The 72,089-nt window shown below is 45.7% G+C and overlaps 1 protein-coding gene across 1 annotated transcript; it reads left to right on the top strand.

Annotated features, from left to right (window-relative positions):
* Positions 1-11,738: 11,738 nt before the first annotated feature.
* On the top strand, positions 11,739-22,630 carry ndufa12 (NADH:ubiquinone oxidoreductase subunit A12). Its single transcript, XM_060843040.1, has 4 exons — positions 11,739-11,867; positions 17,754-17,836; positions 18,266-18,353; positions 22,358-22,630. Exons 1-4 carry the CDS (start codon positions 11,779-11,781, stop codon positions 22,536-22,538), a joined length of 441 nt encoding a protein of 146 aa, XP_060699023.1. The 5' UTR covers positions 11,739-11,778; the 3' UTR covers positions 22,539-22,630.
* The last annotated feature ends 49,459 nt before the right edge of the window (positions 22,631-72,089 follow it).

The raw sequence follows: 72,089 nt of genomic DNA, 5'->3' as shown, positions 1-72,089 counted from the left end.
AGGAGTATAACAGGTAAGGCAGATGAGTTCAGAGTCTAGACGGTCCACAGTGTTGTCACCATTTCAGAAATATGATTGAGAGAAGGGCAGGACTGGCAGCTCTACTTGCCCAGATTTAGATATTTCACACGTGATAGAAAGGGATTTAAAGAGAGTGGGGGGACTTGCACTGAGAGGACACCTTGGAGGGTTCATCCAGCAAGACCATGTGTGTAAACCCAGGAAAAAGAAAAGAGTATTTGCTATAATGGGGTTATACTATAGACCTTCCATTAGTCGGGGAGAGATAGAGGGACAGATGTGAAAGCAGATTGTGAAAAGATGTAAAAACAACACGCTTTTGTGTACTGGGTGATTTTAATTTCTCCAATATTGACAGGGACTTCGTTAGTGCCAGGTTAGATGGGGCAGAATTTAGTTCATCTGGAGGTTTTCTTGAAATAATATGGAGAAAGGCCAACTAGGGAAGAGGCCATACTAGACCTACTGGGGAATGAGTCTGACCAGGTGATCAAAGGTTCGATGGGGGCATTTTGAGAACCGTGATCGTAGTGCAGTAAGATTCAAGATAGTTAGTCCTTGGGTGAAAATGCGAAATTGGGGGAAGGCTAATTACAAGAGCATTAGGCATGAGTTGGAGAAATTCAATTGAGGGCAGCTCTTTGAGGGTAAATCTACATCTAGAACCTAGAACATAGAACATAGAAGGATACAGCGCAGTACAGGCCCTTCGGCCCTCGATGTTGCGCCGACCGAATCCTACCTAACCTATACTAGCCCAATAACTTCCAAATGCCTATCCAATGCCCTGATGTGGGAATCCAATCTGATGTGGGAATCTTTTAAAGACCAGTTGATCGGAGTTCAGGACCAGCATGGGCCTGAGAGGATGAAAGAGGAGAATGGCAAGATTCTGAAACCTTGACGAGATGTTAAAGTTTAGTCAACAAGATAAAGGAAACATATGGGAGGTTTATGAAACTGAAATGTGGCAAGGTTCTTGCAGAATATAAAGGAAGCAGGGCAGAACTTAAAGCAAGGAATTAGGAGGACTAAAAGAGGCCATGAAATTTTCTTGGCAGGTAGGATTGAGGAGAATCCCAAGGCATTTTATACCTATATTAGGAGTAAGAGGGTGTCTAGGGAAAGGATATATCCACTCAAAGGCAAAGGAGGGCACTTACCCGTGGAGCCAGAGGAATTGGGTGAGTACTTAATGAGTATTTTACATTAGTATTTGCTACAGAAAAGGAAATGGATGATGGTAAGATTTGGAAGCGTTGTGCTGATATTCGAAGGCATGTCAATGTTAAGTGTTGGGTGTTTTTTAAAAAATTCAGATGGCTTCCCCGGGGCTGATGGAATCTATCCAAGGATACTGAGGGAAGTGTTGGAGAAGATTGTTGGGGCCTTGATAGAGATCTTTGAATCCTCATTAGCCAGAGGTGAGGTCCCAGACATTGGAGAATAGTTAATGTTTTTTCCTTTGTTTAAGAAGTGCAACAGGGATAATACAGGAAATATAGGCTGGTGAGCCTTACCTCACTGAAAGGGAAATTACTGGAGGAGATTCCTGGGGACAGGATTTATTCATATATGGAAAAGAATAGATTTATTAGGGATGGTCATCATGGTTTTGTGCATCTTGTCACAAATTTGATTGAATGTTTTGAAGAAATGATGAAGGTGATTGAGGATAGGGCAATGGATGTTGTCTGCATGGACTTTACCAAAGCATTTGACACAGTCCCTTTTGGTAGGCTGATCCGGATGATTAAGTCACATGGGATCTATGGTGAGTTGGTAAATTAGATATAAAATTGGTTTGGTCATAGAAGACAGAGGGTAATTGTGGCGGGATGTTTTACTGATTGGAGGTCGGTGACCAGTGGTGTACCATAGGATCGGTGCTGGAACCTCTGTTTTTCATTCAAGTCATTTAAATATATTACAGTGTAGGTGGTCTGATTAGTAAGTTTGCAGATGACATGAAAATTGTGGATTTGTGGATAGTGAGGAAGAGTGTGAAAGGATACAGCAGGTTATCGATATTAAATATATATACAATGATGAGGCATGGATCGTGTGGATAGTTGGAGTCTCTTCCCAGGGTGGAAATGTCAAATACTAGGGGCATAGGTGAGAGGGGACAGTTTAAAGGAGATGTGTAACTCAGGTTTATTAGAGAGCGGTAGGTGCCTGGAACATGCTGCCAGAGGAAGTGGTTGAAGCAGATACAATAGCAATGTTTAAGAGGCATTTGGACAGACACCTGAACAGGCAGAGGATAGAGGGATACTACATGTGCAGGCAGATGAGATTAGTTTAGACCTGATGGGCCGAGGGTCCTGTGCTGTACTGTTCTGTATTCATATTATTTTGGATCTGGAGTTGCATGGAGGAAACCCCATATAACAATGGCAGATTGCATTACCTAATGCATGTTTGACATGCTTGACACCCAGCAATGGTTTCTGGACTATCAGATTTCATGAATTGAACTTAAATTCTACCAGCTGCCGTGGTGACATCTGAACCTGTTTCCCCGACAATGCCTTCATCTTCCCCATTGGCTATGTCCAGTTTGTATATCTTGTAAATCTGTGTAGCATTGGTTGTGGTAAGCTGAAGGTTGTGTTATGCTATATTTGAGTTGTTCAGGTCTATTCATAATTTTTCCAAAAAAACTGGGCATTCGTGAATCCAGTAAGCCCTAGACTGTAGATAGGCCTGGGACATTAACATTTGCACCATTTTTAACATATTTGAGTAAAAAGTGAGGTCTGCAGATGCTGGAGATCAGAGCTGAAAATGTGTTGCTGGTTAAAGCGCAGCAGGTCAGGCAGCATCCAAGGAACAACTTTACCAACATCTTCCACCCCGACCTCAAATTCACCTGGACCGTCTCAGACTCCTCCTGGAATCATATCCTGGAATGGAGATGGGTAAATCTAAGATGACCTAGCATAACCTTATTTGGCACTTGTGACCCCATTGGCTGAAGTCCGAGAACATTCCAGAAGGTCTCAGAAAGGGGGGAAATAAGGGAAAGCTGATGGCTGTTCCCACAGTGAAGACTCAGCTGGCAAAGACCTTGAATCCCTTTGAAGAGTTCAGTTATTTTGATCCAGCAGCCTAATCACATTCACTTGAGCAGGTAGTACATGCGTTTTTTAGGTAGTCAGCCTAGTTTGGAAAATGTTCACTTAATTTGTTAAGAGTTGTTTTCTTTAACTTGAGTGTTTCAATAAAACTAAGTTTGAATCATGGCACTTTGTTTATCTCATACAGCAAGAGCGCCTGGGTAAACATGTTTTATGAGTAGTAAACTGCTAAAAGTGTCTGTATAGAATATCTAACATGCAACATTACAAATGGTTTTTGGCTACATAAAACAGGGTGCTGTGTGTTAATGTATGCAGCTTCTAGCACATCTAAACCATCAGACCTAACTGATAACATGCAATTGGTTTCCATTGTAATTCTTGGCAAAGTCTAGATTATGTAGTAAATGCCCAATGGGGAATCGTGTATAATTTTGAACATTCTGTTCTGAGACTTGCAAGCATGGCTGGTTCAACATAATTGGCGATGTGGAAGGTGGCATTACCAGAACAGATATGGAGGAACTGATAGAATGAGATGAAGTCCTTACGGGAAGTCATGTTCGAGGGTGTGTGTTGAGGTAACTGTGGGAATCAGTGGGTTTGTAGTAGATATCGGTGTCCAGATTATCCGTAGAAATGTAGGGAGGCTCAGTGGTTAGCACTGCTGCCTCACAGTGCCAGGGAGCTGGGTTCGATTGCACTGTCTGTTTGGAGTCTGCACATGCTCCCCATATCTGCGCAGGTTTCTTCCAGGTGCTGCAGTTTCCTCCCACAGTCCAAAGATGTGCAGTTTAGGTGGGTTAGCCATGAAAAATGCAGGGTTACAGGGATAGGGTAAGACGGTGGGTTTAGGTAGGATGCTCTGTAGAGGGTAGGTGTAGACTTGATGGGCTCATTGGCCTGCTTCTACATTGGCATTCTATGATTGATTCTAGATCCAACAATGGCTCAGCGGTTAGTACTGCTGCCTCACGGCACCAGGGACCTAGGTTCAATTCCCACCTCTGGCAACTGTCTGTGTAGAGTTTGCACATTCTCCCTGTGTCTGTGTGAGTTTGCTTCAGTTTCCTCCCATAACCCAAAGATGTGCAGGTTAGGTGAATTGGCCTTGCTAAATTGCCCATAGTCTTAGGTACATTAGTCAGGGGTAAATGTAGGGGACAGGTCTGGTTGGGTTGCTCTTCAGAGGGTCGGTATGGACTTGTTGGGCCGAAGGGCCTGTTTCCATACTGCAAGTAATCTAATCTAATCTAATCATCCCAATGAGATGGGCCAGTTGAAGCTGACAGGAGGGTGGAAATTGGAAGGCAAATTGATAAATTCAGTCCTGAAGAAGGGTCACTTGATCTGAAATGTTAACTCTGATTTCTTTCCACAGAAGCTTTTCCAGCAATTTCTGTGTTTGTTTCTGGTACATTCTTATAAGTTGCATCTTACAGCCTTCAGGACTCAACATATTGAGTTTAACAATTTTAGAATATGACCACCCTCCTCCATGTTGCTTAGTCATTCCTGCCTTATATGGGTTACTTCCTGCACAACCAACCCATTTTCAAATATTCACACTTCTCATAAGCACCCTATTTATCTTGTTATCATTTTATTTGCCTATTGCCTTTTCTCTCTCTCTGGGATTGGTTTCCATGGACTGCATTCACTCTTCCTACACCCCATCATCATCAAATATCACCATTTCCAGGCTGTCACTGCTCCGAAAGCATTGGCTCGCTTGCTCTCCACAGATGCTACTGAGTTTCTCCAGCACCTGGTTTCATTTCAGGGAATAAGCTTATTTGTTTCTCTGTTTTGGGGATGGTTGGGTAGAGCCAGGAATGTATTGCTAAACCAGCAGCAGAGCCTGGACTGTGATGTGTGTAATTTCTTTGGATCTCGGTCACTAACTCAAATATCAGTCCTTCCCAAGCTTTCTCCCAATTCAAGGGTGACCCCATTTCAAGGCTTTAGTCAGTAAGAACTTAGAGAGAGGAGTGTTCGAGCTGGAATTCAATTGTTGTTTTCTTCCATTGGTAACCAGTATCGGGACTCCAGCATTTTAGATTACTTACAGTGTGGAAACAGGCCCTTTAGCCCAACAAGTCCACACCGACCCGCCGAAGCACAACCCACCCATACCCCTACATTTACCCCTTACCTAACACTGTGGGCAGTTTAGCTTGGCCAATTCACCTGACCCGCACATCTTTGGACTGTGGGAGGAAACCGGAGCACCCGGAGGAAACCCACATGGACACAGGGAGAATGTGCAAACTCCACACACTCAGTCGCCTGAGGTGGGAATTGAACCCAGGTCTCTGACGCTGTGGGACAGTAGTGCTAACCACTGTGCCACCCACCATCCCAGATGGAATCCCTCCCATCTTTTGGAAGCCCTGTCCTATACATGCATAAGAGTTTACAAAATCTAAACAGTACGCTAATGCTCCTAGAACGTAAGGCTTACTCAATGCATACTGAAATTAAAACCAGGAAGCCATCTGGTGGGAATCACAAACATGGCTAAGATCAAGTGTCTGTTCTTATCAGGACAGGTGTCGAGTTGCGAGTCATCAGAGCTAGTGGAGAGACCATCGCTGGATCGTGATTGGATGTTGGAGGATTGTTTGGTTGTGCTGACCTGCTATTGGTGGATCTTCATGCTGGCTTCGGCCTAACGCCAATTCAGGGACCAGCCAATCTCGGAGCCATGGCCTCAGCAGCCGTTCGCAGCCCTGGCCAGGGCATTCGCAACACAGTCAGGGTGACTGTGAAGAAGGTGGAGGAGCACACACTGGTCGATCGGACAGTGTTTGTGAAGAAAGTGTTGTTGGAGTGCTGTGGCTTTGCAGCAGCACAATATATGAGTGAGAAATGCACTGATCTGTATGTAATAATGATAATTCGGAGCTGTGTATGTAAATGTGGAAATATGAATGGCATTACCTAATGTACAGTGTATCAAATTATTCTATGCATATTTTATGAATAAAGTATATTTTTGAAATTAAAAAAAAGCGGATGTGTACTGCCTGCAGGATTTCCCTGGGGCAGGGTATTTCGACGTGACCTTCAGGAGTGTGAAGCATTGCGAGCAGCTCCTGAACGTCTTCAAGGAGAAGGAAGGGGAGCCTCTGTTCTCCATCTTGTCGGCGGTCCCGTTGTGTGTGCTTCCTGCGCAGAGAAGTCGGGTTGTTACAATCCAAATGTACAACCCCTACGTCCCAGCGGCAGATGTTCTCACCTTCTTGAAGAGGTATGTCCAGGTTGAAGGAGAAAGCAACGATGTCGTTGATCCTTTCGGGATCTGGACAAGTAAAAGGCAGGTCAAGGTAACCCTGAGGGTCGATGGCAGCGGGAACATCCACCCACCCTCCAGCTTCGCCATCGGAGGAAGCAGAGGCTACCTGACGTACGCAGGGCAGCCGAAGGTGTGCCGAACCTGCGGGAGGTCAGGCCACATGGCGGCCGACTGCAAGGTGACCGCATGCCGAAATTGCAAGCAGGAAGGCCACCTGACCAAGGATTGTAAGGAGGCCAAGCACTGTAACCCATGCGGAGAGGCGGGCCACATGTACAAGGCCTGCCCAAGACGAGGAGCCGCTACCTACGCACAGATGGCCGGAGGTAGCAACACGAATACGAGCCGCGGACCAACAAAGACGAGGAAGGCAAATGAAAATAGTGTGGAAACGGTGCCTGGAGGCACCCAGAAGGAAGAGCAGGCAGTAGCGGAGCAGACGGCAGACAGCGGGGAGGTGCAGCAGCCGATCCAAGCTCCGTCAAGGCAGTCGGAGGAAATGGAAGGGGAGGAATCAAAGGATGCAGAGGACTGGATCACAGTAAAAAACAGGAAGAGGAAACCTCTCGGGGGCCCCAAAGCCACCCAGCGAAGGGGAAAGCGACACCTACAAGCCGAAGACGCATGCAGCTCTTCCGATGGTGAGGATGGGCGCAAGAAGGGTCGGCATCAGAGGAAGAGACAGAGCGCCGTGGGGAGAAAGGAGGGCAGCACCGCCCAGGAAGGAAAGGACGATCCCTCTGAGGGGACAGGTAAAGGCCTCCCCCTACCCGGTGAGAACCAGGAGGTACTCACCGGCCCACAGCTCCAGGTATCTGGGAGCAGCGGTCCTATGACAGCCCTGCTGTCAGACGGAGAACTGGCCAGTGCGGACCACGGGCCCGACATGAAGACAACAGAGTGGGGTAATGGCCCCAGCCCTGCGAAGGTCCAACAGTTTGCCGCCACCACAGGGATGCACGCAGCTACCCCAGAAGGGCAAGACCAGCAGCAAATGGACGCCAGTAAACCTGTAAACTGTTAAAATGGGGTTGAAAATTGCTAGCATCAAATCGGCTACGCGATGCGTTTCAACGCTGGCCTTCCTGGCCAGCATTAAAGCCAACGTCCTGTTTCTGCAGGAGTGTGGGATACCCCACCTCAGCAGTTACAGGAGGTGGTCGAGCTTGTGGGCCCATGGGCCGTCAGTGTGGTCGGGGGGCAACGATAACCACTCCTCAGGCCTAGGGATCCTTTTGCGGGGAGGCAACTTCACCATCTCCGAGGTTAAGGAGGTGGTGGGCGGGCGCCTCCTCGTCGCGGATGTTAAATACAGAAACGCTCCCGTAAGACTAATCAACGTGTACGCCCCAGCGGATAAGAGTGAACGGTTGGCCGTCCTGCAACAGCTTCCACTGTTGCTGGCTACGTCCAGGCCGGTCATTCTGGCCGGAGACTTCAACTGCATCATTGATGCAGATGGACGATCCGGCGGGGGGGACAGTAAACTGGACGCTACGTCCAGAGCCCTGATGGACATGGTAAAAGATGCCAAGCTGCACGATGTCTTCAGCACCCCTGCAGATGGAGCGCAGCGTAGATACACATGGTCACGGGCAGACGGGTCTATCCGCTCAAGGATAGATTACCTGTTTGTGTCCCGAACGTTCTCGGTCAGAACCACCGACGTCAAGCCGGTGTTCTTCTCTGACCACTGCCTCCTACTGGCCGACTGTCACCTACAGGACGAGCAGCGGACGGGCAAGGGAACGTGGAAACTGAACACTAAGCTGTTGACCCCGGGAAACATCGAGGAGCTCAAGAGGGATTACGCAGGTTGGAGAACCGCGAAGTGTCTCTTTGAGTCTCCAGCAGACTGGTGGGAAACAGTTAAAGGGAACATCAAGAGATTCTTCATCCTCAAAGGTGTTCAGGAGGTGAGAGAGAGGCGGGGAAAACTGTCCCAGTTCCAGGAAAGTATGCAGAACCTGCTCCTGCTGCAGACGTTGGGGGTCGATGTCACGGAGGACCTCAAGGAGGTGAAGGGCCAGCAAGCCTCGCTCTTTGCCTCGGAGGCCTCCAAGATAATCTTCCGGTCCAGGGTCCGCTCGGTGGAGCAGGACGAGACGTGCTCACGTTTCTTCTTCCAGAAGGTGCACAAAGACAGCTCTGTGCTCAGCAGCCTGAAGGAAGAGGATGGCTCGGTAACGTCATCTCAGGCTGACATCATGAGGATCAATAAATCCTTCTATGCCAGCCTGTATGACACGAAGCCAACCGACAGCACGGCCTCACAGTCATTCCTGTCCTCTATCACGGAGGTCCTAGAGGACAGAACGCGAGAGAGGCTGGACCAGCCGCTATCTCTGGATGAGCTGACCAGGGCCCTCGAGTCCTTCGAAAAGAATAAAACTCCCGGAAGCGACGGCTTACCGGTCGAGATCTATTCTGCTCTGTGGGACTTGATTGGCCGGGACCTTCGGGCAGGTACCATGAGTGAATCCATGAATCCATGAGGAAAGGCATCATCACCCTCATCTACAAGCAGAAGGGGGAGAGGGACGAAATTAGAAATTGGAGACCGATCTCACTGTTAAACACAGACTACAAAATCTTGTCAAAGGTCATCGCTAACCGGGTCAGGTCTGCTCTGGGAGCGGTGATCCACCCCGACCAAACCTGTGCTGTACCGGGCAGGAAGATCTCTGAGAGTCTCGCACTCCTCAGGGATACGATCGCCTACATGCAGGACAGGGGGGTGGACACCTGCCTCATCAGCCTGGACCAGGAGAAAGCCTTTGACAGGATATCGCATACATATATGAGGGATGTCCTCTCCAAAATGGGCTTTGGGGAGGGAATCTGCAATTGGATCAGACTGCTCTACACCAACATTGTCAGTGCAGTCTCAATCAATGGGTGGGAATCAGATAGCTTCCCTGTAAGATCTGGAGTCAGGCAGGGCTGCCCACTCTCTCCTGCCTTGTTTGTATGTTGCATAGAGCCATTTGCCGAGTCCATCAGGAAGGATGCGAGCCTGAGAGGGGTGACTATTCCTGGCAGCGGGGGCCTACAGGTTAAGGCCTCCCTGTACATGGATGACGTCGCCGTTTTCTGCTCGGATCCGCTGTCCGTGCACAGACTCCTGTGCATCTGCAACCAGTTCGAACGGGCCTCGGGGGCCAAGGTAAACCGAGGGAAGAGCGAGGCCATGCTCTTCGGGAACTGGACCGACCAATCCTATATCCCCTTCACCGTGAGGACTGACCACCTGAAGGTGCTGGGTATTTGGTTCGGGGGTGCTGGGGCGTGCGCCAAGACCTGGGAGGAGCGGATCAGGAAGATGAGACAGAAACTAGGCAGATGGGAGCAACGGTCGCTCTCCATCGCGGGGAAAAACCTGGTCATCAGGTGCAAGGTACTCTCAGTATTGTTGTATGTGGCACAGGTCTGGCCTATCCCCAGAACCTGTGCTGCCGCAGTCACCCGGGCCATCTTCCACTTCATGTGGAGATCAAAGATGGACCGGATCCGAAGAGACACCATGTACAAAGACCGGTGCAATGGGGAAAAAAACACTCCCAATGCCACCCTCGCCCTGATGGCCACCTTTGTGTGTGGCTGCATCAAACTGTGCGTGGATCCCCGGTACGCAAACACCAAGTGTCACTACGTACTGAGGTTCTACCTGTCCCCGGTGTTGCGAAGGATGGGCCTGGCCTCGCTGCCGCGGAACGCTCCAAGTAGTTGGACCGTTCTGTACCACCTGTCCTTCGTGGAGAAATTTCTGAAGAAAAACACCTTTGACCACAAGTCCATCAGGAAGTGGTCAGCACGTAGTGTCCTTGAGACCCTTCGGGAAAAGGAGAGGGCGGATCCTGTTGAGTGGTTCCCTGAGCAGGCTGTCAAAGCCATTTGGCAGAATGCCTCATCGCCAGAACTTTCTAACAAGCACCAAGACATGGCTTGGCTGGTGGTGAGAAGGGCTCTACCTGTGAGATCCTTTATGCACGCCCGGACTCTCAGCCGCACCGCACGCTGCCCTCGAAGCGGCTGCGGGGGGGACGAGACTGTCACACACCTCCTTCTGGAATGTGCCTATGCAGAGGAAGTCTGGAGAGGAATGCAGTGATGTTTGTCGAGGTTCGTCCCGAGCAGCGCCGTGACGCGGGACTCCGTGCTCTACGGCCTGTTCCCCAGGACGCACACCGAGACGAATATCAACTGTGCCTGGAGGATCATCAACTTGGTGAAGGATGCTCTCTGGGAGGTCTGAAACCTGTTGATCTTCCAGCTGAAGGAGTTGACCCTGACTGAGTGTTGCAGACTGGCACATTCCAAGGTCCAGGACTACGTGTTGAGGGACGCGCTGAAGCTTGGGGCAGCTGCCGCCAAGGCGCGGTGGGGAAAGACCACCGTGTAACATCTGCCTGCCTAGAGAAGAACAGGGGGCCCACTCAGTCATTTGGGCTCTGCTGACACCTGAGCTAAATATATGGGCATAGGAGCGAGAAATGCACAGACCTGCATGTAAGAAGGAAAATTCTAAACTGTGTATGTTAATGTAAACATATGTATGGCAATACCCAATGTACAGTGTATCAAATTATTTTATGAATATTTACGAATAAAGTATATTTTTTGAAATAAAAAAAACACTTCAGGATGACAGTAAATTTTATACATTCACATGATACATTACACCAGTCCGCGGGCGGCGCTGTCGGTCAGGGTCTGGGTTGTGGTGTCAGCTGACCGCAGGCGGCGCTGTCGGTCAGGGTCTGGGCTGTGGTGTCAGCTGACCGCGGGCGGCGCTGTCGGTCAGGGTCTGGGCTGTGGTGTCAGCTGACCGCGGGCGGCGCTGTCGGTCAGGGTCTGGGTTGTGGTGTCAGCTGACCGCGGGCGGCGCTGTCGGTCAGGGTCTGGGCTGTGGTGTCAGCTGACCGCGGGTGGCGCTGTGGGTCAGGGTCTGGGCTGTGGTGTCAGCTGGCCGCGGGCGGCGCTGTCGATCAGGGTCTGGGTTGTGGTGTCAGCTGACCGCGGGCGGCGCTGTCGGTCAGGGTCTGGGCTGTGGTGTCAGCTGGCCGCGGGCGGCGCTGTCGGTCAGGGTCTGGGCTGTGGTGTCAGCTGACCGCGGGCGGCGCTGTCGGTCAGGGTCTGGGCTGTGGTGTCAGCTGGCCGCGGGCGGCGCTGTCGGTCAGGGTCTGGGCGGTAGTGTCAGCTGGCCGCGGGTGGCGCTGTGGGTCAGGGTCTGGGCGGTGGTGTTAGCTGGCCGCGGGCGGCGCTGTCGGTCAGGGTCTGGGCGGTGGTGTCAGCTGGCCGCGGGCGGCGCTGTCGGTCAGGGTCTGGGCGGTGGTGTCAGCTGGCCGCGGGTGGCGCTGTCGGTGCCGGTGAGAAATGGCGGACGTTGTTGCTGTGTTCAAACGGGGTTGGAGTCAGTTTTGGAGCCATGGTGGGCTGTTTGGAGCATTTTGGAAGCTTTTGAGGTAAGAAACGACGAAACGGGAGTGAGTTGGAAGAGGCTGTGTTGACATTTGGAGTAGCGTAAGGGGAGAGGAGACGGGGTCACCCTGAGGGACTGGGGGGGGGGTCAGGGGGTGACAGGGTCACCCTGAGGGAATGGGGGGTGGGGGGGGGGGTGACAGGGTCACCCTGAGAGACTGGGGGTGGGGGGGGTGACAGGGTCACCCTGAGAGACTGGGGGTGGTGGGAGGTGACAGGGTCACCCTGAGAGACTGGGGGGTGGTGGGAGGTGACAGGGTCACCCTGAGAGACTGGGGGGTGGTGGGAGGTGACAGGGTCACCCTGAGGGACTGTGGGTGGGGGGGTGTAGGTGACAGGGTCACCCTGAGGGAATGGGGGGGGGGGGTCAGGGGGTGACAGGGTCACCCTGAGGGAATGGGGGGTGGGGGGGGGTGACAGGGTCACCCTGAGAGACTGGGGGTGGGGGGGGTGACAGGGTCACCCTGAGAGACTGGGGGTGGTGGGAGGTGACAGGGTCACCCTGAGAGACTGGGGGTGGTGGGAGGTGACAGGGTCACCCTGAGAGACTGGGGGTGGTGGGAGGTGACAGGGTCACCCTGAGGGACTGTGGGTGGGGGGGTGTAGGTGACAGGGTCACCCTGAGGGAATGGGGGGGGGGTGACAGGGTCACCCTGAGAGACTGTGGGTGGTGGGGGGTGACAGGGTGTGGGTGACAGGGTACCCTGAGGGACTGGGGGGTGGTGGGAGGTGACAGGGTCACCCTGAGAGACTGTGGGTGGGGGGGTGTAGGTGACAGGGTCACCCTGAGAGACTGTGGGTGGTGGGGGGTGACAGGGTCACCCTGAGAGACTGTGGGTGGGGGGGTGTAGGTGACAGGGTCACCCTGAGAGACTGTGGGTGGGGGGGTGTAGGTGACAGGGTCATCCTGAGGGACTGGGGGGTGGGGAGGGGTGTAGGTGACAGGGTCATCCTGAGGGACTGGGGGGTGGTGGGAGGTGACAGGGTCACCCTGAGGGACTGGGATGGGGGTGCAGAGTTACTCTGAGACAGAGGAGGTGATGGAGAGAAAGCTCAGGAACAGGAGGTGAGAGATGGAGGATAGAAAGGCAGAGAGACACTGAGCTAATGGGTTTGGACGGAATGGACAGGAATAATACTGACAGCAAAGGTAAAACATCTGAAAGTGATTTAGATTGCTTACAGTGTGGTGCTGAAACAAATTAATCAGAATCACAAATAGTGTGTGTAAAATGTGTCAAAAATGAAACTGGACTGAAATGTTTTTTATTTCAAAATTAGAGAGTAAACAGGTAACATTATTTTAATTTTAACTATTTGCATGCTTCAAAATTCTATCTAGACTAAAACCTGGAACTCCCTAAATGTTAAGCACCTTACCACAAGCCTGCAGAAGTTCAAGAGAGACAGCTTATCACCATCTCCTCAAGGGCAATTAGGGATGGATAACAAATAGAACATAGAACAGTAAAACACTGTACACGCCCTTCAATCCTTGATGTTGTGCTGACCTTTTATCCTACTCTTAAGATCAAACTAACCTACATGTCTTTCATTGTACTATCATCCATGTGCCTATCCAAGATGCACATAAATGGCCCTAATGTATCTGACTCTACTACTACCTCTGGCAGTGCATTCCATGCACCCACCACACTCTGTGCAAAGAACCTAGTGCTGATATCTCCCTGAAATTTTCCTCCAGTCACCTTAAAATTATGATCCCTCATGATAGACATTTCCACCCTGGGAAAGATTATCTGGCTATCCACTCCATCTGTGACTCTCATCTTGTACATCTCTCAAGGCTCCTTTTATTCTTTTTCACTTCAATGAGAAAAGCCCTATCTTTCTTCATAAGACGTGCCCTCCAGACCAGGTTGCATCTTGATGAATCTCCTCTGCATCTTCTCTAAAGCTCCACATCCTTCCTATCATGAACACAATATTCCAAGTGTGTTCTAACCAAAGTTTTATAGAGCTGCAGCATAACCTTGCAGCTCCTAAATTCAACCCAGCCCCCCGCTAATGAACATCAACACACCATATGCCTTCTTAACAACACTATCAAATTGGATGGTAACTTTCAGGGATATATGGACTTGAACTCCAAGATCCCTCTGTTCTTCCACACTGCCAAGAATCCTGCCTTTAATCCCGTATTCTGCATTCAAATTTGACCTTACAAACTGAACCATTACACACTTTTCCAGGTTGAACGCCATCTACCACTTCTCAGCCCAGTTCTGCATCCTGTCAATATCCCATTGCAACCTACAACAGCCCTCCACACTATCCACAGCTCCACCAACCTTTGTGTCATCGGCAAACTTACTAATTCACAAAGAGCAGAGACCCCAGAACAGACCCCTGCAGAACACCACTGGTCACCGAGCTCCAGGCCGAATACTTTCCACTACTACATCCTCTGTCTTCTATGGACCAGCCAATTCTGTATCCAGACAGACAGGTTTCCCTGTATCCTATGCCTCCTTACTTTCTGAATGAGCCACACAAGGGGAGCCTTGCTAAAATTCATTTACACCACATCCACTGTTCTATGTGTTTTGTCACATCCTCAATAAAGTTTGTGAGGCATGACCTGCCCCTCACAAATCTATGCTCTAATTGAACTATGCTTTTCCAAATAATTATAAATTCTGTCTCTCAGAATCCTTCCAATAACTTGCCCACCACAGAAGTAAGACTTGTGGTTTGTAATTCCCATGGTTATCCCTATTCCCTTTCTTGAACAAGGGAATAACATTTGCCACCCATCAATCATCTGGTACTACTCCAGTGGACAGTGAGAACATAGAGATCGTCGCTAAAGGTGCAGCAGTCTCTTCCCCCGCCTCCCATAGTAACCGTGGGTATATCCTGCCTGGCCCAGGGGACTTAATTATCCTCATGTAATTCAAAATTTCCAGCACATGCTCCTTCTTAACGTCAACCTGTTTGAGCATATCAGCCGATTTCATGCTGTCCTCATAAATGACAACATCACTCTCACTAGTGAATGTTGAAGCAAAGTATTCATTAAAGCCGTCCCTCATCTCTTCCGACCCTAGGTACAAGTTCCCTCCACTATCCCTGATCGGCCCTACCCTCACTCTGGTCATCTTGTTGTACCTCACATAAGTGTAGAACACCTTGGGGTTTTCAAATCCTATCCACCAAGGCTTTTTCGTGCCGCCTTCCAGTTCCTTCCTGGCTACCTTGTAACCCTCTAGAGCCCTGTCTGATCCTTGCCTCCTCCACCTTAACTAAGCTCCCTTCTCCTTGACTAGATGTTCCACATCTCTTGTCATCCAAGGTTTCTTCACCCTTCCATCTTTCCTCGGTGGGACAAACATATCTAGTACTCGCAGCAAGTGCTCCTGAACAACCTCCCCATTTCTATTGTTCATTTCTTTGAGAATATCTCTTGCCAATTTATGTTTCACAGTTCCTACCTAATAGCATTGTAATTCCCCTCCCCCAGTTAAATACATTTCCAGAGTGTTTGCTCCTATCTCTCTCCATGAGTATAGTACAGGTCAGGGAGTTGTGATTACTCTCACTGAAATGCTCTCCCACCGAGTGATCTGACACCTGGCCTGGTTCGTTGCCAAGCACCAAACCCAATATGGCTCCCGGTAGTTGGCCTATCTACATATTGAGTCAGGAATCATTCCTGGACACCTGACAAAAACTGCTCTATTTGCAGTAAGGAGATTCCAATCAATATTAGGGAAGTTAAGTCACACATGACAACAATCAGGTCACTTCTGCGCCTTCCCGAAATCTGCCTCCCAATCTGCTCCTCTGTGTCTCTGTTGCTTTGAGGTGTCTGTAGAAAACTCACAATAAAGTGACTGTTCCTTTCCTGTTTCTGACTTCCACCCAGACTGACTCAGTAGACAAACCCTCCTCGATGGCCTCCTTTTCTGTAGCTGTGATACTATCCCTGTTAGTAATGCCACTCCCCACTTCTTTTACCTCCCTCTCTATTCCCTTTCAAACATCCAAACCCTGGTGCATCCAACAACCATTCCTGCCCCTGTAATATCCAAGTCTCCATAGCTCCAGGTTCTGATCCATGCTCCACCCTTATTCCTGAAACCTCCCACCCAGGATATTGGTACCCCTCCAGTTCAGATGCAACCCGTCCTCCTTGTACAGGGCCCACCTTCTCCACAAGGTGTCCCAGTGATCCACATATCTGAAGCCCTTCCTACTACACGAGCTCTGCACTCTCCATTCCCAGCCTCACTAGCCTTTGGCACCAGTAACAAGCCTGAGATTACGACTTGGCTTGTCCTGCCTTTTAGCTTCCAACCTAACTCCCTATATTCACATTTCAGGTCCTCATCATTTTTCCTAGCTATGTCTTTGGTACCCTCCCCATTAAGAATCCTGTAGACTTGATCTGAGATATCCCTGATCCTGGCACCCGGGAGGCATCAATGCATTTGATTTGTAATTCCTGTAATGTGATTAATCAAAATTGAGGTATAACATCAGCTCAATTTACAAGCAGCTGGCATTGTGCTGTATCCTCATTGTAACTACTGCTTGTACATCATAAACAAGGTTTTCAGAATTCAGAGGAAATTGAATGGAATTGTTGAACATAATCCCGCGAAGAAAAATAATCAAAGTCCTACAATTGAATGTTATAAAAAGGATTATTAATCATGCAGTGGTAATATTGACAACAGGATTATGCTTAATTTTTTGAGTTGTCAGCTGCTTTTGAGGAGGTTAAAAACAATGAGTGTAGATGCTGGAAACCAGATTCTGGATTAGTGGTGCTGGAAAAGCACAGCAGTTCAGGCAGCATCTGAGGAGCAGTAAAATTGACATTTCGGGCAAAAGCCTTTCATCAGGAATAAAGGCAGAGTGCCTGAAGTGTGGAGAGATAAGCTAGAGGAGGGTGGGGGTGGGGAGAAAGTAGCATAGAGTACAGTAGGTGAGTGGGGGAGGGGATGAAGGTGATAGGTCAGGGTGGAGTGGATAGGTGGAAAAGAAGATAGGCAGGTCGGACAAGTCATGGGGACAGTGCTGAGCTGGGGGAAGGAGAAATGAGGAAACTGGTGAAGTCCACATTGATGCCCTGGGGTTGAAGTGTTCCAAGGCGGAAGATCTTCCTCCAGGCGTCAGGTGGTGAGGGAGCGTCGGTGAAGGAGGCCCAGGACCTTCATGTCCTCGGCAGAGTGGGAGGGGGAGTTGAAATGTTGGGCCACGGGGCGCTGTGGTTGATTGGTGCGGGTGTCCTGGAGATGTTCCCTGAAGCGCTCTGCTAGGAGGCATCCAGTCTCCCCAATGTAGAGGAGACCGCATCACGAGCAATGGATACAATAAATGATATTATTGGATGTGCAGGTAAAACGTTGATGGATATGGAAGGCTCCTTTAGGGCCTTGGATAGAGGTGAGGGAGGAGGTGTGGGCGCAGGTTTTACAGTTCCTGCGGTGGCAGGGGAAGGTGCCAGGATGGGAGGGTGGGTTGTAGGGGGCGTGGACCTGACCAGGTAGTCACAGAGGGAATGGTCTTTACGGAAGGCGGAAAGGGGTGGGGAGGGAAATATATCCCTGATGGTGGGGTCTTTTTGGAGGTGGCAGAAATGTCGGCGGATGATTTGGTTTATGCCAAGGTTGGTAGGGTGGGAGGTGAGCACCAGGGGCGTTCTATCTTTTCTTCAAAAATTACTTGCCAGCTTTTCAGATTGGTGAATCTACAGAATAATTACACAACTGTTTGATGAGCTAAGTTCCTTGCAATGTTATCCCACTTTAAACACCTGCATGAATTTTAGTAATCAAAGATTATTTTTAAGTAGAATATAGATGTCTCTCTTTTCCAACAATGGTCCTTCTCTTTTATAGAACAAGTGAACTAAAAACTGGGAAATTAATTGGTGAAGACAAGTATGGTAACAAATATTTTGAAGATAAACGATACTTCTTTGGTAAGCACTGCTAACTAATCAGTAAAGTTTTTCCAGAGATCTCAGTTTTGTTTCCATTTTGACAGTTCCCATTTCACACTCGTTTGGTTAAAATTAATCCCTCCTTTGTTGGGCTGTTGCTGATGGTGTCATCTCTTTCTCCAATCTTTTCTGCAAATTACTAACAGCATGTGACGTTTCCGTCCAGATTTTGTAGTATGCTATCTTCAGTTTAATAAGCCAGTTTGTTTCCCCTAGTTGACCCTTAGTGTGCTGAATTCATGGGGACACGTGACATTGGTCTGATGCAGTTGGTGCTTTGTGAGGTTTGTACCAATGCCTATTCAACCATGTAGAAGCACATTCAGGTTGAATCACGCATTGTTGAAAAAGCTAATTATCTTGTATATGGTATTTTGTTAATCATACTCTTGTGATTTCGATTTCTAGGTCGGCATAGATGGGTTGAGTATACCAGTGAGATGAATGGGAAGAACACATATTGGGAAGTGGATGGGAGTATGGTCCCTCCAGAATGGTAAACCTCCATTATATTTAGGACATATTTTTGCAATCATGGGAATACCTACTTCAGTGTGTGCTATTTTGCTACCTAACGTTGTGATAGCTTGACTAATTGATTCATTTTCATCTCTCGCAATGTGCATGTGATTGGTAAACAAGTGTTGTCCAAATTGTGCATGGCGGCATTGAAGCATGTTTGAAGCAATGAGTGAAATAGGGGCCATTCTTAAACTCACTTGAAATAAGACACGTGCTGAGCAGAATTACCAAATGTCCTAGATTGCCTTGGCGTCACCTGGTGTTAAACATTGATCACCATGAGACTTCCCTGCATAACCCAGCAGGACAAAAACACAACTATACTTAAATCAAAAAGGTAACATGCCTTAAGTGCCTTTTTTCTACCAGTTACAAAAATTGGAGGCAGGAAGAGAACAAAGGTAAGAATCCTCCAATTAGACAATAGTAGAGTTCATTCACTTTCCATTTGGCTGGGGTGGGAACGTGAATCTGGACAAGTTGGACATCAACTTGTGTGTGTGTGTGTGTGTGTGTGTGTGTGTGTGTAAAAGGAGGTGGATGGAAGGGCAGACAGGATTGGCTGGAGTCAGGGTGTCATACTTCCTACCTACAGCTACAAGATTTCCTGTTAAGAATGTGACCAGGTGGTGCATCTTTCCTGTTGGTTTGGTCAGTCACTAAAATGGGCCATTTCATATTTGTCTAAATTACCTTGGACGTTACAGCAAAATATGTCAAGTGTAAACTGTAATCTCACTTTCCCTATCTCTGCCAACTTGCAGTTTTGCAACATGAATCATTTGCACTGCTCTTGGAAAGTTTTGCACATGAAACCTTGTAAAACAGGAACTGAAATTAGCTGTGTCCTCCCTTAAGCCCACTCTGCCATTTGATAAAATCTTTTGCTCAACACCACACTATCATTATTTCCCTTATTTCCTTTATTAAGCTGTCTTCATTATACACATTGCAAGGTTTGTGAAGGTTTGTAGCTCAGGTTGAGGTTTAGGGTGTAGGTTTGCTCGCTGAGCTGTAGGTTTGATATCCAGACGTTTCATTACCTGGCTAGGTGACATCATCAGTGGTGACCTCCAAGTGAAGCGAAGATGTTGTCTCCTGATTTCTATTTATATGTTTGTCCTGGATGGGGTTCCTGGGGTTTGTGGTGATGTAATTTCCTGTTTGTTTTCTGAGGGGTTGATAGATGGTATCTAGATCTATGTGTTTGTTTATGGCATTGTGGTTGGAGTGCCAGGCCTCTAGGAATTCTCTGGCATGTCTTTGCTTAGCCTGTCCCAGGATAGATGTGTTGTCCCAGTCGAAATGGTGGGTTTTTTCATCCCTGTATAGGGCTACGAGGGAGAGAGGGTCGTGTCTTTTTGTGGGTAGCTGGTGTTAGTGTATCCTGGTGGCTAACTTTCTTCCTGTTTGTCCTACGTAGTGTTTGTGGCAGTCCTTGCATGGAATTTTGTAGATTTTCACTGCTTTTCACTCTTTCAATGAATCAGCAAAATTATCGAATGGCCTCTTGTGCTTTATTCACCCAAGACAACAATCCTGTTACTTCTGCACCTTCCCAAAATCCACCTCCCAATCTGCTCCTCTGTGTCTCTGTTGCTTTGAGGTGTCTGTAGAAAACTCACAATAAAGTGACTATTCCTTTCCTGTTTCTGACTTCCACCCAGACTGACTCAGTAGACAAACCCTCCTCGATGACCTCCTTTTCTGTAGCTGTGATTCTATCCCTGTTAGTAATGCCATTCCCACTTCTTTTACCTCCCTCTCTATTCCCTTTCAAACATCCAAACCCTGGTGCATCCAACCACCATTCCTGCCCCTGTAATATCCAAGTCTCCGTAGCTCCCGGTGCTGATCCATGCTCCACCTTTATTCCTGACACTTCTTGCGTAAAATAGAGTCACTTCAACCCATCACACCGACTTGCAACTTTGCCATATCAACTGTCTATCCCTCCTCACAGACCCTGTAAAACAGGAACTGAAGTTAGCTGTGTCCTCCCTTAAGCCACTCTGCCATTTGATAAGATCTTTTGCTCAACACCACACTATCGTTACTTCCCTTATTTCCTTTATTAAGCTGTCTTCATCATTTTTGGTTGTCTTTGGTTGTACAGTCGTTGCTAAAAAGAGGGGAATTCAGCAATGTCACATGTCAACAATCACTGCAGTTTATCCCACAGGCAAAGAAACTGTGGACTTTGGCATTTCAGCATTGGTCTTGTTCAGCCTGAGATGAAAAGCTTTGGTAACATGTCTCTCTTTGGTAACATGTCTCTCTTTGGTAACATGTCTCTCTTTGGCCAAAGAGACTATTTTTTTAATTTGACTCTGGCAATATTATACATGTTAAACATTTGGGAAGGAACTTGCCTACCACTTTGTGAAAGTTTATAATCTATTCTCTAATTTTATTCCTCTCCTGCAAGTTTTTCATTACCAGTTTTCTCCTCTGTCCCCAAAAGGTGAAGGAGGTGGTGTGTAATTTGCTTCTGTGGGCCCACAGCACTCTTTGGCAATCTTGACTGACTGGTTATTAGTAACATGGCAGCTTTTAGACTGAGACTTGGCAGCCTGCAGCAAATATCACAGAAACTTCCAATTTAGTTCTCATGTTTGTTCAGCTTTTATTGTTCCCCATTTCTAATCAGTGCAGTGAAACCCAGTACAGCAGCATCTTTACCTCACCAACTCAGAGCCAGTGCATTGCCCTCTCTGCTTCACCAGCTGAGACCCAGAGTAGAGAGTACACAAAGAGGCTATTCAACCCATTTTGCCTCTGCAAGCTTTTGTCCTGGATCACTTTTTGCAAAGTGAGGACTGTAGATGCTGGCAATCAGAATCGAAGAGTGTGGTGCTGGAAAAACACAGCCAGTCAGGCAGGGCTCAAGGTGCAGGAGAGTTGATGTTTTGAGCATAAGCTCCTGATGAAGAGCTTATGCTCAAAATGTTGACTTTCCTGCTTCTTGGATGCTGCCTGACTGGCTGTGTTTTTCCAACACCACACTCTTTGAGAAAAAGTGATCCACTTAATCTGCCCTGCTGTTCCGTCAATGCCCTGTAAATCTTTCCCCTTCTAAGTAAATACCCTTTCTCCTTTTGGAAAATTATTATTAAATCTGCTTCTACCACCTTCTCAGGCAGCACATTCCAGATCTTCGCAATTATATTTTTGGTTAAGTCTTCAAGCCATCTGTACAAACTTTTCCAGTCTCCTTAACTTAGCAAATCTTTTCTTTTTGGGAATCGGACAAAATAAGGCTGTTAATGATTTTTCTCGCGAGCTGAATCTCGAGCAAGTAGAGATCAGAGTTGAAAATTTCAGTTCTTTAAATGTTAAAATTAAAGACAAGCTGACATATCAATGAAGTTATATATTTTTTCTTGTATGTGATATATCCTGGAGGGGTGATTACTTACATGAATTTATAACTATTAATAATGACTTGCATGATATTATTATTAATGATAAATAGTTAAGGCCTTAGCACTGATCCTTAGCTGTGCTGCGCTGCTTTCCAGCTCCTGATTTTGTTAGTTGGGACCTCACTAATAGATGCCAGCGTTTTCCAATTGACTCGTGTCAGGCTAACTGGCTCCTGGTTCTCTCTCTGTCCCTCGTTTCTTGAGCAGCAGTGCTGTGTTTGCTAATTTCCAGTCCACTGGGGTATGTGCTTTATGGTGATTACGGAAGGGGAAGAACTGGGATGAAGTGTAGTGACGATTTACTCTTACTGTGTGTATTTTGAGTCATGTATTTTGATAAATTGGTGATAAGTCTCAGTGGGTGCATTCACATTTCCTCATTTGTTGCCTATCATTTTTCTTTCAAGTCTGATGGGTTGGGGATCTATAAAATCGGGTTGCTGATTGCTTGGCTGCATTGGAAATCACACAAGGTGTCTGTCTACTGTGAACAAAGCTGGGCAACACATGTTTTTGAAGTTTGAGAAAGTTAGTTTCCCTGTTTTTATCTCAGGCATCGCTGGCTTCATTGCAGTACAGAGGATTCCCCCACTACACACCCTCCTGTTGCACGAAAGTTTATCTGGAAGACTCATCAGTTTAACATGAGTGGTACACCAGGCCAGTACGTACCTTACTCCACCACACGCAAGAAGGTTTATGAATGGGTCCCACCACAGGCCAGTCAAAAATGAACAGGCAACTCCCTTCTCTGTAAATTATACTTTCCATTTTGTCTTTCTGTCTGTGAACAGCTCGCACCAATAAAATTATAATGTGCACATTTTCTTCAGTATTGACTCTGTCATTTTATCTATTGCATTCAATAGAAATTGATTTTAAACTATTGCAGATTATGTAGTTAAAGCAAGATAATTTGGTCGTCCATTGTATTTAATGAAATCAATCCAAAATTATTCCTAACAAGACAGTTAGTTGTCTAGCTCTGAACCTTTCGCATCAAGATGTTCTGAAGCATTTTGCAACTAGTAAAATATTTTTCACAGCTGAAATGTAGGAATTTAGGCAGCCAGTTTACACACAGCAAGCTCCCACATGGTGGCAATGACCAACTAATCTGTTCTAATGACTGAGAAATAGATATTGACCAAGGTATCAGGGACCACTTCCCCATTCTTCTGTGGATATTGCAGTGGGTTTTTTTTATGTTCATCTCGGCAGGCTGGCAGATTTTCAGTTTAGTGTCTTAAGAAAGAGGTCAGCTCTAATAGTCTGCACTGGATTCTGTGCTCATCTTTTTGTTGTGGTAACTTCAACCCACATTTACTACTCATCGGGCCACAGCTAAAGCTTAGACTATCGGCCTGTAACCCAATATGGGGAATTTACGCTTGTTTCAAGCAACTTCTGAGTGTTGCAAGAGCGATGCAGTCCTTGTGAGTACAGATACCCACTGTACTGTTAGGGAGGAAAATCAGGATTTCGATCCGACAGCTTGTAGGGGATCTTGCAGTTGCTGCACTTGTTCTGGGTGGTGGAAGTGGAAGGAGCCTTGATGAGTCGCTGCGGTACATCTTGAAGATGGTTCTCTGCAGCCACTGTTGGGAAAAGTTGAAGGTGAGGATCAAGTGGGCTACTTTGTCCAGGGTGGTGTTTCTTGAGTGTTGTTAGAGCTGCACCCATCCAAGTAAGTAAAGGGTATTCCATCACACTTGTGCCCTGTAGATGGTGGACATTTTTTTTGGGTGGTGGGAGTTGAGTTACTTGCCACAGAATTCCCAGTGTCTACCTCCTCTTGTAGCCATAGTACTCGTACGGCTGATCTTGTTCAGTTTCTTGTTAACCACCAGGATGTTTATAGTCAGGTATTCTCTACTTCTCTATACCTCTCTTCATCACTGATATTACCTCTAACCACCAATCATTCCCACACACATCCCAGAAAGGGAAGTGGCTTCACCTTGACATTTTTCCCCTTCTCATCAATTCTCACAAAGGCTTTCTCTGTTGTTTGTCATCTTCCAATTTTTTTTCACTTGTGATGCGAGTCATCTTGGAAAGGCTGTGTTTTTCTGCTGCCTCTCGTACAAGCTGCGTCGGATGACAATGAGAAATGTCCTACAGCCATGGGTACACAGGCCAAGAGAACACGAAACAGGAGCTAACAGCCAGACAAAGCAGCAGAGAGCACGTACTTTCAATGAGTAAGTGCTGACACCCACAGGGGTATGGTGGTGGTGTGGTCATGTAACTGGACAGGTGACCCCAAGCCTCAGGTTAATATTCTGGGGACACTTTCAAGTTTAACAGTGGTGAGAATTTGAATTAAATAAAATCTGTAATTTAAAAGCAGCCTAATGGTCACCGTTGTCATAAAATTTCTCTGATTCACAATGTCTCTTGAAGAAAGAAGTCTGCCATCCTTACCTGATCTAGTCTACATTTGATTCCAAACCTACATATTGATTCATAAGTGCTTGCAAAATGAGCTAGAGTTCAAGGGCAATTAGGGATGGCAACAAATATTGGTCTTGCCAGCAACACTAATGTCCCATGTGGGAATAAAAGCATCAAAATAAGATACTTCACCTGTTGCTTTCTCAAGAATGACTCACTGTCTAGTTGCAAATATTGATTGTCATGAACTTTGAACCCTGTGGATAAGCTGTCTCCTTTTGAGAACAATGTGAGTGTCAGTAAAGGCCCAGTGAGTAGTGTCCTTACTTCTGAGTCTCTGGATTCAAGTATCAGTCCAGGGCCTCAGCACATGGAACCTTATTAACAGGGTTGAGGGAGTGCTGCACTGTCAGGGATTTGATCTTATAGCTGAGATACTAAAACAGCTACTTACCTGCTCAGGGAAAAGTTCCTGTGACAATACTTAAAAGTAAAGCAAGAGGACTTCTCTCTGATGACCTGACCAATAGTTATCTCGTAATATCACGGGAACAGATGATCTGGTTATTGTCAAATCGTTACTTGTGGGAATATGCTGAAGCTGAAATTGGAGGCTGTGTTTCCTGCTGAGATTAGCAGGGCTGGGGTAACCGGACTGCATTTGAGCTCATTCAGAGCTTTCTGCCTCTGTCTGCTTTTATTGTTTTTTTTCTCTCTCTCAGGCCTTTTAGGATAGCAGCAGCAGGTGAGAGCGAACCAGCTGTTCAAGATCATGGCACCAGCAGGATAGGCCTGTATGTTCTAGGCCAGCCGCAATCTTTTCTCTTCTTTTTTTTTAACTTACCTTCTGGATTTCTGCAGAAAGAGGTAGCCGTGGTGATGGCTTTATGGAGAACGTGACAGCAGTTGTGGGTGCAGAGCAGTGTTGGTTGGAGGTCCAATATGGAGTATCTGTGGGTCTGGAGCGGTGTTTGGAGGTCCAGTACAGAGGGCTGTGGGTCTGGAGCGGTGTTGGCTGGAGGTCCGGAGTGGGGGAAGTAGCTGTGGGCCTGAGTCCAACTTTGTTGGAGCGAGCCGCAAGTGAGGGAGGAACCCCGGCATCTGTGACCCCTTGCAGGGAGTGCACTTAAGAAAAACTGCTCTTGAACACCACCCCTCCCAACACAACAAGGATAACCACATCCCCCGGTCCTCACCTTCCACCTCACCAACCTCCCCATCATCCTCCGCCACTTCCACCTCCAAACGGACCCCACCACCAAGATATATTTCCCTCCCCACCCCTATCAGTGTTCCGGAGAGACCATTCCCTCTACGACTCCCTTGTCAGGTCCACGCCCCCCCCCCACCCCCATCAGACCACGCCCCACTCCTGGCACCGCAGCAAGTACAAAACCTGCACCCATAACACTCCCCTCACCTCCGTCCAAGGCCCCAAGGAATCCCTCCACATCTGTCAGGAATTTACCTGTACCTCTACCAATGTCACTGACTGCATCCATTGCACCTTGTGTGGTCTCTTCTACAGCGGGGAGACAGGACGCCTTCTTGCAGATTGTTTCAGAGAATATCTCTGGGACACCTGCACCCACCAACTCCATCGCCCTGTGGCTGAACACTTCAACTCCCCCTCCCAGTCCGTTAAGGACATGCAGGTCCTGGGCCTCCTTCATCACCAAACCGTTACCATCCGACACCTGGAGGAAGAACACCTCATATTCCGTCTTGGGACCCTGCAACCACACGGGATAAATGTGGATTTCAACAGCTTCCCCCACATATTTCCAGTCCCAAGCCTCCAACTCGGCACCGTCCTCTGGACATGTGCATCACACCCCCCTCTGGCCTATTACCACCTCCCACACCTTCATCCACCCATCGCTTTCTCAGCTACCTTCCCCCCCCCCCCAAACCCCCACCCCCTCCCATTTATCTCTCAGCCCTGATCCACAAGCCTCATTCCTGATGAAGAGCTTATGCTCGAAACGTCGATTCTCCTGCTCGGATGCTGCCTGACCTGTTGTGATTTTCTAGCAGCATACACTTGACTCTGATCTCCAAGAACTGTAATGTTAACATTTAACTTTATTTCTTTCCTTTTATACTTATACTAAGAACAACAGGAATGTTTTACTTTTAACTTTGTTTCTCTATGTTGCTATTTGTACCTAATACTGTGTATGATGACATTGTACACATTTCACTGTATTCTTATACTTTTGTACTTGAGTATACATGACAATAAAGCTTAAATAAAAATATCAAATCAGTGATGATGTATCAATAAGTAGTTCATGAGATATTTGAGATGACTGAGGGTTGTGAAAGGCACAATATAAATGCAAGTTTATTTTCCAATAGTTACCAAAAGAAACCTTGAATTCTCTCTCCAGACTAAATGCTATGGTTTCATTCTTGACAGATAGAATTGCAAAGTTATGCAAATCAGACCTTAGTTAGAGTGTTGGTTTGACCAGTTCTGGTCGCCAAAACATGAAAAGGCGATAATGCATTTTGAGGGTGATACCGGAACTCGGGTTACTCCACAATAAAGGCCAAGTCTTGTTTTGTTTGAGAAATTACAGAAGGTTTTGGTCGAGAATGTACAATAGAATATGTTTCCATTTGTAGGGAAAGGCAAATTTAGAGGGCATCAATATGGAGAGGGAGTGGTGGAGGCTGATACAATTGCAACATTTAAAAGGCATCTGGATGGGTACATGAATAGGAAGGGTTTGGAGGGATATGGGCCGGGTGCTGGCAGGTGGGACTAGGTTGAGTTGGGGTATCTGGTTGGCATGGACAAGTTGGACCAAAGGGTCTGTTTCCCGTGCTGTACGACTGACTCTGATCACCCAGAAATTAAATAGGACATTCAAGAAAAAGTTATTCTCTCAGAATTTGGTGAGAATATGGAACTCGTGGTGCGGTTGTGATAAACAGTGTTGGTGCATTAAGAGAGAAATAGTCAGCCTTGGAGGGGCAATGGATTAGGGAGTTGTACTGCAAGAGTTATACAAAGAAGGAGATTTGAGTGGAACTTCGATGCTAGCAAGGAGTGTTTGGGGATGATGGTCTGTTTCTGTGTGGTACATATTATTCAATTGTATATTACCTGCTCGCCACCTCTTCCAAATACTGAATTTATCCCAGCACCAAGATCACATAGCATGGTGGTAGCTGGGCTAGAACATTATAACATTTCAGGGTAGTTTTATTCCAGAGGAATGGGCTATGAGCAACTAATCTCGGTCGTGTCAAGGAGCCTAGGTCTGCAAGTGAAACTCCCTGATGTGTGGAAATTAGTGGGAGCCTTAAAGACAACAGTTAATTTCACACATTCATTCAGAATTCACACCCACACAAATACATGAGGACAGGATGTTGTACAACAGGCTGCGACCCCCCCCCCCTCTGCTGATGTGTGTCACATCCTGACCTTCTCAAAGTTAGATTGCATTCTGCAGCAGGATGAGTGGCAGAGGATAGCAATACTTTGTGACATGCCATCAGAACCTGAGGTGAGCCTTTAGCACAAACCTTGCGGTCCAGAGGTACGAACATTAATTAGCCATGTGCCTCAGGACCCAAGTAAAAAATGAGGTCTGCAGATGCTGGAGATCACAGCTGCAAATGTGTTGCTGGTCAAAGCACAGCAGGCCAGGCAGCATCTCAGGAATAGAGAATTCGACGTTTCGAGCATAAGCCGACGGTGGCACAGTGGTTAGCACTGCTGCCTCACAGCGCCTGTAGACCCGGGTTCAAGACCCGGGTTCAATTCCCGACTCAGGCGACTGACTGTGTGGAGTTTGCACGTTCTCCCCGTGTCTGCGTGGGTTTCCTCCGGGTGCTCCGGTTTCCTCCCACAGTCACAAAGATGTGTGGGTCAGGTGAATTGGCCAAGCTAAATTGCCCATAGTGTTAGGTAAGGGGTAAATGTATGGGTGGGTTGCGCTTCGGCGGGTCGGTGTGGACTTGTTGGGCCGAAGGGCCTGTTTCCACACTGTAAGTCTAATCTAATCAAAGCCCTTCATCAGGAATAAGAGAGAGAGAGCCAAGCAGGCTGAGATAAAAGGTAGGGAGGAGGGACTAGGGGGAGGGGCGATGGAGGTGGGATAGGTGGAAGGAGGTCAAGGTGAGGGTGATAGGCCGGAGTGGGGTGAGGGCGGAGAGGTCAGGAAGAGGATTGCAGGTTAGGAGGGCGGTGCTGAGTTGAGGGAACCGACTGAGACAAGGTGGGGGGAGGGGAAATGAGGAAGCTGGAGAAATCTGAATTCATACCTTGTGGTTGGAGGGTTCCCAGGCGGAAGATGAGGCGCTCCTCCTCCAGCCGTCGTGTAGTTGTGTTCTGCCGGTGGAGGAGTCCAAGGACCTGCATGTCCTCGGTGGAGTGGGAGGGGGAGTTAAAGTGTTGAGCCACGGGGTGATTGGGTTGGTTGGTTCGGGCGGCCCAGAGGTGTTCTCTGAAGCGTTCCGCAAGTAAGCGGCCTGTCTCACCAATATAGAGGAGGCCACATCGGGTGCAGCGGATGCAATAGATGATGTGTGTGGAGGTACAGGTGAACTTGTGGCGGATATGGAAGGATCCCTTGGGGCCTTGGAGGGAAGTGAGTGTGGAGGTGTGGGCGCAAGTTTTACATTTCCTGCGGTTGCAGGGGAAGGTGCCGGGGGTGGAGGTTGGGTTGGTGGGGGGTGTGGATCTGACAAGGGAGTCACGAAGGGAGTGGTCCTTGCGGAACGCTGATAGGGGAGGGGAGGGAAATATATCCTTGGTGGTGGGGTCCGTTTGGAGGTGGCGGAAATGGCGGCGGATAATACGTTGTATGCGCAGGTTGGTGGGGTGGTAGGTGAGAACCAGTGGGGTTCTGTCTTGGTGGCGGTTGGAGGAGCGGGGCTCAAGGGCGGAGGAGCGGGAAGTGGAGGAGATGCGGTGGAGGGCATCGTCGATCACGTCTGGGGGGAATCTGCGGTCCTTGAAGAAGAGAACACCTCTGGGCCGCCCGAACCAACCAACCCAATCACCCCGTGGCTCAACACTTTAACTCCCCCTCCCACTCCACCGAGGACATGCAGGTCCTTGGACTCCTCCACCGGCAGAACACAACTACACATCGGCTGGAGGAGGAGCGCCTCATCTTCCGCCTGGGAACCCTCCAACCACAAGGTATGAATTCAGATTTCTCCAGCTTCCTCATTTCCCCTCCCCCCACCTTGTCTCAGTCGGTTCCCTCAACTCAGCACCGCCCTCCTAACCTGCAATCCTCTTCCTGACCTCTCCGCCCTCACCCCACTCCGGCCTATCACCCTCACCTTGACCTCCTTCCACCTATCCCACCTCCATCGCCCCTCCCCCTAGTCCCTCCTCCCTACCTTTTATCTCAGCCTGCTTGGCTCTCTCTCTCTTATTCCTGATGAAGGGCTTATGCTCGAAACGTCGAATCCTCAGGACCCAAGGCCAGCATTTATTACCTGCCCCTAATTGCCCAAAGAGTCTACCCCACTGCTGTGGGTCTGGAGTCACAAGTAAGTAAGGATGCCAAATTTCCTTCCCTAAAGGACATGGGTCTGTTTTAGTTTGGGAACATGGACTAGTTGGACCAAAGAGTCTGTTTCCATGCTGTATGTCTCTATGACATTAGTGAACCAAGGTTTCTACAAGACTTGACTGTGGTTGCTTGGTAACCATTTTTATTGGATTCACATTTCATCACCGACTGCAGTGGAACTTGAACCCATGTGTCCATATCATTATCCATTGGTTCTGGATTATTAGTTCAGCAATATTGTCACTATACCACTAGCTCCCCCTGATTAAGTTAGGGCTGTAACATTTTACTTTATTAAATAATTGCAGTTCAACAGAACATTAGTCTTGCAAATGCAGAATATGAAACAGTAGAGGACGCAAGTAATTTTCACTATGTCTACTTCTGACATCCAGAATCTGAAACATTGAAAGCCTCCCGCTGTCCCCAATCAAACATTATAGGTCGGCTGGCTAGGACCCTCATGTGATCAGTGAGGCAGTACCAAAATCAGAGGAGCAGTACATCTGGTACTGAGCAGACCAAACTATACAGTTGTCTATAAAATATGAAAGTTGTTATAGTCTCCTTTCGAGAGAGTGTGGTGCTCGAAAAGCACGGCAGGTCAGGCAGCATCTGAGGAGCAGGAGAATCAGGAATTCCTGATGAAAGCCTTACGCCTGAAACGTCGATTTTCCTGCTCCTCGGATGCTGTCTGGCCTGCTGTGCTTCTCTAGCACCACACTCTTGACTCTGATCTCCAGCATCTGCTGTCCTCACTTTCTCATAGTCTCCTCTCTTTTTCAAATGAGAGACAACAGGTGTTGAGTTTAACCTGAGGGTCACCTCACATCAGGGGAACCTCAAAAGGCAGACTCTCATGGTGACCTCGGCCAATATAGAAACTGAACCTGTGCTCTTGCGTTCTAAACAAGCTAATTGATCCCCCCCCATAACTGAATCACTGATAAAGCAGCGTCCTTTAGGTGAGTTATTTACAAGGCTGGACACAGAGTTGCAGTTCGGGGAATGAGTGCTCCACTTATCTCTGCTCGATTTCAAAAGATCACAGCTTTTGGCGCAGCTGACTGGCTAGCAAGTTAACTCTGATTGGCTGAGGTGTTGCTGTGGCAAAAACATGCTCCAAGGTATTTAAAAAAGAGATGCAAAGTTCAAACATATTTCTTCTACTTGTCGAAAATGGTCCCCTTGTGAGAATGTATGAAACTTCTAACAAATGTAAATGAGTCACATCATGACCTTGGCTGTCTATCTTAATTTCAATGTTAACGTAGTCATGAGCATGTACGGGAATGTTCAGCAAGTGCTGCCTAATCCTAGAATCACATCCAACAGAAAATCTTTTGTTTTGGTTTTGACAATGCCGTTGAGTTGAGTACAATCTGTGCTCTGCTTATCCAGAACTTGCTGTTTGATTCAATCAGCCAATGCTTGAGAGTACAGCATCTGTACTTGTAATTACATTTCCTGCTTGAAATTGCTCAATTGGCCGGCAGAGCATCTATTTGGAAAATACTACCACCTGACAGTAGTGACGTGAAACTACTTTAGAGTCATAGAGATGTACAGCATGGAAACAGACCCTTAGGTCCAACCCATCCATGCCAACCAGATATCCCAACCCAGTCTAGTCCCACCTGCTAGCACCCGGCCCATATCCCTCCAAACTCTTCCTATTCATATATCCATCCAAATGCCTCTCAAATGTTGCAACTGTGCCAACCTCCACCACTTCCTCTGGCAGCTCATTCCATACTCATACCACAGCTGAGAAGTGGCAGATGGAGTTTAAATTAGATAAATGTGAGGTGCTGCATTTTGGGAAAGCATATCTTAGCAAGACTTATACACTTAATGGTAAGGTCCTAGGAAGTGTTGCTGAACAAAGAGACCTTGGAGTGCAGGTTCATAGCTCCTTGAAAGTGGAGTCACAGGTAGATAGGATAGTGAAGAAGGCATTTGGTATCCTTTCCTTTATTGGTCAGAGAATTGAGTACAGGAGTTGGGAGGTCATGTTGCGGCTATACAGTTCATTGATTAGGCCACTGTTGGAATATTGCGTGCAATCTTGGTCTCCTTCCTATAGGAAAAATGTTGTGAAACTTGAAAGGATTTTGCCAGGGTTGAAGGCTTTGAGCTATAGGGAGAGGCTGAATAGGCTGGGGCTGTTTTCCCTGGAGCATCAGAGGCTGAGGGGTGACTTTATAGAGGTTTACAAAATTATGAGGGGCATGGATAGGGTAAATAGGCAAAGTCTTTTCCCTGGGGTCGGGGAGTCCAGAGCTAGATGGCATAGGTTTAGAGTGAGAGGGGAAAGATATAAAAGAGACTAAGGGGCAACCTTTTCTTTCTTAATCTTTTTTTTGAGATATTTTGCTTTTCCAGAATTCAAGCCTTGTACTTTTTGTTTGAGTTATGTGGGAGCTTAGGGAGCTGATAGTTCTCCATTATTTTCCCTGTGGCAATGTCTCATCCAAACAGAATTAAGTTGACACCCTTTTCTCCTGTTGTGATCATTTGAAATTTGGCATTCTTGCATTTTGTCCTGATGAGTGAAGATGAGTAATGTTTTGTCAACACGTCTCTCTCCAGCACTGTGGGAGCATTTTCCCCTTACAGGGAATGAAAACTTGGGAGGCAGGCAGAAGTTTATTCATGCAGAAACCAGATAAAGCAGGAGGAGGGCTAAAGGATCTTCCCTGAATCTGACCTCAACATACAAACTCAATTATTCTTTTAATCTTTAGCTCAGATCAGAAGACAGATCAATGCCACACTGTGACTTGTACAGTAAAATGCAGTATATTTATACATTTCTGTATTATAATGATCAACATGGTTACAGTGATTCCCATCTAACCCATATATCCAATCCAGTAAAACACCTAATCGATGATGAGCATTGTCCAGCCTCACGTTCTCATGATCTCATGGTGTTTAACAGACATTATGACGTTGGAATTTTTCTATGCATCCTGTTCATTCACACTCCAAAGTTTATTGCTATACTTCTTCGGGCCTCTCTAGCTGGCTTTATCATTAGAGACAATTTGAATTTGATTATTTAGTTTATCTCGTGTGCTGTCTTTATCAAATTCAGTTATTACTCTTATATTGCCCGCTGTCCTAATTATGCATGCAAAATACAAAAGATGGTTAGTTGCTACAAGATTTCTAATATTGATTTTTATTAGAAAGTTAGTTAGGAAGGTTAAATACAACTTTTCCTACTCTTAGTACTTTGTGATTAATGGGCTGTCAGCAATCTGTTTAGTTCAAGGCACAGGATGATATTTCCAGAACCAATTAACTTTCACATCTAGGTCTAAATGCTTTTACTTTAATGCTTTTAGATTAGATTAGATTAGATTAGATTAGACTTACAGTGTGGAAACAGGCCCTTCGGCCCAACAAGTCCACACCGACCCGCCGAAGCGTAACCCACCCATACCCCTACATTACCCCTTACCTAACACTATGGGCAATTTAGCATGGCCAATTCACCTGACCCGCACATCTTTGTGACTGTGGGAGGAAACCGGAGCACCCGGAGGAAACCCACGCAGACACGGGGAGAACGTGCAAACTCCACACAGTCAGTCGCCTGAGTCGGGAATTGAACCTGGGTCTACAGGCGCTGTGAGGCATCAGTGCTAACCACTGTGCCACCGTGCCGCCCTCAAAGCGTTGGTTATATGTATATATTTTTATGCAAGACATTATCCTCATGATTCCAAAGGGAATTTCTGACGATAACCTATTGCAGAATAATTCATTTAGAAGAAACAACTACAAAATGACTTTAACTGTTGTTCTGTTAACGACTTAAGGAGGTGACTGGTTTTATCCCATGCCTACTATTCATTCATTCACTGGGGCAATTATTTTCCCATTAATGAGGACTAAGATTAGTTGCTTGTCTATTTTAGAGTCATACCCTTATCAGTACTGTCAGGTATGGGGTATTCATGGCCTTGGTGTGACTTTATTCAAAGATATCTTCTGTCAGCTATCTTGTGTTTTCATTCTCAGGCAGGCTGCTTCTTTCTCATTGTCAGCCATTTTGTGTGAGCAGACATAGGCCATTTTGTTATGAGCATGTATAGTGCACCCCTACCTGCATTATTCAACTTCTCTACTGCCAAGTGAAACTTACTCAGTTTAGAACACTTGGCAGTGAAAAGAAAATTTACCCTGTTTAAAAGAAAATAATGCGTGGAATTCTTGGTAAGGCTGGCATTTCTTGTCCAGCTTTAGATCCTTGAGTAGGTCATGGAGCTGCCTTCTTAAACTTAAATCCCCAAGGATTATCTTTCTGTAAGGGTAGTTGTGGAGGAAAGAGAGAAAGGACTGGAAGAAGAAGAGGAGGAGGCCATGACTCAACTGACTAGTCCTCCCTGTCACAGATTACGATAGCCACCATATCTCTATCTTCCTGACCCACTAACAGCCCCCAACCTCACCTAACAATGGATACAATCTGTGATATTAAATCCTGCAGGAACATGTGGCATTGACCGTTTAACAGCTGAAATACAATAAATGTTGGGGATTGGGGGGGGGGTTGGTGTATCAGAAATATTGCTCTCAGGATGTAGCACTGATTAACAACTCTGCTGTTTATGAATGAATTTTTTTGTTCAACTGTCAGTAAGTTTTATGATTTCATATCTGGACATTATGGAATGTATGGCATGCGGGGGATATTTGACGCTTGAAAGACCGTATCAATTAGTTGTTAGCTCGATTATTTACTGTAGGTTAAAAGTGAGCTGCTTCAGATTAATTTCAATCCGATGTGGTGACAGTGTAACTGTGGGAACCGTGATAAAGTGTCAGAAAATGATCTTGTGACAACTGCCGCCTGTCAGCAGACTTTTACTCACTCTGTTTGTTTTAAAGCTAAGTCATCGAAAGCCTGTGTTAACTGTGCAAAGTGTACAGGCTGTGGGCTGGAGCAGTGTGGCTGTTCAGGGTGAACAAACAATACCCCTCCCCCACCACAAGCCCAAAACCTAGACAATATTTCGAAAGAATGAGCCTGATATGAATACAGGAAATCAGATGTCATCCTGGAGTTCACTGCTATTTTGTCTGTCAAACACTGGGACTTTACCAGGAAGTAACATGGAGAGGCAATGGTCTAATGGTATTATTGCTAGATTGTTAATTTAGAGTTGAAAGGTGCAGTGATGGAAAGTACAGCAGGTCAGGCAGCATCCAAAGAGCAGGAGAATCAACGTTTCAGGCATAAGACCTTCATCATTTGATTTTCCTGATCTTCAGATGCTGCCTGACCTGCTGTGCTTTCCATCACCACACTTTTCAACTCTGATCTCCAGCATCTGCAGTCCCCACGTTCTCCTATTAATTCAGAGACCCACGTAATGTTCTGGGTATTTGGGTTTGAATTTTGACAAGGCTGATGGTAGAATGTGAATTTATTTTTTAAATCCCCTTTAGGGAAGGACATCTGCCGTCCTTACCTGGTCTGACCTACATGTGACTCCAGACCCACAGCAATGTGACTGATTCTTTAATGCCCCCCTGAGCAATTAGGGCAGTAAATGACACCCTCATCCCACAAATTAATAAACAAAAAGCAAAACCAGCCAAGTTCCTGCCCATTATCCCTCCACCACATGATGAATTATACCCAGACAGCGCCAATCATCCTGGAGTAGAGCTAAGGGATGGCGTATGTTCATGCTTATTGGCAGATCCTGAAAGCAAATCTCATGTAATCCACTGGAAGTTTGGAAACCACCTCTTCCAGGAGGCAGCATGACTGGAGCTGGTAACAGCCAACTGAATGCAGGGTCAGCCAACAGGAAAACAGCTGCAATGGAAGTAAGTTTGGAAGTACAAAACAAAGCAAAACATCTGCCAAATCAACCTAATACCAGATCCTGCAGTCTTCCCATTTTTTTCTACAAGCTTGAAATAAATTCAAAGTAATCAGGCAGTGTCAGCATGTTCTTGTGAAAGGGATATCATGTTTAAACAATTTGTTGGAGCTCTTTGAAGAATTAACATGTAATTAAAGGGCAAATCAGTGGGCGTACTGTACTTAGATTTCCAGAAAGCTCTTGGTAACATGCCACATCAAAGGCTATTGTGGAAAAGAAAAGCTTGTGATGTTGTGAATGCAATATTGGCTTAGATAGAACACTGGTTGGCTAACAGGAACAGGGAGTAGGCGTAAATGGATCTGTTAGGAGAAAGTGAGGACTGCAGATGCTGGAGATCAGAGCTGAAAATGTGTGGCTGGAAAAGCACAGCAGGTCAGGCAGCATCCAAGGAGCAGGAGAATCGACGTTTTGGGCATGAGCCCTTTTCAGGTTCCCAAAGAAGGGCTCATGCCCAAAATGTCGATTCTCCTGTTCCTTGGATGCTGCCTGACCTGCTGCGCTTTTCCAGCAACACATTTTCAGCAGTAAATGGATCTGTTCTCTACTTGGCAAGATGTAGCAAGTAGGGAATACCACAGGGATTGGTGTTGGTACCTTAACTCCTTACTATTTATATACATGATTCAGATGAAGGGACGGAAGGTGTGAATGTAAAATTTGCTAATGATACAAAGATAGGTAGGAGATTAAATTGCAAAGTGGATATAAGGAGCCTACAAATATATAGAGATGTGTTAAGTGAGTGTCCGAAGATGTCACAGATGGAGTATCATGTGTGCAAATGTGGAATTGTTCACTTTGGCAGGAAGAATGAAAAGAGATATTCTTTAAGAGAGATTACAGAGGTCTGAGATGCAAAGGGATCTAGGTGTCTAAGACATGAATTGCAGAAGGTTAGTGTGCAGGTACAGCAAGTAATCAGATTATCTTACGTATTGGTCATGCTTAGGGAATGAGAATAGTGGTGGAGTTTAATGTGTTACAGATGGGAAAAGCAAAACAAGGAATAACTAACTAGGTTAATCAGAGCTACACGAGGGCTGGCCTTTCCCAGGGCTTGTTCTGACTTTTGGGTCACACAGGACAGGTGTAAAAGGGCAAATGGAAGACACAGATCCCGTTCCCCACAAGTTCAGGTCGGTTGCTTATTAGGTGATCTGATGCTTGGACTGTGTCATTGATGCGTGCTAGTGTGGGGGGTCCTTGTCTGCAGCCTTAGAGAAACCAAATGAAAACCCACTCTCATTCCAACAAGACTGTCTCTAATTCCTAGAACTAGCTTTCGCAAATCACACAATGCAAACAATTTGTGAATCTCCCGCCATTTACCTGTGTGAAGATCAGCCACATTCCTTTCACCAATTGCTTTTGAGAGCCATCAGTTTGATTGGAAGGAGACCTTGTGAAGAACACTTCACGGTGAGTGCATCAGTCAGTCTAACATAATTGAAAACTCATTTCTGAGCATATACTAATTTCTTTTGACACAGTTCTGTCCATCATGAAGGATCTCACAGGCAGAGCCCTTCTCACCACCAGCCAAGCTCTGTCTTGGTGCCTGTTGGAAAGTTCTGGCGATGAGGCATTCTGCCAAATGACTTTGATAGTCTGCTCAGGGAACCATGCGACAGGATCCACCCTCTCCTTTTCCCACAGGATCTCTTCCTGATGGATTTGTGTTCAAAGGTGTCCTTCTTTGCAAACCTGTCCATGAAGGAGAGGTGATACGGAATGGTCCAACTATTTGGAACGTTCTGTGGCCACGAGGCCTGTCCCATCCTTCCCAACACTGGGGACAGGTAGGACCTCAGTACGTAGTGACACTTGGTGTTTGCATACCAAGGGTCTACACACAGCTTGATGCAGCCACACGCAAAGGTGGCCATCAAGGTGAGGGGCGACATTGGATACATTCTTCCCTTGCCCTTATCCAGAGCTTTGTACATGGTATCTCTGTGGACACAGTCCATCTAAGACCTCCAGATGAAGTGGAAGATGACTCAGGTGACAAGTGGCACAGGTTCAGATACAGCAACAGAGAGAGTACCTCACACCCAATGACCAGGTTTTTTTACCCATAATGGAGAGGGAGCGGTGCTCCTAAAAGACCACTTACTGCCTCACCTTGGCAATGCGCTCCTCCCAAAATGTTGTACTCAACCCCTCCCTTCTGAATCATATTCCCAGCACCTTCAAGTAATCTGTCCGACAGTGAAGGGGATAAAGGATTGGTCAGCCCAGTTCCCAAAGAACGCGGCCTCACTCCTGCCTTGATTTACCTTGGCTCCCGAGGCCAGTTTGAACTGGTCACAGATGCTCATGAGTCTGTTCACTGACAACGGATCTGAGCAGAAAATGCTGACATTGTCTGTGTACAGGGAGGCTTTGACCTGCAAGTCCCCACTGCCTGGATTAGTCACCCCTCTCAGACTCACACCCTTCCTGATGGACTCGGCAAAACGCTCTATACAACACATACACACAAGGCAGGAGAGAGTGAGGAGCCCTGCCTGACTCCGGATCTGATCGGGAAGATTTCTGATTCCCACCCTCTGACTGCGAGTGTACTAATAATCAGTGTCAAAAAGTGTGGTACTGGAAAGGCACAGCTGGTCAGGCAGCATCCGAGGAGTAGGAGAGTCGACATTTCCAGCATAAGTTCTTCATCACTAACAATGTTGACATAGAGCAGTTGGATCCAGTTGGGCATTTCCTCCCCAAAGCCCATTCTGGACAGTACATCCCACATGTAGGTGTGTGATATCCCATGAAGCTCTCAGAGATCATCCTGCTTGTTATAGTTACACACAGGTCTGGTCAGGGCGAATCATTGATCCCAGGGCAGACCTTATCAGGTTGGCAAAGACTTCAGACAGGATTTTGCAGTCTGCATTCAGTCACCAATTTCTAATTTCCTCCCTCTCCCCCTTCTGCTTGTAGATGAGGGTGATGGTACCTTTCCTCATGGATTCGGACATGTGACCTGCCAGGAGCGTATTGTTGTACACCTCAGCAGATTCTGGCCAATCAAATCCCTCAGAGCTGAACACAACTTGGCTGGTATGCCTTTGTTTCCAGGACTTTTATTCTTTTCTAAGGACTTGAGGGCCTTGGTCAGCTTATCCAGAGATAACGGCTGGTCCAGCCTCTCCCACTGCCGTCTAAGATCTCCAAGGTAGAGGACAGGGATGACCACTGTCTGTGGGCTTTATGTCATACAGTCTGACATAAAAGAATTTGCTGTTCCTCAGGATGTCAGCCTGAGATAACATTACCAAGCCATCGCCTTCCTTCAGGCCACTGAGCACGGAGCTCTCCCTATGCACCTTCTGGAAGAAGAAACGTGAGTATGTCTCATCCTGCTCCACAGGGCAGACCCTGGACCGGGAGATTATCGTAGCGGTGTCTGAGGCAAACAGCAAAGCTTGCTGGCTCTTCACCTCCTGGAGATCTTCCGTGACATCAAACCCCCTCCCCTCCCCCCATCGACTGCAGTCTGCAGCAGGAACAGGTTCTGTGTGCTTTTCTAAGTTTGGGCAGTTTTCCCTGTCCCTCTCTCTCACCTTCTGCACAGCTTTGAGGAGAAAGAACCTCTTGATGTTCCCCTTGACTGTTTCCCCTAGTCTGCTGGAGACTCAAGGAGGGCACTTCATGGTTCTCCAACCTGTGTAATCACTTTTGAGCTCCTTCATGTGTTCTAGGGCCAATAGTTTCGCATTCAGCTTTCACCTTCCCTTGCCGGTCTGCGGGTCATCCTGTAGGTGACAGTTGGCAGGAGGCAGTGGTCAGAGAAAGATACCGGCTTGATGTTGGTATATCTGACCAAGAACCTGTGGGAATCCTTGAGAAGGTAGATCCATCTGACTGTGACCAGGTGTATCTACACTACGGAGACAGTGAGATCTGCAGATGGTAGAGATCAGAGTAGAGAGTGTTTTGCTGGAAAAACACAGCAGGTCAGGCAGCATCAGGATTGAGGCTACTGGCCCAAAACATCACTTTTCCGGCTCCTATGCATCGACACTGCGTTCTGACTGCAAGGGTGCTGAATTTGTGGTGACTTTCTCCTTTTCATCAGGAACCCAGATATGGAGTCTAGTTCACTGTCAGAACACCACTCCCTGCAAGTTCACCACCCTGGCTTGGAAATATATCACCGTTCCTTCACTGTCACTGAGTCAAAATCCTGGAATTCCCTCCCCATGGTGTTGTGGGTCAACCCACAGCAGGTGGACTGCAGCGGCTCAAGAAGGCAGTTCACCTTCTCAAGGGCAACTAGGGACAGGCAATAAATGCTGACCCAGCCAGCGATACCTACATCCTACAAATGAATTTAAAAAGCACCACTCTGGATTCGATGATGCTGTTGAAGTCTCTGGCCAGAATGACTATTGCCAGCAACAGTGGGAGTCGTTGCAGGATGGCCAGCCGCACACTGTTCACACGTTAATTAGTCTCACGGGAGCATTCCTGTATACAACGTCTGACACAAGGGGACGCCTTAACCTCAGAGATGGTGACGTTGCCTCCTCACAGCAGAATGCCCAGGCTTGAGGAACAGCAATCATTACCCACCTCCCCCCCCACCCCTAACCAAATCAGGAGTGTGTGGGTCCATAAACTTGACCATTTCCTGTAGCTGCTCAGGGCCAGGATCCTGCACTCCTGCGAAAACTGGAGGTCTGCTTTCATATTGGCCAGATAAGGCAACGTGGAAACACATTGTGTTGTCCATTTAACACCCGCACATTAATACTGGCAATTTTAAAATCCATTTTGAGAATTGATAGAATTATCCATAGACCCAACGTCCGTTCACCCACGGTCTAATCACTGGGGGACTCCTCGCATCCTCTGAGTGTGGGCGCACTGTTGGACACTCTCTGCACTGAGGTAGCCACCTTATTCCTCCCTTGCCCTGATCCGGTGTCATTGCGTCAACAACATAGACAAGAAGGTCCAGTTCTGAGTCTGATTAGGGACTGTCATGCTCAGCTTCTGATTCGGAGCATTGCTCCCTCCAGCTGCCCGGAGCTGTGGCATGGGTGGCTATCCATTAGTTCCCAATGGCTGGGGGTTGGGCTTCACTGGGCCCTTCACAACATCCAGCATTTCTAGGTTAGGAGATACTGCTCTCCTTCTCCCTCGTGGGCTGTGTCTCTTTTTCTGTTGGCAGTCATCCCTATGCATGTCTTAATGTCATAGGAGCTGCTGGTGTGTTCACCATGCAGCTGCCTCCTTCCATTTTGCTGTTGGACTGGCAGTGGGGGATGCGACAGTCGGGGGTGGTGGGGAGGTGATGTGACGTGTTTCCCTGTTCTAGTTGTTTCTCACTAGTATCCATTCCCCCGCCTCCTTCGTTTCCTCCTCCTCCATTGATGTTGTCATGTTCAGGTTGCTGTGCTTCCACACTGATGACCTTTTCCTCCTCTCTGGTCTGTCCCTCCCCCTGGGTGCCCCTTATTTCAATTTTCTTGCTGAAGGATGGCACCCTACTGTCCTTTGGAGGTCCACGGCTCATGTTATCACCTGAGTGTATGTGGCGCCTCCCCAGACTTGGACAGGCCATGTTCAGGTTTCATTGCAGCTCCTGGACTGCTTGCAGTCCATAGTCAGGTGTGCTCCTGTTTGCAGAGGGTCACTTTACAGTGTGCAGCCCCATGCCTTCACCTCCTGCAGCTTCAGCACACACTAGGCTGACTTGCATTTATTAGGTAGCCTCGGCTCCCTCCAGTCATGAAGCTGGAGGGCAGGTGGAGGATGATCCCTCTGGTATCCACCTTCAATGTCACCTTGACCTGCCCCTTGCTGGTTCAGATTCTGTAGAAGTCCGTTACGTCAGTGCTGCCTCCTTTTAGCTGCATGTACCTTCCCAGGAAGGCCAGGACATCTGCTGCCAGGACATAGGGGTTGTACCAAATGGATTGTAACAACCTGGCTCCTCTGCACAGAGAGAACGAACAATGGAGCCACAGACAGGACGGAGAGGGGACCCTCACCTTCTTTCTCCTCGAGTCCTTTCAGGAGACGCTCACATTGCTTCGAAGGTCACCTGGAAATAGCCCCTGCAGACGGAAGATCATGCAGACGCAAAATATCTGCTGTTTGGAAGCCACAGCAATCCAGAACGACTCTCATCATGAAGGAGATCTAGTTTACTGTCGATCTTCCTTCCCCCTTTATCGCAGTCACCCTGACTTATTGTGGACTCTTCTCCTTTGAAGAGAACACAAAGAGTCTGCAGAGGGATAGAGACAGATTAAGCCTCTGAGCAAAGCTTTGGCAGATGGAATATTTTGTGGGAAAATGTGAGGTTATGCACTTTGGCAGAAGAATCGAGGAACCCTGAATATTATTTAAATGGAGAAAGACGGCAGAAAGCTACAGAACAGAGGGATTTGGAAGTCCTTGTTCATGAATCACAAAAAGATGTCACGCAAGTTCAGCAGGACACAAGGACGCAAATGGGATATTAGCGTTTATTTAAAAAAAAAGAGAGGTTTTGAGAAAACTGTACAAGACATTAGTCAGACCACAGCTAGAATATTGTGAGTAGTTTTGGTTTGGTCCCCTTATTTAAGAAGATATAATGGCATTGGAAGCAATCCAGAGAAGGTTCATTGGGCTGATGGCAGGTATGTCTTATGAGCAGAGGTTGTGTAGATAGGCAGTACTCATTGCAGTTTAGACATTTGAGTGGAGACCATAATGAGATATATAACATTCTCAAGGGTGTTGCCATTTTGGATGCAGTGAGGTTGTCACCCCTTTGTGGGACAGTCTAGAACCAGAGGACATCATCTCAGAATGAGAGGGTGCATTTTGAAGACACAGATGAGGAAGAATTTCTTCTCTCAGAGAGTAGTGAAGCTGTGGAATTCTTCATCACAGAGGGCTTTTGAGGCTGTCATTAAGTAGTATCAAGGCTGAGACAGATAGTTGAATAAACAGTAAGGGAATTAAGTGTTATGGAGAAAAAAACAAGGAAGTGGAGTTGAGGATTCAAATCAGGCATGATCTCATTGTGTGCTAGAACATATCTGATGGGCTGAATGGCCTATTTCTGGTCCTGCACCTTATGGTAACCACTCACCCTCCTGTCTTCTTAGTTGTAGCTGTGAAGGCTGTAGAGATGCTCTGGGATTTCACTCTGCAGCTCAGAAATGCAGGATTAATGTTTGAGTGTATTAACATGATCACAGACTCATCGGAAGGCAGGATGCAGAGCAGAGAAAAGATGACTAAGCCTTTTCAGGGCTAACTCCCAGTGTTTCTCGTTGTCTGTTACAGGGCAAGGTCATGCTATTATAATGTGTGAACAGATTGACAAATAATTGAAAAATCTTAACATATTTACTGATTCACTGGGTTTCCATTAGCTCTTTGGTTATTGTCGAGAACATTAGTAACATTTGAACATTACACAGGGACCTCAATCAGCCAGTTCAGCTCCCCTTAACATGATGTTATGGAGAAACTCGTGGTGATTAGACTCATCACAATTTTACTGTGATCAACAAAAGCCAATGAAAATACTAGTCATAGAGATGTACAGCACGGAAACAGAACCTTCGGTCCAACCCATCCATGCCGACCAGATATCCCAACCCAATCTAGTCCCACCTGCCAGCACCAGCCCACATCCCTCCAAACCCTTCCTATTCATCTACCCATCCAAATGCCTCTTAAATGTTGCAATTGTACCAGCCTCCTCCACTTCCTCTGGCAACTCATTCCACTCACATACCACCCTCTGCATGAAATCGTTGCCCCTTAGGTCTCTTTTATATCTTTCCCCTCTCACCCTAAACCTATGCCCTCTAGTTCTGGACTCCCCCAACGCAGGGAAAAGACATTCTCTATTTACCCTATCCACGTCCCTCATGATATTGTAAACCTCTATAAGGTCACACCTCAGCCTCCGACACTCCATAGAAAACAGCCCTAGCCTATTCAAACTCTCCCTTTAGCTCAGACCCTCCAACCCTGGCAACATCCTTGTAAATCTTTTCTGAACCCTTTCAAGTTTCACAACATCCTTCTGATAGGAAGGAGACCAGAATTACAAGCAATATTCCAAAAGTGGCCTAACCAATGTCCTGTACAGCCGCAACATGACCTCCCAACTCCTATACTCAATGCTCTGACCAATAAAGGAAAGCATCCCAAACGCCTTCTTCACTATCCTATCCAACTGCGACTCCACTTTCGAGGAGTGAGCCTGCACTCCAAGGTCTCTTTGTTCAGCAACACTTCCCAAAGCCTTACCATTAATATATGAGTCCTGCAAAGATTTGCTTTCCCAAAATGCTGCACCTCACATGCATTTAAATTAAAGTCCATCTGCCACTCCTCAGCCTATTGGCCCATCTGATCAATATCCAGTTGTAACCTGAGGTAACCTTCTTCGCTATCCACTACACCTCCAATTTTGACATCATCTGCAAACTTACTAACTATACCTCTTATGGTTACATCCAAATCATTTATATAAATGACAAAAACTAGTGGACCCAGCACTGATCCTTGTGGCATTCCACTGGTCAAAGGACTCCAATCTGAAAAACAACCCTCCACTACCACTCTCTGTCTTCTACCTTTCAGCCAGTTCTGTATCCAAATGTCTAGTTCTTCCTGTATTCCATGAGATCTAACCTTGCTAATCAGTCTCCCGTGGGGAACCTTGTTGAACGCCTTACTGAAGTCCATATAGATCACATCTACCGCTCTTCACTCATCAATCCTCTTTTCTACTTCAAAAATCTCAATCAAGTTTGTGAGACATGATTTCCCACGCACAAAGCCATGTTGACTATCCTTAATCAGTCCTTGCCTTTCCAAATACATGTACATCCGGTCTCTCAGGATTCCCTCCAACAACTTGCCCATCACCGATGGCTCATTGGTCTATAGTTCCCTGGCTTGTCCTTACCACCCTTCTAAAAAGGTGGCACTGTGTTAAACAACCATCAATCTTCCGATGCCTCACTTTTGATGATACAAATATCTTAGCAGGAGGCCCAGTAATCACTTCTCTAGCTTCCCACAGAGTTCTAGGGTATACCTGATCAGCACCTGAGGATTTATCCACTTTTATGTGTTTCAAGACATCCAAAACTTCTTCCTCTGTAATATGGACATTTTTCAAGATGTCACCATCAATTTCCCTACATTCTATATCTTTCATGTCCTTTTCCACAGTAAACATTGATGCAAAATACTTAATTAGTATCCCCCGCACCCCCCCCCCCCATCTCCTGCGACTCCACACAAAGTTGAATTGCTGATCTTTGAGGGGCCCTATTCTCTCCCTAGTTACCATTTTGTCCTTAATGTATTTGCAAAAACCCTTTGGATTTTCCTTAATTCTAATTGCCAAAGCTATCTCATGTCCCCTTTTTGTCTTCCTGCTTTCCCTCTTAAGTATAGTCCTACTACCTCTATACTCTTCTAAGGATTCACTCGATCTATCCTGACTATACCTTACAAATGCTTCCTTCTTTTTCTTAACCAAACCCTCAATTTCTTTTGTCATCCAGTACTCCAAACCTACCAGCCTTCCCTTTCACCCGAACAAGAATATATTGTCTCTGGATTCTCATGATCTCATTTCTGAAGGTTTCCCATTTTCCAGCAGTCCCTTTACCTGTGAACATCTGTCCCCAATCAGCTTTTGAAAGTTCTTCCCTCATACTGACAAAAATGGCCTTTCTCTAATTTAGAACTTCAACTTTTAGATCTGAGCTATCTTTTTCCATCACTATTTTAAAACTAATAGAATTACAGTTGCTGACCCCAAAGTGCTCCCCCCACTGACACCTCAGTCACTTGCCCTGCCTTATTTCCCAAGAGTAGGTCAAGTTTTGCACCTTCTTTAGCAGGTACATCTCCATATTGAATCAGAAAACTTTCTTGTATACACTTAACAAATTCCTCTCCATCTAAACCCTTAACACTAAGGCAGTCCCAGTCTATGTTTGGAAAGTTAAAATCCCCTACCATAACTACCCTATTATTCTTATAGATAGCTGAGATCTCCTTACAAGTTTGTTTCTCAATTTCCCTCTGACTATTAGGGGGTCTATAATACAATCCCAATAAGGTGATCAACCGTTCTTATTTCTCAGTTCCACCCAAATAACTTCCCTGGATGTATTTCCAGGAATATCCTCCCTCAGCACAGCTGTAATGCTATCCCTTATCAAAGATGCCACTCCCCTCCTCTCTTGCCTCCCTTTCTATCCTTCCTGTAGCATTTGTATCCAGGAACATTAAGCTGCCAGTACCGCTCATCCCTGAGCCATGTTTCTGTAGTTGCTTTAATATCCCAGCCCCATGTTCCTAACCATGCCCTGAGTTCATCTGCCTTCTCTGTTAGGCCCCTTGCATTGAAATAAATGCAGTTTAATTTATTAGTCCTACTTTGTCCCTGCCTGCCCTGACTGCTTGACTTGCTTCTTTTCTTCACTGTACCAGTTTCAGATTGATCTCTTTCCTCACTAGTTCTGTGGGTCCCACCCCCACCCCCCACCCCCCCTTCCAATTTCGGTGCAATCTACCCTTTTTGTACAGGTCACTTCTACCCCAGAAGAGATTCCAATGATTCAAACTTGTGAATCCTTCTGCCATACACCAGCCATGCATTAATCTGCTCCATCCACTTATTCCTGCCCTCACTAGCTCGTAGCACTGGGAGTAATCCAGATATTACTACTCTCGAAGACATCCTTTTTAAATTCCTGCCTAACTCTCTGTAATCTCCCTTTAGAATCTCAACCTTTTCCCTTCCTATATCATTGGTTCCAATATGTACAATGACCTCCTGCTGGGCCCTCTCCCCTGTGAGAACATTCTACACTCTCTCTGAGACATCCTTGATCCTGGCACCAGGGAAGCAACACACCATTCTGATTTTTCAGTGCTGACCACAGAAACGTCTGTCTGTGCCTGGGATTAGAGTTCAAAAATGTGGTGCTGGAAAAACACAGCAGGCCAGGCAGCATCCGAGGAATAGGAGAATAGACGTTTCGGGCATAAGCCCTTCTTCAGGATTAGAGAGTCCCCTAATACAATCGATCTTTTGGAAACTGACGTACCCTTCATTGCATTAGTGCCTGTGTCAATATAAGAAAGTTGGCTGTGCGTGCTAAGTTCCCCTGAGAATTCCCCTGAGAATCCATCACTCCCTACATTTTCCAAAACTTGTTTGAAATGGGGATAGCCACAGAAGACCCCTGCACTAACTGCCTACCTCTCTTACCTTTCCTGGAGTTAACCCATCTCTGTGACTGTATCTGAGACTTTTCCCCCTTCCTATAACTGCCATCCATCACACCCCCCTGCTCTTGTAATTTTCTCATTGCCTCTAACTGTTGCTCCAACCGTTACATTTGAACTGATGGGATTTGCAGCCAATGGCATTTATTGCAGATATAATCTTCACTAACCCATAAACTCTCCCTAAATTCCCACATCCGACAAGACAAGCACATCACTCTGCTAAGGGCCATTTTTGCTTCTTCACAATCTATAGACCCAGAAAGTAGCACTGTTTTATTCCTCTACAAAACACTGCTCCAGGCTAACTTAATACTTATAACTTATATTTTTAAGTTTAATCAAGAGACATATTTCAATAAAACATATAATCAAGAAAGAACCCATTCTATTCACTACTGCTGACTTTACAGCAAGGCCTGAGGCCACACTTAAAACTATTCACATAGCTTTTTCTGTGCTGTGACCTCTCCCAAACAGGTTCCTCCAAGATCAGTTGTGAATTTCACTGTTTCTTAATTTTCCCAGGTGCACCCCGATGTCCAGTGATACATGAATTCAACAGCAAAAGCTGTAACTGCACAGGTTCACTGCTGTATCAGTTAGCAGTGTGTGTTTCCTTCTCTCTCTCTCTGTCTCTGTCTGTCTGTCTGTCTGTCTGTCTCTCTCCTGTACTGACCTCATCATGTGTGAAATACAGGGCTAGAAGTTAAGTTTCAGCTTTACAAAATCCTGGGTAGACCGTGCCTGGTGTTACGGTGAGCAGTATTGGACACTACACTTTTGGGAAGAATATTTTGGCCTCGGAGGGATAAACTATTTCCTTGAACTTAGAAAGTCAACAACGGGTGGTAAGGTCAACATTTCCAAGATTTTTAAAGGTTCAATAGGAGCTGTTCCAGCTGTTAGGGAGGCCAGGTTAAATTAGAGTCAGCGCAATTAATAAATACTTTCACAAAGAAATAAACATGACAAAGAATCTTAGGCCAAAATGGGAGGGTGTGGATCAGAATAAATGGGACTAACATATAACAAAGGCCAGAAAACACTGAGTGGGAATAGATTATAAAGGAATCACAGAATTGTAACAGCACAGGAGGCCATTTGGCCCATCCTACCAGCACCGGCTGTTCAAACCAAAATCATTACGTCAAGCTATCCACTCAAAATTACAGCTTGTACCAGTCTCCTGCCTTTATGCCATACTCTTGCACACCATTCCATCCAAAATGTGACTGTGTGCCACCCACAGTCTTGTTACTTTTGAGTTTGTTGAAGTGTTTGGTGGTTGGTGTTGCTATTAAAGCTTGCTGAATTGTACAGGGAGGTTGTGGCACACACTGAACGCTTTGCTTCTGACTTCAGGGAGTCTGCTGGGACCATTCATTCTCTTCATGGATGCTGTAGTTACTACCAACTGGAGTCTATGGCGTGAGAATCTATTGACTGCTTTCCAGGGAGATTTGGTGGGAACATGCAGAGGCCATTTTGCCATTTCTATGGGGCTGACCCCCACCACCCCCCTCACTCCCCAGCTGTGGACACACTTTGCTTGTAGGAATGTCTGTAAATCCAGAGATACACTGAGCCAGTGCCTCAAAGTGACATTGGTGTTTGAACTCACACACACAGATACATACAGCTATGCACAGACACACATACACACTACACACACAGGCACAAAGACACATATACATAAACATACATACACACATACTGACAAATATGTGCATGCACAAACACGGACACACTTAGATACACATATGCAGACACGCATAGATACACACACACTTATACAAACGCACAGAAACACAGAGAAACTGACAAACAAGTGCAAGCACACACAATGACACACACAGATATACACAAAGTTAAAGAACTCCATTAAATTTGTCAGATATGACCTGTTCTTGAGAAAGCTATGTTGATTGTACAGTATTTACTTATCTTTCTCTCAGTGTGTATTTACCTTCTCCTGTGTTATGGCCTCCATCAGTTTTCCCACTTTTGACATCAAAGGTCTGCGGTTTCCTGGGTTATCCTTTGCCCTTTCTTAAACAGTAGGGCTACATTTGTAATCCGCCAGTCCCCTAGCTCTAATCCTGTGTTCAGAGAGATCTGGAAGATTTCTGTCAATGCCTCTGCGATTTACTCCCTTTCCTCCCTCAGCAATCTAGGATGCATTCCATCCAAGCCTGTTGGTTTCTCTACCTGGAGTGCTACCAGCCTTTTTAGCACCTGTTCCTTGTCCATCACTGTACTGCTCAGTTGCTGAATACCCACATTTTCAACCAGGCCATTGTCACCATCTTCTAATTTAGTAAAACCAGAACAAAATATTCATTTAGTACCTCTGCCATATTCTTAGCTTCATTGAGCAGCTGACCATGTAGGTTCCTTATGGGGCCCACTTTATCATTCACATAGTGTGTAATGTGGGAAAGTGGGAACTTCCCACTTTAGTAAAAAGCATAAAAAACAAAAACAGTACTTTAAAAGGTGGGGGTCTAGTAAATGTTGCTGAGCAGAAGGACATCGCCTTATACATGAATCACAGAAAGTTGACATGCAGGAATACTGAGATAGCTTAATCTCGTAAGGGTTATGAGTAAGGGTGATCACCGATGCCTTTGGATGTGATTACATCCATTCTGCACTAACCTAACCTAAGCTTAGGGGCTTTGACCAGTAGCAGAAGCAGTGAGATTTCTGTGGTGATGAAAAGGCGGAGTGTCCTATAGGATGTGGCGCTGTGTTTCCTCTCCATCTACACTAGAATACTCACTGGAAACCGTCTAGTCGAATTGTTCATTGAAATTGTAAACAGGACTGCAAAGGAAAATGAACATGGGGAAATGAACAAAGGAGCTGCTCATTGGTCACATCACTGCTACAAATAAGGACAGATCCATTTGCCACAGAGGGTGCAACAGAAGTTAACTGGAATGATGAGATTGCCATATGACAGGAGATTTTGTTTCATTTATTGAGTGTTTGGGCATCATGACTGATCCCAGGATTTATCGCCTGTCCCTAGTTGCCCTTGAGAAGGTGGCACTGAGTTGCCTTCCTGAACAACTGCAATCCATGTGCTGTAGGGAGACCTACAATGTCTTTGAGGGAGGGTGGGAGTTTCCGGATTACTTTCAATAGACTTATATTCCCTAAGGTTTAGAAAGGACCCCACTTAATGGTGTAAAATTGTTAAAGGGTGTGACAAGGTAGATGCTATGGGGTTCCTTAGCTGCTGAACCAGAAATCTTGACTATAATCTCACCATCTCAGACTGATATTCACTCGGAGAGTTGTGAATCCTCAGAAGCCTTGACTCCAAAATTGATGAGCATTTTTTTTTTCAAAACTAAGATCAATAGACACAGAATCACTACAGTGTGGAAACAGGCCATTTGGCCCAACAAGTCCACATTGACCCTCTGAAGAGTAACCCACCCAGACTCATTCCCCTACATTTACCTGTGATTAATGCACCTAATCTACACATCCCTGAACACTTAGCATGGCCAATCCACCTCATCTGCACATCTTTGGATTGTGGGAGGAAACCCACACAGACACAGGGCGAATGTGCAGACTCCACACAGACGGTGACCCGAGGCTGGAATTGAACCTAGATCCCTGGTGCTGTGAGGCAGCAGTGTTTACCACTGAGCCACTGAATACATATGGCCTCTAAGGTGATGAAAGTTGTGGGGATATCAAAACCAGTGCTAAGAAGGGTCACCGGACTCAAAAGGTTAACTCTGCTTTCTTCCACAGATGCTGCCAGATCTGCCGAGTTTCTCCAAACATAACCTGCAGTAATCTGCAATAATTGCTGCAGCCTCTGGTCCAAGAAACCAACTAATTGACCACCGTCTCCATCTCAAGGACACAGCCAGAGAATTCTAAACTGTATTTTGTTAAATCTTCCTCTTGTACTGGTCAATATTTCTTTTTAATTCTGTGTGTGTGTTTATCTGGGTGGGTATGTGTGTGTGCCTGTATGTATATATGAATGTGTGTGTGTGTGTGTGTGTTTGTTGTGTCTGTATAAATGCTTGAGTGGATGAGTGTGTGTCTGTGTGTATGTATGAATACGTGTATGTGTGTGTGTGTGTGTGTGTGTGTGTGTATATGTGTCTGTGTGTTTATTGTGTCTGTATAAGTGTCTGTGTGAATGAGTGTGTGTCTGTGTGTATGTATCTGTGTGTGTCTGTGCGTACATGACTGTAAACCCAGTAACTGCCTGAAGGGTATACCCTTGGCTTTGCGTCTTTATTATTTTTCACAGGAAATAGCAGCGAATAAATTTGCTCTTTCTTTAACTCAATAAAACCTTGCAACTGGCTCCTTATTGCTTACATTAAAACTAATTGACCGTGTTCTAATTGGAGAAAGGGATGGCCTTGTGCTGAACCCTTTGATATGGCTGACTGAAGGGATTAAATATGGGGGAGTGAGGGTGGTTCCCCCATGTTCTCTTGGTCATCACAAATTTCAACCCACCTTGAGATTTTGGGCTGAAGTGAAATAGACTGGTCCAGGATGGCAAATTACCTTCTCTCACCGATATTAGTGAAACAGTTGTGTTTTTTCTACATTCTATTATTATTTTTACTGCAACCAACCTTTCATTTTCAGATCCTCTTTAATTGAATTAAACTTTTTGAAAATATTCTCAGCTTTATTGAATCTCATAACATAGCCACTTGGCCAGACATATTTCAAGCTGCTGATGGATGCCAATTATTGAAAAATGATCCACTCCAAAGCCTCCTTTATCCGATATGGATGACAATTGCAGTCCCACTGACAGAAATGTCTGACTGTCATCTGCTGAATGATTGCAGTCAGACAGAAAACTGATCAGGTTTAGATGTCTTTGTTACGTTCCGGCTTTGTAATACAACACTGTAAAACAGGCTGAGGAATGAGAGTAAGCCTTAATGGAAACATTTGCATTGATAGGTGGTATAACTGGCCAGAGACCCATCAGTGATTGGTCCGTGCTCAGACTGAAGGGGAAGAATGGTTGGCACAGCAATAGAGGAAGAGGTGGGCCTGAGCAGTAAAAATCTCTGGTCAGCACAGGGTACCTTGAATTGACTCAAACCATCTGTATTGGTATTAAAGAGAAATGAAGAGAAATTTACTGCCAGATATTGTGATATGGCAGGTAAGGTACTGAATCAATCATTAACATTTACTTGCGTTTTATCTGCAGCTACTATTCATTGGGTACTTGAATTTTGCTTGCATTTAAAAAAAAGGAAGTGTAACTGATGTATTGAACTTGTGGATGTTTCAGTAAGCGTGTTCACCTCTTGCACTGAGTTCCTTTTCTTGAACTTCAAGCTGTGTTGTGCAAGTGAAAATGTACAGCCAGCCAGTGGCTGATACACATATTGGCAGATGTGACGACAAATAATTTGCTGAATGAATGGCTAGAAGGAGGCAGAGACAGTTATTGAAATTGTTAGTTTGACATGACCACAGATTCTGACAGATCATTCTCTTGCTCCCAAAGACTGCACTTATAAAGAGCTGTGCAAACCCTCAGCATATCCTAGAACATTCCCCCAGCCAATGGCATACTTTAGATGTTCCGTAACTATTGTAATTTAGGAAAATCCAATGGGAATGAAATTTCCTCTTTGAGGAGTATTGTGGGATTTCATGGCATTGACTTGAGACATCTTCTCCAGCACGGTACCCCTCCCAAAGGTCCACTCAGAGATGAGTAGAATGTGGAACACAACAGGACATGGAGTCATTCTAGTAAATAGCACAGATGAAAGTAAGGGGTTGGGTACAGCTCCATGAATGCTCAAGAAGATCAATACCATCCCAGAGCAAGCAGCCCACATGATTGGCACCTGATCCATCACCTTAAAGATTCACTCCCTCCACCAGCTGCTGCATAAGGTAATGGTTCTGAAAGGGTTAATATCAGAGACGACATTAAACTCTACTCAAATTGATGATGTCACAAGGATTTGATGAAGAACTGCAGAACAAATTGGGACTTTGTTTTAGAATGGAGAGCTAGCCCCAGATCCCAATGTCTAATTTATATTTTGCTACTAATTAATGAGATGTGGGCGTAACCTAGTTGCTTTTCAGAAGGTGGTGATGAAGAGCTGCCTGTTGAACCGCTGCAGCGAGTGAGTTCCAGATATTGACCCAGCGACAATGAAGGGACGGCGATATATTTCCAAGTCAGGCTGGTGACTGGTTTGGAGGGGAACTTGCAGGGGATGGTGTTCCCATGTATCTGCTGCCCTTGACCTTCTAGATTAGGGTTTGGAGGATGCATCATAAGAGTCTTGGTGTGTTGCTGAAATGCATTATTTAAATGGCGTACACTGTTGCAGAGATTTGACAGCAGATACATGGGAACACCACCCCCTGCACGTTCCCCTCCAAGTCACATACCATCCTGACTTGGAAATACATCACCATTCCTTCACTGTTGCTAGGTCAAAATCCTGGAATTCTCTCCCTAAGGGCATTGTGGGTCAACTACAGTACATGGAGTGTAGCAGCTAATGAGGAGAAGCTCAGAATCAGCTTCTCAAGACCATAAAACCATAAGAGATAGGAGCAGAAATGGGCCATTCAGCCCATTGAGTCTGCTCTTCCTTTCAATGACTGATCTGATAATCCTCAACTCCATTTTCTTGCCTTCTTCCCATAACCCTTCATTCCCTTCCTAATTAAAAATCTGTTTATGCCAACCTTTCATATACTAAATGACTTAGCCTCAACAACCTTCTGTAAATATGTCCGTAGGTTCACTACCTTTTAACGAGAAGAAATTCCTCCTCATCTGAGTCTTAAATGTGTGACCCCTTTGGGCGGCACAGTGGCTCAGTAGCTCGTACTGTTATCTCAAAGCATCAGGGACCTGTGTTCGATCCCAGCCTTGGGTGACTGTCTTTGTGGAGTTTGCACATTCTCCCTGAGTCTGCATGGGTTTCCTCCGGGTACTCCGGTCTCTTCCCACAGTCCAAAGATGTGCAGCTGAGGTGAATTGCTAAATTGCCCGTAGTGTCCTGGGATGTGTAGGCTAGGTGGGTTAACCATGGGAAATGCAGGGCTACAGGGATGGGGTGGGTCTGGCTGTGAGGTTCTTCAGAGGGTCGGTGTGGACTTGATGGGCTGAATGGCTTGCTTTCACACTGTGGAGGGATTCTATGAACTTGTGCAACAGACATTGGCCTAACCAGCAATGCTCATATGATGTGAATAATTGTCAAATATTTATTGCAAGCAGAAAGTGCAGGGAACCCCCAGCTCCACTCTTTTCACAACAGTGTGCTGGAAACCTTTCTATCCAATTGAGAGGGGAGGTGGGTCCCTGGCTTATGTCATGGAAAGATTGCATCCACAACAGTGCAGCACTCCCATAATACTGCACTGGAGTGTCAGCCAGTGTCAAGTGCCTGGCCTGTGATGTGACCCCTGTAGAGGAAGAGACGTGATGGTGCTGTGAACCAAGCCAAACCTGAGACCATAAGGAGAGGTGAGAAGGGATTCTTTGGCAGTGTACAGATATTGCTGTGAGGGATGTTGCTGGCTCAAGACATACAGACCAGTGCAGAATGGGCTTTCTGCCATATCGATCTGAAACTATCTCATTTACATCTCCTTTTATATCTAGAAGAGTTCTGAAGTGATTAATTGCATCAAATAAACAGCACTTCCTCTATCAAATCATCATTCTGCACATGGATAGCGTGGAATTAGTTATTGATGTTTAAAGTTACATCTCCCTCAGCTGCACCTTGCAAAGTGACAGAGGACTGACTTAATTTAGATCCATTTAATTCTAACAGTGCATTAGTAATTCAGCAAAGGGAGCTGAAAACATCAAGCTCTTTGTTGATTTTCTTGTCTGAGCAGTGTAAAATGAATACAGCTTAAAGTGAATATTATGTAAAGTGAGCACTGTGTAAAGTGAACACAGCGTAAACTGGGTCTAGTTTAAAATGAGCATAGTGTAAAGTGAATACAATGTAAAATGAATACAAAGTAAAGTGTATACAGTGTAAAGTGAGCACAGTGTAAGGGGGTGCAATGTAAAGTGGGTACTGTCCCTATCTGCAATATTCAGCAGAAAAGGGGATGTATAAGTGGGGACAGAGAGATCTTTCAAAGATATGAGGATCATTTCCTTCTTATTCCCAGCATATTTACAGAGTTTTATATAAATGAAGATATTTAGTGCACGAATTAGCACATTTAAGAGATAAGTCTGGTGTTGTGGTTCCTGATACTGTACATCTTAGAATCTTTGCCATCCTCATCCCCAAAACCAGTTCAATCATGAAGCAGACTATTTCATGTTTTCCAAGATGGCAGCAGCAGAGTAGCAGCATTTAGGCTCCTGATCGTCCTCTGCTTTCTTCCGTCCATTTCTATATTCCTTTTCTTTCTACTTTTCTTTTCTCTTCGTTTATCTCTTACCTCGTGCCCTGGGGAACTCAACTGTGATGGAACTGGTGGCAGCGAGTGCGTGCACAGCACCGAGAGATGGCACCAGAACATGGTGACTTTGGCATTGGTGGGCCCAGTGCAGGATTCGAGGTGGTAGCGATGGCATTGGTGACAGTGAAGTGACTGTTGCAGTACTGGCAGCACTGCAGTTTTGGCAAAGCCAGCTTAAAACTCATGGCAATGGCGACGATGAGGGCGTTCTGGACATTTTCTTTTCCTTTTGTCTTAATTTCTTTCATTTTGGCTCTTGTTTTTAATTCTAACTACTGTATTGTGAGATGGCGATGGAGAGTGGTGACGCTGTACACTTTTCACTGTACTCCTATACTCAGGTACACATGGCAATAAAATCTAAGCTAATCTTATCAATTCTGGGGGGACCAACAAAAAACTGAATGAACTACTCATGGAACTACATGAGTGAGCAAACAGGATTCAGCAGTGGGAGGCAAAGGTCTGTATCTACTGTTATGCATCTCAAACGAGACCATAATGCCATATGAAATAGGAACAGGAGTAGGCCATTCGGCCCCTTGAGCTTGCTCCACCATTCAATAGAATCAGGGTTGCTCCAACATTCCTCACTTTCCTGCCCGTTCCTGTAACTCTTGTTTCTCCAACTGATCAAGAATCTATCTCCCTCAGCCTTAAATATAAACAAGGGCTCTGCCCCCACAGCTGTCTGTGGCAAGGAGCTCCAAAGACCCTCTGAGAGAAGAAATTCCTCCTCGTCTCAGTCTGAAATTGGTGCCCCTTTATTCTGAGACTGTGCCCTCTGGTCCTAGAGGGGAAACACCCTCTCAGCATTGACCCTGTCAAACCCCTTAAGAATCCAATATGTTTCAATGAGTTCACCTCACATTTTTCTAAATTCCAGTGAGTAGAGTCTCAATCTGTTTAATCTTAGCTCATAAGACTGGGGATCACCCTAGTGAAACTTCCCTGAACTGTCTCCACTGAAATGATATTTCTCCTGAAATAAGGGGACCAAAACTGCTCACTGTATTCCAGATGTAGTCTCACCAGCACCTTGTATAGTTACACTAAGACTTTCGTACTGCTATACGCCAACCCCCTTGAAATAAGGGCTAACATATGAACATGCTTACAGACTGCAATGTATTTACACAAAATTTCAAATTATATTCCTCAATCTGTCCATGTGTCAGTTTTACAAGTTTGGTCATTTATGAAGCTATTCCAAGTGCCTTCCTCTGCCTTCCAGTGATTAATACCAAAGTATACAATTTATTCCAGCCCACTCTACTGTAATGATTGTTGAGCATTGCATATAAAAACCTCTATTTACTATTGCAGGGAGGCAAAGTGTTACAGACTGAGAGTCCTATTTTACACTGTAGTATGCATTTCATCCTGTGCATATCCTGTCAAAAATATAGACACAATGAGAACGTACAACCAGCAACATCATTGTCTCTTTTGTCATGTGAAATAAATCTGTAATTACAGTACAGATTTTTTAAAAATCATGCTAATATTCACTACTGGAAGTTAATTGCAGAGTGTGCCAATTTGCTTGGGCAGCTTAATATTCTTAAGGCAGCTGCGCTAATCCCCCACGCCCCCACACTCTCTCATTGACATTCCCAGTTCAAACTGAGAGGCCAGTTCTGAGCTTCCTGTATTCAAGGGCCTGGGTCTGTGGTGTGGCTCTGTGGGTGGTGTGGGGGGGAGGTTGGAGAGGATGGTGGTGGTGGGTGTGGGGAGATGTCGAAGAGGTTGGTGGTGGGGGTGTGAAGGGCGGTGGAGAGTTGGTGGTGGAGTCATGGAGGAAGGGGTAGAGAGGTTGGTGGTGGGGGTATGGAGGAAGGGGTTGATAGTGGGGGTGTAGGGGCAGGGGTGGAGAGGATGATGGTGGGAGTGTGGGGGCAGGGTAGAGAAGTTAGCGGTGGGGGTGTGGGGGAGGGGGGAGAGCTTGGTGGTGGGGGTATGGGAGGAGGGGTAGAGAGGTTGGAGGTGTGGGGTGTGGGAGGAGGGGTGGAGAGGTTGGTGGTGGGGGGAGGAGTGGAGAGGATGATGGTGGAGGCTATGGGGGGAGGGGTGGAGAAGTTGGTGGTGGGGATGTGTGGGGGGAGGGGTGGAGAGGATGGTGGTGGAAATGTGTGGGGGAAGGGATGGAGAAGATGGTGGTGGTGAGTGTGGGGCAGGGGTGGAGAGGTTGGTGGTGGAGGGTGTGAGGGGAGGGGTAGAGAGGTTTGTGGTGGGGGTATGGGGGAGAAGTAGAGAGGATGGTGGTGGGGGGTGTGGGGGGAGGGTTGGAGATGATGATGGTGAGGGTTGTGTGGGGGGAGGGGTGGAGCGGATGATGGTGGGGTGTGTGGGGGGAATGGTGGAGAGGAAGGTGGTGAGGGGTGTATGGGGGGAGGGGAGGTTAGACGCAGAGGTTATGGCCTGGTTGTGTTGTCATTGGATTGTTAATCCAGAGACCCAGCTGATGTTCTGGGGACACGGTTACAGATCCCTCCATGGCAGATAGTGGAATTTGAATTCAATAAAAATTTGGAATTAGGAGTCTAATGATGATCATGAATCCAATGTCAATTGTTGGAAACACCCATTTGGTTCACTAAGGTTCTTTAGGGAAGGAAACTGTCATCCTTATCCACTCTGTCCTAAATCTGTCTCCACACCCATAACAATATGGTTGACTCTTAACTGGTCTCTGAACAATGAGGGATGATCAATAAATTCCAGTGATGCCCTCATCGCATGAATTAATTTTTTTTAAAATTAGATTTTCAGAGCCCTCACTTCTTGCTCTCTGACCTTTCCCCCCACAACCCTAACCCAGTCAGGCCCCTCAGGATATGCTCATGAAGCTAGTGAAAAGGGGTCTCAGGAAGCACTCACTACAAATGAGGCTTCACACTATAGAATTCACACAACAGGCTAGGGCCTTTCTCACCAGAGCACAGGAGGTTGAGGGGCCTCCTTATAGAGGTTTATAAAATCATGACAGGCATAGGTTAGGTAAATGGAATAGGTCTTTTCCCTGTGATGGTGGAGTTCAAAACTAGAGGGCATATTTATTAGGTGAGTGGAGAAAAACCTGAGGGGTAACTTTTTCATAGAGAGAGTGATTCATGTATGGAATGAGCTGCCAGAGGAAGTGGTAGACACAAGTGCAGTTGCAACATTTAAAAGACATTTGGTCAGGTACATGGATAGGATTGGGTTAGAGGCAAGCACAGGCAAGTGAGACTAGTTTAGTTTGAGAAACTGGGTCAACATGGAGAGTTGGACCAAAGGGTCTGTTTCTATGCTATATAACTCAATGAGATGTGTTAATTTACCTGCCCTGGTCTTAAACTTCTCGTGCTCCTGGATCTGTGTCTGTGAGGGAAGAAGTTGGCAGTCAGTGCCAGTAACACCTTCATTCAAAAGGCACAAGTGATCATTATCAATCAGAACTAACAACTGCGGAAAACACAACTCTCCTCTTCTCCCATCTGGACATTTTCCTCATTATTTTAAATCTATCTCCTTTGGTACTGACCTCTCTACTCAAGTGGAAACAATCTTACCTTATTTAACCCATCGAAACTCCAAGGAGAATAGTCCTAACTTGACCATGAGTAGAGGATCTGAAAATGTGTTGCTGGAAAAGCGCAGCAGGTCAGGCAGCATCCAAGGAGCAGGAGATTCGACGTTTCAGGCATAAGCCCTTCTTCAGGAATCCTGAAGAAGGGCTCATGCCCGAAACGTTGAATCTCCTGCTCTTTGGATGCTGCCTGACCTGCTGCGCTTTTCCAGCAACATATTTTCAGCTCTGATCTCCAGCATCTGCAGAACTCACTTTCTCCATGAGTAGAGGATGTTCATTTACACTCCCTCCCACAGCTCAGTATACCTCTTCATTTCCGAGTGCAGGAATACACAGTACGGCTTTGACCAATGGGGAGATATGACTCATTCAATTGGTACAAAGTATGTTTAGAAGATGAGAAAAAATATTGAAGAATTCTACACTTCCCCATAACGTTGCGTCGACTTGAGTAGCTATTGTTGTCTAATGGTCTTACTCTGATGTAAGAATAAGAGTGCAGCTTTTCTGTACTACCTGCACCTCACTTCGATGTTGGTAAAGCTGAGACCACTGAAGAGGGTGATGGCTCATAGCTGTGGGTGAAGCTACGGCAGTGAGATTGTTTTCCTGCTATTCGGGGCCGGTGGCAGCAGCAACAACAAGGTTGTTCTCCCAGTGTTCAGGGCCAGTGGCAACGGTAGCAGACTCCTCAAGATGGTGGTGCCAGCAAGGCAACATCGGCAGCCATAGCAGGACTCATGGCCCAGCAGAGGCCTGGCCTGGCAGCAGAGTCGGGGACTCTTGGTTGCAAGGCGAACATGGGTTCAGCAGCATCAATGAAGTGGGCCCAGTGGTGAAGAGATGGCACCTAAAGTGGGGCGACTCCTATACTGGTGGGTCTGACACAGGCAGCAGCAATTGGTGGAGGTCTCCTCTGAGGCAAGGTGCTGGCATGTACTGAGTTGGAAAGACTGATATTCTGAACTTTCTACTTCTTTGTTAATTTATTCCTATGACCCATAATGCTAGACTATTCATTTCTTTACTTTTCTAATTTATTTTTGTTTCCTAAGAATCTAATCTTAAATATCTGTACTGAGGTACCTAAGATGGTGCTGTTATGTGGTGACTGTAAACTTTTCACTGTATGCATTTCAGTACATGTGACAATAAAGCGAATTCAATATGGGGATTGGGGCAGGGAACTTGGGGTGAAAGGGCAGAATGGTAGGAACACTTAATCCTCATCTTCCACGTGGAGCCAGGAGGGAAAACCCCTGCATTTCTTGCCTTCAAGGGCTGTTAAACATTGAGCACTCACCATTTGAAAACTACCTCTGGGGTCATGTGGAGGGTCATTTACTAATGAGGTTATTAAAGCTAATTTTGCAATGATGCTACTGTTGACTTGTTTGGACATGACTAATGGTCACCACGCTGAAATTCTGTCCAATTCAGGGTGCAATGTTGTTTTGAGATCCAGAATCAATGATAACTTGATTGACATGAAATAATTCTCTCATGCTGTGTGTTTTGTTTGTTTGTTGATAGATAGTAATAGATTCAATTAATTGTGTTGTGTCACAGAAAGCAGGGTAATGGATAGGCAATAAAATTGGCAGGATGTGAGCAGTGGATCTGTATTAAGGCCTCAGTTATTCACATTATTTATTAACAACTTGGATAATGACATAGAAAGTCAAATATTCAAATTTGCTGATGTTGTAAAGTTAGATGGCATTGTAGACAGTGTAGACAATGTTATGGACCAGGCCAGACCCCTTCAAAATATTTTAAGAAGGTAGATAGACTCTAATGTTTTCTCATTTTAAGGCAAATGTGAAGTACATATTCAAAGTGGGATGCAGCTGGTCAAACCACTCGGCTTTAAAGAAAACAGAATTTATTTACATGCTACAGTTGAAACAAGAACTAAAGAAAAGAGAATCTAGAATAACCTAACTATTTGAAAACCCAACCGAGTTGATACCAACATGGATTATGATCAGTATATATGATTGTCTCAAACACATTACTGGCAACATAAATGTTGAAATTTTGTAATGCCAACATCAAGCTCAAGGTCTCCTTCTCAATTGTCGAATATTTCTGTTGATGAATGTTCAGTTTCCTGGAGAAATATCCGATAGGTCTTTCTATCTTCTCACTGTCTTCTTGTAAGAGAACAGCAACAACACCCACGTCACTCGCATTGATAACCATCTTGAATGTCTTTGCGCGATTAGTTGTGGCCAATTTTGGGGCAGTGGTTGACACAGTTTTCAGGCTGTCAAATTAGATTAGATTACTTTAGATTAGATTACTTACAGTGTAGAAACAGGCCCTTTGGCCCAACAAGTCCACACCGACCCGCCGAAGCGCAACCACCCATACCCCTACATTTACCCCTTACCTAATGCTACGGGCAATTTTAGCATGGCCAATTCACCTGACCAGCACATCTTTGGACTGTGGGAGGAAACCGGAGCACCCGGAGGAAACCCACGTAGACACGGGGAGAATGTGCAAACTCCACACAGTCAGTGTCCTGAGGCGGGAATTGAACCCAGGTCTCTGGCGCTGTGAGGCAGCAGTGCTAACCACTGTGCCACCGTGCTGCCCACGGTGTCTTCTGACAGTCTGCCATCTGCTGAAACTTCCTGAATTTCTTCAGTACTTCAGTGAATGGAACAGCAACACTGCTGAAATTTAATATGAATTTCTGATAAAACCCGATCAATCCCAGGAATTGTAGTACTGCTGTCTTCATTGAGGGTATAGGACACTCCCCAATAACCTTTGTTTTCACATTCTTTGTGACTATGTTCAATAACATGGCCCAGGAATGTAACTAGGGCTTTGGCGAATTCACACTTAGCCAGGTTTACCACCAAATCTGCCTCCCGAAGTCGATTGAATAATTCCGATAAATTCTGCAATGTTTCTTGTGTGACCAGGTCACCACACATCAGGGTCATCCAGAATTGACTTTATTGGTTAGTCTTTGAAATGCTGTTAGCATGACTTTAAATTGATACAGTCCATTCAATGTTACGAAAGCCGAAATTGTCTTCACTCTTTCAGATCAAGATCAATGGGCGGCACGGTGGCACAGTGGTTAGCACTGCTGCCTCACAGCACCAGAGACCTGGGTTCAATTCCTGACTCAGGCGACTGACTGTGTGGAGTTTGCACATTCTCCCAGTGTCTGCGTGAGTTTCCGCCGGGTGCTCCGGTTTCCTCCCACCTTCCAAAGATGTGCGGGTTAGGTGAATTGGCCATGCTAAATTGCCCGTAGTGTTAGGTAAGGGGTATATGTAGGGGTATGGGTGGGTTGCGCTTCGGCGGGTCGGTGTGGACTTGTTGGGCCGAAGGGCCTGTTTCCATACTGTAACTAATCTAATCTAATCTACTTGCCAGTATCGTCTGAGTAAGTGCAATTTAGAAATATAAGTTGCTTGTCCCACTTTCTCGATACAGTCTTCCAAACATGGACCAGAGTTTGTAACTGCATTGACTTTGCAACAGCCGACATATAAGTGTGGGGTATCATCTGGTTTTGGCACCATCACTATGGGTGAGTTCTAGTTACTATAAAGCATTTCCCTTACGTTGTCTTGGAGCATGCATTCAATCTCTTTTTGAACCTGCGTCAACTTTGGAGGATTAAGTCTGTAAAGATGTTGCTTAACTGGAGCAGCATTTCCTATGTCTACATCATGCATAATTAGCTTATTTCCACACATAAGACCATAAGACATAGGAGTGGAAGTAAGGCCATTCGGCCCATCCAGTCCACTCCAACATTCAATCATGGCTGATGGGCATTTCAACTCCACTTACCAGCGTTCTCCCCGTAGCCCTTAATTCCTCCAGACAACAAGAATCTATCAATCTCTGCCTTGAAGACATTTAGCATCCCGGCCTCCACTGCACTCCGTGGCAATGAATTCCACAGGCCCACCACCCTCTGGCTGAAGAAATGTCTCCGCATTTCTGTTCTGAATTGACCCCCTCTAATTCTAAGGCTGTGTCCACGGGTCCTAGTCTCCTCGCCTAATGGAAACAATTTCCTAGCGTCCACCCTTTCCAAGCCATGTATTATCTTGTACGTCTCTATTAAGTCTCCCCTTAATCTTTTAAACTCCAATGAATACAATCCCAGGATCCTCAGCCGTTCCTCATATGTTAGACCTACCATTCCAGGGATCATCCGTGTGAATCTCCGCTGGACACGTTCCAGTGCCAGTATGTCCTTCCTGAGGTGTGGGGACCAAAACTGGACACAGTACTCCAAATGGGGCCTAACCAGAGCTTTATAAAGTCTCAGTAGCACATCTCTGCTTTTATATTCAAACCCTCTTGAGATAAGTGACAACATTGCATTTGCTTTCTTAATCACGGACTCAACCTGCATGTTTACCTTTAGAGAATCCCCGACTAGCACTCCCAGATCCCTTTGTACTTTGGCTTTACTAATTTTCTCACCATTTAGAAAGTAGTCTATGCTTTTATTCTTTTTGCCAAAGTGCAAGACCTCGCAAAGTGCAAGACATCTCCCCGTGCGATAGTAATAACTCTTTCAGGTCATTTTGATTTTCCTCTGGAAGGTAACTCAATAATGTATCCCCATTGTTGACAAGTTCCTCATTATCCAATTTAATTTGAGGAATGTCCAATTCAGAATCCTCTGATCTTGGTTCTTCACTCTGTGTTGTAACCAGTAACACAGTCTCCTTTTACTTTCCTTCCCTATCACATGACACATTCCATGAGATTTCTTTCTGTCTGGAGTCCTTATCAAATGGTTCACCTCACTCAATCTTCTTTCGACTTGATAAGGTCCACTAAACCTTGCTTTCCTTATAGGAGGTAACACTACACTGTACCTTGGTGAGCAAAACTGAGTTTTTAATTTCTTGTCTGCTTCCTGTTTCATCATATGTTGTGATTTTTTTTAAATGCTGTCTAGCCAACTCCCCTGGTCTATTTAAGTATTCCCTAAAATTTGACAATAGTCCAAATATGTCATCTCTGAATTCTGACTCACCAATTTCTCATTAGTTAACTTCAGTGGATCTCTCACCTCATGCCCAAAAGCCAATTCAAATGGACTGAATTTGGTCAATTCATTTGGTACATCTCTAATGGCAAAAAGTACAAATGGAATTCCTTGATTCCAATCATCCGGATAGTCTTGTATATAAGCACTTAACATAGTCTTTAACGTCTGATGCCGCCCTGTAATTCTGGATAGTATGCAGTGGATTTGAATTGTTTTATTCCTAAGCTGTCCATAACTTCCTTGAACAATTTTAATATAAAATTTGACTATTGATCTGATTGTATCTCTGTAGATAGACTGTACCTAGTGAAACATTTGAGTAAGTCTTCTACAATCCTTTCAGCTGTAATATTGCGTAATGAATGGCCTTTGGAAATCTAGTGGACATCCATTATTATTAACAAATACTGATTCCCACTTTTTGCTTTAGGCAGGGGTCTTATGCAATCAATTAAGACCCTTGTAAAAGGTTCCTCAAGTGCAGGAATAGGTATTAAAGGTTTTATTACTGCCTGTGGTTTTCTAATTACTTGACGTGTATGGCATGTCTGGCAAAATTCAACTATACCTTTTATTCCTGATGAAGGGCTTTTGCCCGAAACGTCGATTTCGCTGCTCGTTGGATGCTGCCTGAACTGCTATGCTCTTCCAGCACCACTAATCCAGAATCTGGTTTCCAGCATCTGCAGTCTTTGTTTTTAACCTTATATCTTTACGTAGTCCAGGCCAATAAAAATGTTTTTGTATTTTAGCATGAATTTTTCTTATCTCTAAATGACCTTCTACTGGGAGTTCATGTGCTTCCCACAACATCTCCTTTCTATAACCCTGCCCATTTCTAATCTGCCTGAAAATGTGATGGTCTCCATTTCCTCAGCCAGACTTCATTTTTAGACAGTGGCATTCAGGGAAACACTCAGATTCTTCTTGCATGTATGCTTTTTCATACAATTGCTTCAGTTTTTCATCTTTCTGTTGTAATTCAGTTAATTTCTCTGAGCTAAAAATATCCACTTTGTCCTCCACCAGTTCCTGTTTTATCTCAACTATTCAATCAAACAAGGTCTCTGATAATTCTACTTCACCTTCCTATCTGTATTATGTGATTTCTCCTCCTCTTTCAATGGGTGACTTTGTGACCTTGTTACCACACAGTCATAGAACATAGAACATAGAACATAGAAGGATACAGCGCAGTACAGGCCCTTCGGCCCTCGATGTTGCACCGACCGAGTCCTACCTAACCTATACTAGCCCAATAACTTCCAAATGCCTATCCAATGCCCGCTTAAATGAACATAAAGAAGGAGAGTTCACCACTGATACAGGCAGGGCATTCCATGAACTCACAACCCGCTGTGTGAAGAATCTACCCCTAACATCTGTCCTATACCTACCACCCCTTAATTTAAAGCTATGTCCCCTAGTAACACCTGACTCCATTAGCGGTAAAAGGTTCTTAGTATCTACCCTATCTAAACCCCTAATCATCTTATACACTTCTATCAGATCTCCCCTAAACCTTCTCTTCTCCAATGAGAACAGCCCCAAGTGCCTCAGCCTTTCCTCATACGATCTTCCTACCATTCCAGGCAACATCCTGGTAAACCTCCTCTGCACTCGTTCTAAAGCTTCCACATCCTTCCTATAGTATGGCGACCAAAACTGCACACAATACTCCAGATGAGGCCTCACCAGAGTCTTATACAACTGCAACATGACCTCAGGACTCCGGAACTCAATTCCTCTGCCAATAAAGCCCAGTACACCATATGCCTTCCTCACAGCACTATTTACCTGGGTGGCAACTTTCAGAGATCTGTGTACATAGACACCAAGATCCCTCTGCTCATCTACACTACCAAGTAGCCTACCATTAGCCCAGTAATCCATCATCTTGTTATTCCTACCAAAGTGAACGACTTCGCACTTAGCTACATTGAATTCCATTTGCCACATTTCCGCCCAGCTCTGCAACTTATCTAAATCCCGCTGTAACCTACCACTTCCTTCCTCACTATCCACAACTCCACCGACTTTCGTGTCATCCGCAAACTTGCTTACCCAGCTTTCAAGTCCTTCCTCTAGATCATTTATAAAGATAACAAAAAGCAATGGTCCCAAAACAGATCCTTGTGGTACACCGCTAGTAACTGCGCTCCAAGATGAACATAATCCATCAACTACTACCCTCTGTCTCCTTCCAGCCAGCCAATTCCTAATCCAAACCTCTAATGTATCCTCAATGCCATACCTCTGAAGTTTTAGCATTAGCCTACCATGGGGAACCTTATCGAACGCCTTACTAAAATCCATATACACAACATCTACTGCTTTACCCTCATCCACTTCCTTAGTCACCTTCTCAAAGAACTCAATAAGGTTTGTGAGGCACGACCTGCCCTTCACAAAACCATGCTGGCTATCCCTGATCACGTTATTCCTACCCAGATGTTCATAAATCTTATCCCTTACCATTCTCTCTAAGACTTTGCCCACCACTGAAGTCAGACTCACTGGCCTATAGTTACTAGGGCTATCCCTACTCCCTTTCTTGAACAATGGGACCACATTCGCTATCCTCCAGTCCTCTGGTACTATTCCCGTTGACAATGACGACATAAAAATCCAGGCCAATGGCTCTGCTATCTCCTCCCTAGCTTCCCATAGGATCCTGGGGTAAATGCCATCAGGCCCAGGAGACTTATCTATATTCATCCTTTCCAATATTCCCAAAACCTCTTCCCTGCATATTTCCAGGGCATCCATTCTAATTATTTGTGATTCCATATTCACATCAGCAACAGTGTCCTGTTCCTGAGTGAATACTGATGAAAAGTACTGATTTAATGTCTCTCCAATCTCCTCCGCCTCCACACACAACTTCCCACTACTATCCTTGACTGGACCGATACCTACCCTAGTCATCCTTTTATTCTTGACATACCTATAGAAAGCCTTTGGGTTTTCCCTAATCCTACCAGCTAAAGACTTTTCATGTCCCCTTCTCGCTTTTCTTAGCTCCCTCTTTAGCTCCTTCCTGGCTACCTTATAACTCTCAATCGCCCCTACTGAACCTTCACGCCTCATCTTTACATATGCCGCCTTCTTCATGAAAAATCCCAGGACATACTTCCTGTAATACCTCAGTTGTATGATTTTCCACTGACTTTTCAACCACAGAAGGCAACACTCCTACCTGTGACCCAGCTATATCATGAGCAAGGACAAATTGTGTTCCTCGAGCCAAGAGGTTTTCTAGTACACGTATCACCATTGCTTCACTTTTCACTGGAAACTCTAACCTAACTCTGTATAAATGAGTACTTCTTGTCTCACCATGAATTCCACATACTAGCACTTTTTCTGGCAATAATCCTGAGTCACACATCTCATTTCTCAACGTTAAAGATTGACATGATCCCATATCTCTTCATGAGTAACCTGCTGCTCCTGGCCTATGCGAGTAAACCTTACCATTGCAAATAAATGGTTTCAGAAGGTCAGGTACATCCTCCTTAACCAAGAGGTTTAGAGGTTTATAAAATCATGAGGGGCATAGATAGGATAAACAGACAAGGTCTTTTCCCTGGGGTGGGGGAGTCCAGAACTAGAGGGCATAGGTTTAGGGTGAGAGGGGAAAGACATAAAAGAGACCCAAGGGGCAACTTTTCCACACAGAGGGTGGTACCTGCATGAAATAATCTGCCAGAGGAAATGGTGGAGGCTGGTACAATTGCAACATTTAAAAGGCATCTGTATGGGTATATGAATAGGAAGGGTTAGGAGGGATATAGGCCGGGTGCTGTCAGGTAGGACTAGATTGGGTTGGGATATCTGGTCGGCATGGATGAGTTGGACCGAAGGGTCTGTTTCTGTGCAGTACATCTCTATTACTCTATGACTCTATGTGGCCTACTTTACTGCAGTGAAAACACCAGAGTTTTTTTAACTTGTCTTTCCCCTTCATTAGTTTCCTTGTTATCCTGTGGTAACCTACTTTTATTACCTTTTCACTGAGATCTACTTTTGTCTTACCGCATGAGGATTTCTCTTTTCCCCAATTTTTATTGCTCCTGGATTGAAATTGATGTTGGAAGCCAAACTTAGATTTAAGAACCAACTCATAATCATATGGTGTACTGGGCTTTATTGGCAGAGGAATTGAGTTCCGGAGTCCTGAGGTCATGTTGCAGTTGTATAAGACTCTGGTGAGGCCTCATCTGGAGTATTGTGTGCAGTTTTGGTCGCCATACTATAGGAAGGATGTGGAAGCTTTAGAACGAGTGCAGAGGAGGTTTACCAGGATGTTGCCTGGAATGGTAGGAAAATCTTATGAGGAAAGGCTGAGGCACTTGGGGCTGTTCTCATTGGAGAAGAGAAGGTTTAGGGGAGATCTGATAGAAGTGTATAAGATGATTAGGGGTTTAGATAGGGTAGATACTAAGAACCTTTTACCGCTAATGGAGTCAGGTGTTACTAGGGGACATAGCTTTAAATTAAGGGGTGGTAGGTATAGGACAGATGTTAGGGGTAGATTCTTCACACAGCGGGTTGTGAGTTCATGGAATGCCCTGCCCGTATCAGTGGTGAACTCTCCTTCTTTATGGTCATTTAAGCGGGCATTGGATAGGCATTTGGAAGTTATTGGGCTAGTATAGGTTAGGTAGGATTCGGTCGGCGCAACATCGAGGGCCGAAGGGCCTGTACTGCGCTGTATCCTTCTATGTTCTATGTTCTATCAGCTATTTCAGCTGTTAATCATTTAACTCTATGCTCTTCCATATGAGTTCTCACGACCTCAGCAAGTGAATTTTTGAACTCTTCCAGAATAATCGTCTCTCTAAGAGCATCATATGTTTGATCGACTTTTAATGTCCTTATCCACCTATCAAAATTGCTTTGTTTGATCCTTTCAAATTCAATGTAACATCGTGGGCCGAAGGGCCTGTTCTGTGCTGTATTGTTCTATGTTCTATGTTCTATATGTTCTATGTTTGACCAGGGTCCTTCCTTACATCCCTGAAATGTCTGTAAGCTTTTGGCATAAGCTCATATGCACTTCAGATGGTTTCCTTCAACTCCTCATACTCCCTAGCTATCTCCTCTGATAGTGATGCAAATACCTCACTAGCTCTACCTACCAGCTTTGTTCAGATCAATAAAACCCATATGGTCACTAGCCACTTCGTTTGCTTAGACACTTTCTCAAATGAAATGAAAAAAACCTTCTCCATCCTTTTCATCAATTTTAGGCAATGCTTGAATATATGTAAACAGATGCCTAAGAGGCCTTTGGGTCTGATGGGTTTGCTCATCCTCACTAAGCCTACCTTGTACTTTCACCTCCGTACTTTTAAGCCAACTTTCCTGTCTAAAGCCAATTTGTGAAGTTCAAATACTCTCCCTTTCTCCCTTTTCTCGCCCTCTTTTCCCCTTCCTTCTCCCTCTTTCTCCTGCGAGGGCCTTCCTCTTTTCTTTTTGTTCTGCCAGAGCGATTCTTTCTTTTTCTCTTTCCTCTGCTTTTAACCGAATTCAAACTGTCTCAGTTCTCTTTCGTGTTCAGGCTGCTTCATCTGCAATTGAATTCTAGCCATTTCCAAAGATTCCATGGTGTTCTAAGCAAATGTAAATGCCAAGCTATTGCTGCAATAACATCTCCCTTCCTCACCGATGGAGGCTACCCCAGCTCCAGCTTGCCTGCCAATTCCAACAGCTTTGCCTTGCTTACCTTTTGTAAAACCCCCAAAGTCACTTCTTCCACCCCCAGAAAACTCTTAGTGAGTGGGCGGCATGGTGGCACAGTGGTTAGCACTGCTGCCTCACAGCGCCAGAGACCCGGGTTCAATTCCCGACTCAGGCGACTGACTGTGTGGAGTTTGCACGTTCTCCCCGTGTCTGCGTGGGTTTCCTCCGGGTGCTCCGGTTTCCTCCCACAGTCACAAAGATGTGCAGGTTAGGTGAATTGGCCAAGCTAAATTGCCCATAGTGTTAGGTAAACAGGGTAAATGTAGGGGAATGGGTGGGTTGCGCTTCGGCGGGTCGGTGTGGACTTGTTGGGCCGAAGGGCCTGTTTCCACACTGAAAGTAATCTAATCTAATCAAAAAAAAAAGTGACCAACCCATTACTACACTGTTTAAACCATCCGGATTCAACACCTGGAACTAACACCTACCACTGGCCACCTTTGAGTCCAACAACCCATCACCCAAATTTAAATTATTGAATCAATCCTGACAAGATCTCCCAGTCTGTTATGGACCAGGCCAGACCCCCTCAAAATATTTTAAGAAGGTAGCCAAGACCCTAACTTTTTCCTAACTTAAAGGCAGATGTAAAGTGGATATCCCAGGTGTGATGCAGCTGGTCAAACCGCTCGGCTTTAAGCAAAACAGAATTTATTTAAACACCACAGTTGAAACACGAACAAAATACAATGGAATTTAGAATAACAACTATTGGAAAACTTAACCGGCCCAATAGAGCAATTTAACTAAGGAACTGTTCCAATCTAGTACCATCCCATAAGCACACCCCTTGGTAAAAGATAAATTCAAACACAGGCTCTTACAGGTGGAGGGGGGGCAGGGAAACAACTTCCAAGGAGATTTCAGACAGAAAAATCAGTCAGGAGTCTTTTGCTGAAGCTTGAAACCTTTCAGCATCTTGTGACCGCCATAGCTAAACCAAACTAGAAAAATCCTCAACTGGGAGAGCTGGCCAATCCCCCACCATTGTTACACTAGGTTCTTCCCAGACACCTCGACGCCTCTGTCTTTCGAACCTCTCTTTAAAAACCAAGGATAAAATAACCTTGTTAAAGTGATAGCATTGTCACAACAGGGATATTGTTGGAATGGACAAAACTGTGACAGATGGAGTTCAATGTAAGCAAGTGTGAGGTTATCTATTTTGGACAGAAAAGTTAGGTACAGTGGATGTCCAAACAGACTTGAGAGTTCAGGTGCTTAATTGTCTAAAATGTCACAAACTGGTGCAAGAAAGTTAACAGAATGCCCATATTTATATCTAGGAGACTGGAGTATAAAAATGCAGAAGTTATAGAACACAGAACAGTACAGCACAGTACAGGCCCTTTAACCCATGATGTTGTGCCGAGCATTTATCTTAGTCTAAGATCAGCCTAACCTACACACCCCTCAATTTACTGCCATCCATGTGCTTGTCCAGCAGTCACTCAAATGTCCCTAATGGCTCTGACTCTACTACCACTGCTGGCAGTGCATTCCACACACCCACTACTCTCTGAGTAAAGAACCTACCTCTGACATCTCCCCTACACCTTCCTCCAATCATCTTAAAATTATGATCCCTTGTGATAGCCGTTTCTACCCTGGGGAAAAGTCTCTGGCTGTCTCCTCTATCTATACCTCTCATTACCCTGTACACCTTAATCAAGTCACCTCTCTTCCTTCTTCTCTCCAGTGTGAAAAACCCTAGCTCAATCAACCTTTCCTCATAAGACATACGGTCTAATCCAGGCAGCATTCTGGTAAATCTCCTCTGCACCCTCTCTAAAGGCAGGTACATCCTTCCTATGATGAGGCGACCAGAACTGGACACAATATTCCGATTGTAGTCTAACCAGAGTTTTGTAGAGCTGCAGCAAAACCTCGCGGCTCTTAAACTCAATCCCCCTGTTCATGAAAGTCAAAAAGCTATATGTCTTCTTAACAACCCTATCAACTTGGTTGGCTTTGAGGGATCTATGTACATGGACTCCAAGATCCCACTGTTCCTCCACACTGCCAAGAATCCTGACTTTAACCCTGTATTCAACATTCAAATTCAACCTTCCAAAATGAATCACTTCACATTTATCCAGGTTGAACTCCATCTGCCACTTCTCAGCCCAGCTCTGCATCCTGTCAATGTCTTATTGTGGCCTGCAACAGCCCTCGACAATATCTACAACACCACCGACCTTTGTGTCATCAGCAAACTTACTAATTCACTCTTGCACTTCTTCATCCAAGTCATTTATAAAAACTACAAAGGCAGAGGCCCAAGCACAGATCCC

This window comes from Hemiscyllium ocellatum, chromosome 23 (genome assembly GCF_020745735.1).
Source record: "Hemiscyllium ocellatum isolate sHemOce1 chromosome 23, sHemOce1.pat.X.cur, whole genome shotgun sequence".
Lineage (NCBI taxonomy): Eukaryota > Metazoa > Chordata > Chondrichthyes > Orectolobiformes > Hemiscylliidae > Hemiscyllium > Hemiscyllium ocellatum.
The sequence above is the reverse complement of the archived record's forward strand: the minus strand, read 5'-3'. Positions and strand labels throughout refer to the sequence as shown.

Excerpts from the sequence above, each read along its gene's own strand:
- ndufa12 (XM_060843040.1), top strand. The coding sequence starts at position 11,779 with ATGGCGGACGTTGTTGCTGTGTTCAAACGGGGTTGGAGTCAGTTTTGG. Across the intron at positions 11,868-17,753 it reads GCATTTTGGAAGCTTTTGAG|AACAAGTGAACTAAAAACTG; the intron begins GTAAGAAACGAC and ends TCTCTTTTATAG. Across the intron at positions 18,354-22,357 it reads AGTATGGTCCCTCCAGAATG|GCATCGCTGGCTTCATTGCA; the intron begins GTAAACCTCCAT and ends TTTTTATCTCAG.